This window comes from Nicotiana tomentosiformis, chromosome 5 (genome assembly GCF_000390325.3).
Source record: "Nicotiana tomentosiformis chromosome 5, ASM39032v3, whole genome shotgun sequence".
NCBI classification, from domain to species: Eukaryota; Viridiplantae; Streptophyta; class Magnoliopsida; order Solanales; family Solanaceae; genus Nicotiana; species Nicotiana tomentosiformis.
Genome location: NC_090816.1, coordinates 21,151,820 through 21,223,205, shown reverse-complemented (window position 1 = coordinate 21,223,205; position 71,386 = coordinate 21,151,820). Strand labels below are relative to the sequence as shown.

The 71,386-nt window shown below is 35.1% G+C and overlaps 5 protein-coding genes and 1 non-coding gene across 19 annotated transcripts; 2 read left to right on the top strand and 4 right to left on the bottom strand.

Annotated features, from left to right (window-relative positions):
- The first annotated feature begins 216 nt into the window (after positions 1–216).
- LOC104107202 (methionine--tRNA ligase, chloroplastic/mitochondrial) lies at positions 217–7,134 on the top strand. The gene is made up of 12 exons (XM_033658922.2): positions 217–660; positions 1,509–1,652; positions 1,777–1,926; positions 2,561–2,728; positions 3,364–3,488; positions 3,803–3,896; positions 4,536–4,634; positions 5,398–5,578; positions 5,686–5,801; positions 6,247–6,402; positions 6,574–6,702; positions 6,794–7,134. The coding sequence occupies exons 1-12, from the start codon at positions 337–339 to the stop codon at positions 6,956–6,958; spliced, it is 1,851 nt and encodes a 616-aa protein (XP_033514813.1). The 5' UTR covers positions 217–336; the 3' UTR covers positions 6,959–7,134.
- A 1,447-nt stretch (positions 7,135–8,581) lies between these two features.
- Positions 8,582–13,376, bottom strand: LOC104107203 (UDP-glucuronic acid decarboxylase 6-like). Of its 8 annotated transcripts, none has more exons than XM_070202057.1 (13): positions 13,317–13,376; positions 12,050–12,148; positions 11,443–11,529; positions 11,236–11,323; positions 11,037–11,128; positions 10,841–10,905; positions 10,676–10,764; positions 10,090–10,167; positions 9,890–9,983; positions 9,726–9,792; positions 9,548–9,611; positions 9,111–9,151; positions 8,582–8,954 (listed from the first exon to the last, which is right to left on the bottom strand). In XM_070202057.1, exons 2-13 carry the CDS (start codon positions 12,128–12,130, stop codon positions 8,769–8,771), a joined length of 1,032 nt encoding a protein of 343 aa, XP_070058158.1. In that variant the 5' UTR covers positions 12,131–12,148; positions 13,317–13,376; the 3' UTR covers positions 8,582–8,768. The 8 variants fall into 8 exon arrangements, with proteins under 8 accessions (XP_070058158.1, XP_009614236.1, XP_009614235.1 ...); XM_009615941.4 differs by having other exon boundaries at positions 13,167–13,327; XM_009615940.4 differs by lacking the exon at positions 13,317–13,376 and adding an exon at positions 13,104–13,245.
- A 25,504-nt stretch (positions 13,377–38,880) lies between these two features.
- Positions 38,881–38,952, top strand: TRNAH-GUG (transfer RNA histidin (anticodon GUG)). The gene has a single exon. It is a non-coding gene; the product is annotated as a tRNA-His (tRNA).
- Positions 38,953–39,469: 517 nt separating this feature from the next.
- LOC104086712 (uncharacterized) lies at positions 39,470–46,799 on the bottom strand. 3 transcript variants are annotated; one of them, XM_009591030.4, is made up of 8 exons: positions 46,341–46,799; positions 44,678–45,058; positions 44,214–44,291; positions 43,712–43,830; positions 42,707–42,802; positions 42,144–42,400; positions 41,530–41,750; positions 39,470–40,268 (listed from the first exon to the last, which is right to left on the bottom strand). In XM_009591030.4, exons 2-8 carry the CDS (start codon positions 45,026–45,028, stop codon positions 39,810–39,812), a joined length of 1,581 nt encoding a protein of 526 aa, XP_009589325.1. In that variant the 5' UTR covers positions 45,029–45,058; positions 46,341–46,799; the 3' UTR covers positions 39,470–39,809. The 3 variants fall into 3 exon arrangements, with proteins under 3 accessions (XP_009589325.1, XP_009589326.1, XP_009589327.1); XM_009591031.3 differs by having other exon boundaries at positions 44,678–45,037; positions 46,341–46,687; XM_009591032.4 differs by lacking the exon at positions 44,214–44,291.
- Positions 46,800–57,574: 10,775 nt separating this feature from the next.
- Positions 57,575–59,184, bottom strand: LOC104086710 (CASP-like protein 4C2). 3 transcript variants are annotated; one of them, XM_009591028.4, is made up of 4 exons: positions 59,085–59,184; positions 58,635–58,884; positions 58,431–58,566; positions 57,575–57,874 (listed from the first exon to the last, which is right to left on the bottom strand). In XM_009591028.4, the coding sequence occupies exons 2-4, from the start codon at positions 58,871–58,873 to the stop codon at positions 57,653–57,655; spliced, it is 597 nt and encodes a 198-aa protein (XP_009589323.1). In that variant the 5' UTR covers positions 58,874–58,884; positions 59,085–59,184; the 3' UTR covers positions 57,575–57,652. The 3 variants fall into 3 exon arrangements, with proteins under 3 accessions (XP_009589323.1, XP_009589324.1, XP_070058155.1); XM_009591029.4 differs by lacking the exon at positions 59,085–59,184 and having other exon boundaries at positions 58,656–59,008; XM_070202054.1 differs by lacking the exon at positions 59,085–59,184 and having other exon boundaries at positions 58,635–59,001.
- Positions 59,185–61,954: 2,770 nt separating this feature from the next.
- LOC104086709 (ubiquitin-conjugating enzyme E2 7) lies at positions 61,955–67,582 on the bottom strand. Of its 3 annotated transcripts, XM_018767554.2 has the most exons (7): positions 67,442–67,582; positions 66,904–67,006; positions 66,670–66,712; positions 65,759–65,856; positions 65,571–65,671; positions 63,208–63,285; positions 61,955–62,342 (listed from the first exon to the last, which is right to left on the bottom strand). In XM_018767554.2, exons 2-7 carry the CDS (start codon positions 66,983–66,985, stop codon positions 62,265–62,267), a joined length of 480 nt encoding a protein of 159 aa, XP_018623070.1. In that variant the 5' UTR covers positions 66,986–67,006; positions 67,442–67,582; the 3' UTR covers positions 61,955–62,264. The 3 variants fall into 3 exon arrangements, with proteins under 3 accessions (XP_018623070.1, XP_009589320.1, XP_009589321.1); XM_009591025.2 differs by lacking the exon at positions 66,670–66,712 and having other exon boundaries at positions 67,442–67,581; XM_009591026.3 differs by lacking the exon at positions 66,670–66,712 and having other exon boundaries at positions 62,264–62,471.
- Between the last annotated feature and the right edge of the window lie 3,804 nt (positions 67,583–71,386).

Below are 71,386 nucleotides of genomic sequence, written 5' to 3'. Positions count from 1 at the left end.
TTTAAAGTAGATTGTTAAACAAACTTTAAAACTTAAAATTACAAATTTATGTAAAACAAAATTTAATGAAATAATATCAAATGTAACTTATAATAATATTTTTTTCTCCCCTTAATGTTGAGGATTGAAGGTGCGGAAGTGGTCGAGTCCATCCCTAGTCTTAAACCTTAGTTGCCTCATCTCATTACTCTCCACCTTTCAGAAAAACTTAAGCATACCCCAAATGAAAGCTGTAAAAAACAGTCTAATTTCATCCCCTATACCTTATTGAACTCAATATCAAAATACCTGATATCCAGTATACTCCACGCAGTCATTCAATTTAACTAAAAAAAAATGGCGTGCAGAGTTCAACACTCCATTCATAACAGTCTACATTTCTTATCTTCAACCCCTTTGCGCAATTCTTTAAATATAAGAAAGTCCTATTTCAAGAGTCGAATTAACTTTGGTAAAACTTTGTTTTCATCTCCTTCTTCTTCAAGAACTGCACTTTACTGCACTTGCAGCAGCAGCAGTAGTAACAGTGGTAAAGATAGTCTTTTTACAAATGGGAGTGATGCATTTGTACTCACAACTCCACTTTATTACGTTAATGCCCCTCCTCATATGGGCAGTGCTTATACCACCATTGCTGCTGATGCCATTGCCCGTTTTCAGGTTATACCCTTTTTAAAATTGTAATTATAGGTCTCAAAGATTTGACCTTTATGTTTAAATCTTGTGCAATATTTTAATGTGTAATTTTATGGAGTTGTTTTTAGGTTGGTTATAGGCTTGTATGCCACTGCAGGGGGAAGTGTGAGATTTAGAGAATCTCTAGTTTTAAAAATTGTCAGTAGCATTATAGCCTCTTTTATAGTGTTATCTTATCACAATTAGTATGGGGACAGTGACATAGATGAGCTTAGCCATCTCTAATGTTTTTGGTGGCCAATTATAATATGAATTTGAGAGGAATGAACTCTTTCGCTAATTAGTTTGATAGACATAGATGGTAATTGGAGCCTCCTTTTTCACTTTTGTATAAAACTTCCTTGTGGTTATGATGTGATTCCCGAGTCTGTAAAATAATCAAATGTGTCAGACCCCGAACTAAGTCCCCTTTAACTTCTGAGATCAAATTTACTTATTGTGGATTGGTAATCGTAGTATGTAATGAGCAAATGGAGTGGATTCATGTGTCGACCCCAAACTAGTCTAGGCTTTATGTGTAGTAGCAGATTTTAGTGTTTGTAGTCCTAGTATGAAATCTAGACACGACGGAAAAAGACATCACTTAGAAAGAAGAAGGAAAAAACTATATAGCACACCTCCGTCTCCCACCCCGGAGCGGGTGCAGGAGGCCAAAGTATAGAAAATTTGAAGAAAAGGTGCCTCCATTAATAGATTGCCACATGATATGGTTTTAGCTTTTAAACATAATAATAAAAATATGAGCCTCCTCTAAGTATTTCCTAGTGTGCAGTTTTTATAGGCTGATGGTTACAGAGTTCCTTTTCTTGCAGAGGCTACTTGAGAAGAAAGTTATATTCATCACAGGCACAGATGAACACGGAGAGAAGATTGCTACTGCAGCTGCAGCTAATGGTTCCAGCCCAAGTGAACACTGCGATATTGTATCACAAGCTTATAAAGCTCTATGGAAAGATGTATATTCTTCAAGTAGTGCTTATTCATCTAATTTTTGCTCTTAAGGATATTATCAGGAACGCTGTTTTTTGATTGGGTAGGTAGGCAGAACAATGCTTTATATTTATTTAATTGTTACTGCAGTTTGACATAAGTTATGACAAGTTTATCAGAACAACTGATCCAAAACATGAAGCTGTTGTGAAGGAATTTTACTCTCGGGTTCTTGCCAATGGCGACATATACAGGGCTGATTATGAGGGACTTTATTGTGTCAATTGTGAGGAGTACAAGGTGGGGACTCAATTGTTATTCGTTTTGATTAAATCTTGTCCCTTCCCTTCATATGATGTGCTTGTCCACATAATCTACTATACAGGATCATAAAATTTTACAACATTTTCCCATGTCTCAGTAGTCATTCTAGGCACGAGGCCTTTGAATCATTTGTTCTTTCATATGAATTTTCATTCATGGTGGAAGATAGTAACCCTGACTACGCGGTTTTGAATGACTTCCATGTGACTTTGAGCCCTATTCCACTGTGCATTGAGGCTTGGCTTAATGTGCTGCAGTCCCTGAGCCTCACAAATGTCATCTCTTTCCGGAACTGCGTCAGTGCCTTTTAACAATAAAGTTTTGGATTATAATATAAAATAGAATCATTTTCCATCTTTTACTTTTTCTAGCAATTTCATGGTGATTGATTGCAACGCTGCCTCTTATTTAATAGTATATAGATAGTCCAATGTTTGTGTATAGTTGAGATAAGATAAAAGGATGCATGGCATAATAAAAATGTCCTATAACTCAAACAACTCAATTTATTGAATATCCAACTAAGCACATGCGCTATGGCATTTATGCATGGCTAAATCTAGTTTGTTTATTATTGGGCAGTCCATTTGTAACATTGGAAGAGTTGCAGGACGAGAAGGATTTGCTGGATAATAATTGTTGTCCTACACACTTAAAGCCATGTGTGAGAAGAAAAGAAGATAATTACTTCTTTGCTTTGTCAAAGTATCAACAACAGTTGGAAGAAATTTTAAGGCAAAACCCTGGTTTCGTGCAGCCATCTTATCGTCTAAATGAGGTAAGCTGATCAGAAATATATATTTGGTTTAGAATTTTACGATCTGTACCTTATTGGTTCGTAATATCACCTGGAGGAAGCTAGAAGAGATTCATATCAGATTGACTTCGGCGAAATACGTAAACATTATCTATGTTCGGAGAATATCTCATTCCTGGAATTTGCTCTCACTTCTCATAAATGATATGGTCACTAGCCGAATATAGTTAGCTGTGCCTTCCTGTCCAAAGCATCAATCAATTTACCTAGAGGTGAAAATTCACAATTTTCATTGATCTGACATTAGTTCAGTTAAATTAGGTTCGTTAGAGATGAATCATATTATTTCTTTAATCACAAAAAAAAAGATATGAATTTTATTATTAAATAAACCAAAAGATATTCATCCTGAAAAAAATTTCATTTCAGCTGTAAGAAATCTGTAGGCATGTTATGTAGCATCCCTCGATGCTAAATATAATGCTTAGAAATATAGACACGTGCTCTATTGTCATTTGCTAAATGGGACTGCTTTCTGATATACTAGTCTTATTTACTGTTTCAATTCACACTCTGGTCATTCCTGTTTAATTCAAATGACATGTTTACTTCGTTTCAAATTGATACGAAATAATACTGACATAGGCTATTTAAAGGTCCAAGGTTGGATTAAAAGTGGCCTGAAAGATTTCTCTATTTCTCGAGCATCAGTAGATTGGGGTATCGCGGTTCCTAATGATCCTAAGCAGACTATATATGTGTGGTTTGATGCTTTATTGGGGTAAGTCATCTATTTCTCTAGCACTTGGAACAAATTTAGATGTTTTGACCTTTTGATATTTTCTGTCTTTGTTTGGATTCAGTTCAATATGTTATTCAATAGTGTTAGCATCTTTTCCTTAACTCCTGAGTGCTTAGCGCGAAGTCAGAAGCACCTCTAGTCAACATGTTTCAGTAATTGAACTGTTTTATGAACATAGTAGCAAGTGGCTCTCATTGTTACGTATCCTGGTAATGATGTTTCATTCTTGCGCTGTCTTATCTTAATCTCCCTCGTCACGCTCTTCTCTGTTTTCCATTTTCTGGGTCAAACAGTTATGTATCTGCACTTTTGGAGGATAACGAGCTAGCTAGTTTAGAAACTGCAATTTCATCTGGATGGCCTGCCTCGCTACACTTAATTGGCAAGGTATGCCATGCTTTTAGTCACATTTAAATTCGGATGAGCTAACCCTTAATTTGTGTTCTGTTTGTTGTGTGTGTGTGTGTGTGGGGGGGGGGGGGGGGGGTTTCCATCAACTTCCTTGGTAAATTGTGACGGAAAACTAATCTGCTTTACAGATAAGGAGATTACTCATACTAAAGGGGGAAACTAAGCACATAGTTGAACATATAAATTACGTTCTAATGCTATTTCAAGTTTCAACTCCGAGCCTAAGTATTAAGTGGAGTTGTGCAATTATTTTTGGTGTACGCCAATTTGTATCTTCTCGATCTTTGATGTTAGTTGTTGTTCCTCGGTTAACCGTGAAGAAACTCAGATGTGTGATATTAATATCTTTTCTGTATTACGTTCTAAGTTCTCATTTTGGATGCTTCTTTGGTTAGACCTAAAAGTATCTTGTTATCATTACTTAGCAATTTTGGCAAGCTAAAGTTCCTTTGCATTTGAATTAAAAAAGAAAGTTTGTATAATTCCTGTACTTTTGTTGCTAGAAAACTTTCTCAAAATCCTCTTATTGATGAAAAAGTAGTACTAGTATGCATATTTTCCTTTTCTTTAGCTGAATTTCGTCTAATCAATGTGTCTTCGTAACAATTTTGACAGGATATATTGCGATTTCATGCTGTTTATTGGCCAGCGATGTTAATGTCAGCAGGTATTGGCCTCCCTAAGATGGTTTTTGGCCATGGATTCTTGACCAAGGTATGCATGTTTTTGAAAATTTTACTCTTTATTTGTCTTGATCCTGGAAGATCTGGCTCTTCTACATTGTTTGAGTTGTAGTTTGTTATTACCTATTCCATCTCATTACCAACCACCCCTCCAAAAAAAAGAAAGGGCAGCCCGGTGCACAAAGCATCTTGCGTTCACGCAGGGTCCGGGGAAGGGTCGCACCCCAAGGGTTATGATGTAGGCAGCCTACTCTGACGCAAGCATCGGTGGTTGATTCCACGGCTCGAACCCGTGACCTATAAGTCACACAGAGACAACTTTACCGTTGCTCCAAAGCTCCCCTCCCCAAAAAAAATAAATAAGGAAAAGCAAAACACTAGAAAAGAAGATGAAACAGTAGATGAAGTTCTTATATGTTTGAGGAGTTTCTTACTAATGTACCAATATTATATCTGCTGCGATGTAGTTCTGACTCTTCTTTCATATGAAACTTTGGATAAGCATGCAGCAAAATGTTTCTGCGAATGATAAAATTCTGTTCAAATGCAAAAGTCCTCCGGTGGAGATAATTTTGTATTTTTCTCTCTGGACTGCATTAACATTAGTCCATAATGTAATAAACTTAGTCCCTATAAAGGTTAAACTTAAGAATTGCATTCATATGATTTACTATTTCAAGCTATGTAACTTAGATAAAAGCATATAGGCAAGCGTGCAAGTTATGCTAATTAATCTTATAGACTATTACATTTCATGATTTCATGTAGCTGTGCTTCTATTTTTGAAATTTTAGGATGGCATGAAGATGGGTAAGTCACTGGGAAATACACTTGAACCAACAGACTTGGTTCAGAGGTTTGGACCTGATGCGGTGAGGTACTTTTTCCTCAGGGAGGTAGAATTTGGTAATGACGGTGACTACTCAGAGGAACGGTTCATCAACGTCATAAATGCACATTTAGCTAATGCAATTGGTACTTAATTTGTTCTGAATATGTTGCATTGCCAGTTGATTCTGATTAAATCACTTTTTGGAGCTTAGGCATGGATATTATGTCTGACCCTAGCATTATTAATGCAGGTAATCTTCTAAACCGCACACTCGGACTACTGAAAAAGAACTGCCAATCAACTCTGGCGGTTGATTCATATGTTGCAGCTGAAGGAAACAAATTCAAGGCTGCGGTGGAAAAACTGGTAAACACATCTCTATTTTCACAAGATGAGAAATCTTCAAAAATGTTTCTCTGGCATGATCTGTTTGTGAAAGTTTTCAACGCTGAGTAGTCTTTTTCTTCTCTTGGCGAATTTGCTTTTTAACTATTATGTTCTAAAGGAGATAGTTAGGATCTTCAAGAGATGTTCCTTAAGATTATAAAATATGGTGGCTAGCCCAAAAGTTGTCTGAACTATGAGAAATGACGTGATCTATGCTGGTATCAATAACAGTTGGTATACATCACTAAATCTAATCTAAAACTAGAACTGCAACGCAAACTCGCAAAGTCTTCTATGAAGCTAGATGATTATATGCACTTCTTTAGGACTTCTATTCCTTGAGTTTGAAGCAAAACGAAAACAGCGGACAAGAAAAAACCTAATTTTTCTTTAAGTTTGATGATATCATGTATTCTATTTATAGGTAGAGAAGGCACGCGTGCACTATGAAAATTTGGAGTTATCAGCAGCTTGTGAGACTGTGCTGGAGATTGGTAATGCTGGAAATTCGTACATTGATGAACGAGCACCGTGGTCTCTTTTCAAGAAAGGGGAGACAGCCTTTGAAACTGCAGCAAAGGTACTTTTCCAAGTGTTTTTGGTCTTGGAATTCATCTTATTGTATTTTAAAAAAGACGAAGCACAATCTATTTTTTCTTGAATACAATCATGATAAGATCTGAGCCATGCCCATTTTCTTCATTTGTTTCCTTAAATTTCTCCACTACGGAACTGATTGATTATTTATTAGGATCTTGTGATTATATTGGAAGCAATGAGAATCATAGCAATCGCGCTATCCCCAGTAACGCCAGGCTTAAGCTTGAGGATATATTCACAACTTGGCTACACTGAGGACCAATTCAATGCTGTTAACTGGGTACATTGATCTTTCTTTCGTTATATTTTTTTTCCAATTTCTAGCAAACCCCGAAACATCTTTGGAAGTGATCGAGTGTATCTTGTTTCAGAGTGATACCAAATGGGGCGGGCTGAAAGCTGGTCAGGTAATGGCACAGCCAACACCTATCTTTGCCAGAATAGAAGATGCAACTGAAGCAGAGACCAAAGGTGCAGCAACTAAGAAAGTTAAAAAAGAGAAGGTGCCAAAAAGTAAGAGTCCTGTGGAAGCTTAGAACTCTTTTTCATTGTAGTCCTTCTAATGCCTTTTTACTTCCTCTCTGAAATGTAAGACGAAGATTCTTTACCGACCAATAGGTATCTAGTGATATTCATTTACATAATTAATTCTTTTTGATGAAGAATATAATCATTTACATAAATATATTGTGTGATACTGCTAGTTCTCAGATGCCTGGAGTTTTAACCAACACCATTTAATCTTTACAGTTTATATGTTCCAAGGCAAAGTAGCAACATTGCACGTTTTTGGGCTTAATCTAGTGATAAGAGCGCAATGCGTGATGTTTGAGTTACACACATTATGAGTACGCAATGCGTGATGTTTGAGTTAGATGCACATTATGAGTACGAGCCATAGACAAATAGTTTGGTGTTTTAAATGAGAATGTTAGAGCTCATCATCCATAGAGTTTCAAATCTGCCGCCATTGTCATGTGGAATTTTTTTGATTATTATAAAAAATGTTTTATGAAACAAAGTATCAACATCTCAACTTTTTTTTTTAAGGGAAAGAAAAGTTTTACCAGCAAATTAAGACCAGGTTTAGACGGATAACTTGCAAAGTTTTTCGAGTTACTCTTTCATCTTAATGATTAAAATATTTATTATGAGAGGCTTTAATTAAAAAAATTATTTTCATTTAACTAAACCATAAAAGATAAAACTGCAAAATAGAGAGGAAGCACGTATATGAGACTTTGGTCATAAATGTGTTGCCAGTAATGCATGAGATTAGTTTTTGTCCATATTGTTCGAATAGTTAAGTAAACACATATTTTTGCCCATGGTATTTTTGTCCATATTGTGGGAATAGTTTAGTACTCATATATTTTTGCCGGTGGCATTTTTGTCCTTCCAAATATTTAAAACTTCTTCTTCTACTTCTAAGAAGAAGCATGTTATTTCTTTCCACCTTTTCTCCGCAACTTAAATGTAACTTCTACTACTAATCAAAAGCACCTAGAAGCTTGATCATACATCTTTAATTTTCCAAAATAATTACCTTTTTAAATTTGAATAAGCATTTTACTTTACTAAGAGAAAGAGGAACCTTGGAACAACTGTCAAGTTATCTCTGTGTGACCTATAGGTCACGGTTTCGAGCAGTGGAATCGCCACTGATGCTTGCGTCAATGCAAGCTGCCTACAGCATATACCCCTTGGGGTGCGTCCCTTCCCCGGATCCCGATGAACACAAAATATTTTGTGCACCGAGCTATCCTTTTTTCACTTTTATTTTCCTAAGAGCTTGGTCAAACAAGCTATAAGTCCTTTCTCCGCGCCCTTGGGGTGGCGCCCAGTGATGTACATAAGATTTTGTACGAGCAGTGTCAAGTACTGTCAACCTTGACACTATCACACCTCAACTTGTATGTGAGTCTAGATCTGGAGCAATAGATGTTCTAAAACTTGTATCAAAATAGATGTTTGTGTGCATTATTTTTCAGTCATTATTTTTAAGTCAGTGTCTATCTATTATAGACCCTTGTGATCCGGCCCTTACCCAGAGCCCACGCATAACAGGAGCTTAATGCACTAGGCTGCTCTTTTGAAATCATTGGGGGGAAACAGAAAACCAACCATTTACCAAGCAAAAGCTATATGGAACAAAAATATTAGATGATAAAACATGTATGATAATCAATAAAAGCAAGAAGGCACACTGGCGATAGTTTATTCTCCATTCAGAAGATAAAAGCACAACAAAATTGAGAAAACTCTATAAAACGAAGCAAAAGATGCAAAGCATCTGTAATTCTTGAACTCCCATTTTCCATCATTTTCAACCATGTATTAAACTGTTTACTTCTTTCTTGAAATTCCAAGCCTGCCGCGGAAATCTTCCTCCATCAGAGGAATACCATCGCGCAACTTGATCTTTGGTTCCCAGCCTATTAACTCTTTTGCCTTTGTGATGTCCGGTTTTCTCTGCCGAGGATCATCTGGAGTGTTTTCCACTGTGATAATTTTCACTTCCGGATTGATGAGCTGTCGCAGAACAACAAAATTTATGTCAATTACCATCTAATGGTAATACTACTTAGTACAAAGTACAAATTTGTAAGGGATTGAGGCATAGTAATTGTTGTTGTACAGTGCAATTTTTTAACATGTCCCTTTAAATAGTGAAAATAAAATGATTACCTCCTTCACATTCTCCGCGAGTTCAATCATCGTGAATTCACCTGGGATAAGGAATCAAATTAATAATGACCAATGCAGTATAATTTTTGAGTTTAACTTCTATACACTAAAAAGGCAGCCCGGTGCACAAAGCATCCCGCATTCACGCAGGATCCAGGGAGAGGTCGCCCCCAAAGGGTGTGATGTAGACGGCCTACACTAATGTTTCCTCGGCTTGAACTTCTATACATTGACACTACAAAAGAATTTTATGTTATCGGGCCTAAAAGATAACTACAAGTAATCATACATGATAAATGGGACTAGTAATTTGGAAAATAAGGCACGTAACTTGCTACTACAAGTTAAAATATACTGATAGTGTAGACGTTAAAATATACTGATAGTATAGACGTTCTTTACACTGTCAGTGTATATAAGTTAAATAAAAAACGAACCTGGATTTCCAATGTTAATTGGTCCAGTGTTATCTCCCTCCATAAGCCGAATAAGGCCATCAACCTATTCAGAGAGAAAGGAAGGTAAAATAAAAGGCAACTGTTCTGAATACCGAATTCATATTTAAATGAAAAAAAAAAAGATTTCAAATTTAATGGCTCGAATATTTTCACTTACCATGTCAGAGACATAACAAAAGCTGCGTGTTTGTGTTCCTGGCAACTGGACAGTCAACGCTTCATCACTGCAGAGTGCAAGAATTAGGTTGGTTCGTTGTTATCAAACTAATTTTAGGCAACAAAGTTGAAGGGAATTATTAACAGAAACATTCAGAATATTACCGAATTGCTTGGGCAATGAAGTTGCTGACAACACGACCATCATCAATATTCATTCGAGGACCATAAGTATTGAAGATTCTAGCAATTCGGATTTCTGTTTTCGGATCATGTTAAAAGAGAAGGAAAGAAATGCATGAGCTGGAGTCCAAAGCAAAAAATGTAAAATAGATTTATGCATACACAGGAAGACATTGTTTTACCAATTCCATGTTGTCTGTGATAATCAAACATCAAAGTCTCAGCCACTCTTTTCCCTTCATCATAACAACTTCTAACTCCTGAAATTTGCATACAATTGTTATCATACAAAATGCTTGCGCAGATCCTTATAGTGAAAGGTAAATAATCATGGGATAACTACAGTTGGGCCGCCCAAAAAAACATAGCCGGCAAATGTATATGTCTTGTAAATGTAGTATAAATATACAAAAATATACATATATACATATCATATACATGTCATATACATAACCAGTGTATATGTTTTGTATATTTGGGCTACCGCCGGTAATTATTTTGGGCCGCCAGGCCAAAAATGAAAAAAAACCTAATCATTTTTGGTAAAAGAGAGAAAATATTCAGCCAGCAAATACTGAGAATGACACCATTCAACATTTCAACTATATTCTTATGAGTTTCTCATAGAGAAGAAACCCCTTTATTGTTATATATGATTTCAGGCACCTGGACCTTAGATATTCAAGGCCTTTTTGCCTTTTAGACAGAAGATGGTTCAGCGTTAGAACAAAAATCTGATACTGTAATATCATAAAGCTAAAAGTATACCAATTGGATTAACATTGCCCCAATAGCTTTCGTCTTGAGGGTGCACGAGTGGATCTCCATAAACCTCAGAAGTCGATGTGAGTAAAATCCTGTTTGCACAACAGATATTATGAGAATGAAGATCTACATTACCAAAAACCATTATTAAGAGAAGCAGATTCTGACCTTGCCCCAGTTCGCTTGGCAAGTCCCAACATGTTCATTGTTCCAAGTACATTTGTCTTAATTGTCTACAAATAAACCAACAGATCGAGACCGTAAATGGTACTATTGTGGAAATCTAACTTCACAACGACTAGTTTGACAAATGCAGATAAACGAAGGAAACTTATGAAAAAGAATAATAATGTCGATTACTAACCTTAACAGGATTATACTTGTAAAAAATAGGGGAAGCAGGGCAAGCAAGGTGATAAATTCGGTCAACTTCAATCAACAATGGCTCAGTAACATCTGCATAAGCAGAAAAAACGTTACCACGATATAAACAAGTTGGTTATTGAAAATAACGAGTCGCTCAAACATATCGATGAAATAAGAATCACAAAAAGAAGCTTTACCATGGCGAATTAGCTCAAATCTTGGATGACCAATCCATTGCTTTAGATTATCCTTTGATCCAGTAAAGTAATTATCGACAACAACCACCTGAACATAATGCAAAAAAGTTTATTTAAATGTACTCATATTTTAACCCTCCGTCACTGATTTATGAGGATGCAGTAGTTACAAAGATACACGATAAAACCAAGCCGAAAAGTCTATACCTCATTCTTCTCATTTTCCATCAATTTGTCAACAAGGTGAGAGCCAATAAATCCAGCACCACCAGTCACCAGAATCCTCATGTTAGCCTGTGATTCAAGCAGTTAACAAATAGTACAGAATATTAACCAATATCATTCGATCAACTATGTCAATACCGAACTAGTAGGGAAACATTGACCAATATCCAAAATCAAATGAGGTTCAACGAAAACCGGAGGGTAAAACTAATTAAGATCCAATCAAGCAAATCCTACATTAGGGATCATTTGATTTACAGTATTACCAAAAACAATTCCAACATAAAATTCCGCATAAGTTATAAAATGTTTGGTTGGTCATATAACGAAAAAATCACCGCCATAACTTAATTCAGTGTTTAGTTGGCCTTATCAAAGCTCCACATTGCTACCGGCATAAGTGATACAAGAACATGTGCATTATTTTATGCATGATCGAATGTGGAATGAAAATACATATATTAGCAATACTCGTATAACAATCCCTACATTATTATTCACAGCATAAACACTTGTTGTGTTACATAATTACTACATGAACCAAATAACCTCTACTGGATTACCACACAAGATTGGCTATGTGTATTACCTGGAAAAATTTTGCCTTTCGCAATGGTGAAGGCTCTGGTGGTGGTTTTGTTGATACATGATTGTTTCCATTGGAAGCCATTTTCAGATCACTTTAATTCTGTACCCAAGATCAATCAAATAAATGAAAAATATAAGATTCAAGATAATCTCCCCGAAGCTGAACTGAATTCAATCGAAGTCATTACTATACAAGCATTCAAAAGGGAGAAACCATATAAAAAAAAGATCAAAACTTTTAAATTTTTTTATATCCAAATAGCCAGATTTTACATACCAAATTAAACCCCATGTTCAAAACACATGAAAAACTCTTTCCGGAGAATCAATAACGCGCACACACAAAAAAAAAAAAAAAAAAAAATTGTAAAGCAGAAAGAAAAGCTAAAAATTTTGATTCCCTAATTGAGAAGAGAAAAGATACAGAAGAAAAAAAAATGCACCTAAATTAACTCCAATCACCTTGTAGTCCTTAAATGGTAGTGAAAACTGAATTGCAGAAGGGAAAAGGCTGAATACAAGTATATATAGTAAAAAATAAATCATATAAAATATATAAAGAACATGAAAAAATATGTAACCCCACATCACACCAAACGTTACCAACAAGAGAGAGAAATTTGAGAAACCAAAAAAAGAAAAGAAAAAAAGAGGCAATCTTTCAAAATAAGCAAACTCAAAAAACAAAACAGAAAAACAGGCAGAGTGATAACAGGAAGATTTAGAGTGAAATCAAAGCTTCCTAGCAACTGTAAAACAGACCCACAAAGAATGATTACAGATCTGAATCTAATTCTTGTTAAATCAAAATTAGCAAATAATTAAAAAATTCATTAGCAAGAAAGCAAAAAATGGAAAACAGAATCGATCTTTTTAATACCCATTACCTAGTGAAACTGAAATTTATGAATCTAATTCATTGAATATCAAACAATTTAGTCAAAACAAAAGTATCAGATAAATTCCTTTGTTAAATCAAAATCAGCAAATAAATAATTAATTCAGCAGCAAGAAAACAAAAACAAAAAAAAAGATCTTATTTTTATACCCTTTACCTCTTGAAACTGAAATCTTTCAATACACTAGCAAACAAAGAGAGGATATATATATATATATACCTGTAATATATATATACACAAATACACAGTGCAATAAGGTGAAGAGTTTTGGGGAATGAGAGGTAATTAAATCCAAGATTATGTTGGGATTAGGTTAATAATTAGTGGGGTTTTAATACGAAAGTTGAGATCTTGAAATTAATTACTTACTGTTATGGATTGATTTGTTTTGAGTAAATAGTAAGTAATATAGTGCACGTAGGATACAGGTCGGTAGTTGTCTTTTGTTTCTTAGTAGTAGATTTTTACTAATCCTATTTGCTGACGTAGGACTTACGTAACGTATATGGCAATTCAGTGTCCGATAATGTATAATTTATTGCGTGAGATACACAAAGGAAAATCAGCGTAAGGTGTTATAATAAATAATTTATCTTATTATGGCCAACTAATTATAGTTATTTTTTAATTGATTTAATAATATAAAAATTACTATTTATAATGTATATAAGTTAAACTTGACTGGTGTTACCAACAAAACAATTTTTTTTTTGGTAATTAAAGTATTTTATTTACCAATGAACTAATATGTACAAGATCAAAATTTGAAACAAGACTGGACAGCCCCGAGTCTCAATCCTCCTCTATCTACTCATTTACATTCTTGCCAGAAAAGAAGAAACAACTAGCCGATAGAAGTTAAGATCCTCGATCTTCCTTACAAGCTTAGCCCTCAAAGTACCCCTACATACTACTTCATGTATGATTAATCTAACAAGAACTTCAGCTGGTCGGCTCTCCCCCTGAAAGGTCCTCTTGTTTCTCTCTTGCCATAAATGGTATATACATGCTGTGAATGTCATTCTATAGATTTCTACGACAACTGTTCTCCCATTCATATGTGTCTCCATCCATAATAATTTATCATATCAGTGTAAGGTTCTTCTTGATACCTTGCCATGTCATCAGTTTAGTCCAAACAATGCTAGATAGCGCACAACCAAAAAATATATGGTCTATTGACTCGGCAGTATCCTTGCACAAGGAACAGTCAAGATCTTGAGTAATCCTCCCCCCCCCCCTCCCCACCCCGCTAGTCTATCCTTAGTGAGTAGTCTCTTCTGTATATCCAAATTTATTATAAAGATATATTTGGGAGCTCCTACATTATTGCAGATCAGTTTCTTCCAGGCTACTTTCTGGAAACTACCTCACATTTTTAGATAAAGCTTCTTAATGGAGAAGTGTTCCCAACTAATCAACTCATTCATGCTTAGTCCTACTTCCTCAATATAGCTTTTAGCCTTAAAAATCTTCAGAACCACCTATGATACTTGTGTTGGAATAGCATCCCAGATTGGATGTATCTTCCCATAGTATATATAGAGCCATTGCACCCACAACCTGCCTTTCTTCTTGCATAAGTTTCATAAACCTGCATATGGCTGCCTTGTTCCAAGTATGTAAATCCTATACATTGAAGCCCCCTGCATTCCTTGGATAACACATTTTCCCCAAGCTAGTAAGGCCTTCCTTGAGTTCTCCACTTCATCGGTCCATAAGTAGGTTCTACATACAGTCTCAATCTTCTTAATGATCTTTTTCGGCAGTACAAAGATCTATGACCAGTAAATCTGAATGAAAAATAGCACAGTTTTAATGAGCTACAGTCTGCCTGCGTAAAACAAGTACTTGGAAGTCCAAGAGTTGATTCTTCCTAGAATTCTCTCAATTAATGGTTGGAATTATATGATCAAGATCCTATTTGTACTCAGGGGCACCCCTAAAATACTTAAAAAGGGAGTTCTCCTCTAGAGAATCCCAATGAATCTAGGATCTCCTGTTGTACAGTTTGGCTCATACCACCAAAATAGATTGAACTTTTCTGAGTATTTGTTGTCAAACCCAAGGCCATTGAAAATCTTTTGAAACAATCAAACATCATCTAAACATATATGGTATCTCCTCTGCAAAACAAAGAAGATCATCTGCAAACCCCAACTGCACTATGTTCAGTTAATCAAATTTAGGGTGATGATTGAAGTCTGGTTTGGTTTGTAGGGTTTTCAGCATCCTTGATAAGTACTCCATGATTAAAACAAACAGATAAGGTGACAAATATGGATCCCTTTGTCTTAGTCCCTTCTTGGCTCTAAATAGTTATGTTGGGCTGCCATTTATCAAGATAGAGTATGAGACTGTGCAAACATATTTCATGATCCAATTGACAAACACAGTAGGGAAATTCAGGACTGTGAAGATTTTCTCTAAAAAAGGCCATTCCACAGAGTCATAAGCCGTATGCATGTCTAGTATGATCATGCATCTAGGTGATACCCCTTTCCTACCATAGCCTTTCACTAACTCATGGTTTAGTATAATGTTGTTAGTGATAACTCTCCCTGGAACAAAAGCTGATTGACTATTATCGGCCAATGCATCCATAACCTCATGTAGTCTATTTGTTAGGATCTTAGATATAATATTATACAGTACTGTGCAACATGAAATAGGTCTGAATTCTTTTACACTTGAGGGATATTTCACCTTTGGTATCAGAGAGACTGAGGTGACATTGATTGGCAAGTGCATCTCTCCGGCAGCAAAGAACCTGGTAACTGCATTTGTGATTTCTTGCCCAATAGTCGGCCATGTCCTTTTAAAAAATAGGGAATTAAACCTATCACATCCTAGAGCTTTCTTATCATCAATTCTACATATTGCATTGTAAACTTATGCAGCAGTTACAGGTTTAATGAGCTACAATTGTTACTTCCTTTCTAGGATGTTACCTTCCTTCATCACCCCCGGTTGAATTGCTAGCAAGCCACAGGCAGAAAATCCCAATAACTTTTTGTAGAAGCCTATAACTTTATGTTCAATGTCCTTTTTAGCTTGGATAATTTCTCCTTATGAGCTTATCAGCTTTCAGATGTTGTTTTGACTAACTCTATTCTTCATGGAGGCATAGAAGTATGCAGAATTAGAGTCTCTAAGTTTTAATCATTGAATCCTAGACTTATGTTATTAAATACATTCCTCAATTGAGCCCCATTTTTCAGCTGCTTTCTCAGCTCTTTTTCTTCTTCAAAGATGTTGTAAGGTGCATTGCTATCTCTTTCTTTTCCTGGACGTCTTTCAACCTTTGTCTAGTATTATTAACCTTTGCATTTGTACCCTGGAACTCTGTGGTATGCAAGGTTTTGATGGAATTCTTCACCTTCTTTAGTTTTTCTCATATTGCCTTCATACACTATGCTTTGGAAGTCATCATGATCTGCAATGTGATTGAAGAATTTGAATGGTTTGGCCTTCTTTGGGAACTCTTCCGTTTGGGTACTCAGTGATGAGTGATCTGAGAAGTAAGGATCCATTACCAACATATCTAATTGAGTCATCTGGATCATCTGTTCTGCATTTTCTAGTGCCCTGTCAATTATGCTAAACACATGACTATTTGTCTAGGTGTAGTTCCTCCCCACTGCTCCGATCTCATCCATGTTTGTATCATCAAGGAACTCTTGAAAGTCTCTAGTTTCATTCTCCTATACAGGGTTTCCATTTGTTCTGTCTGCTATATGTAGGACACCATTGAAATCTCCCATGTATCGCCAAGGTCTCTGTTATTGTTGATGCCAACTTTTTAGGCTAGACCATAATCTCTTCCTATCTCCAGTATTATGTAATCCATAAACAACTATGAAACTGAATTGCTACCTTGGAGAATATACTAGAGTTTCACCATGTATAGATTGCTCCTATAGATCTAGCACATTGAACTGTACTTGATCGGGATCCCAAAGGATCCATATTCTTCCTTTCCAATTTGCATTATAGTTATTACACCAGTGCCACTGTGAGGCTATTTTTTTATTATTATTGTGCTAGCATATTGTTCCTTAACCTTATGCTCTAGGATTGCAAGCATCTCCATATTATTATCCTTTATGAACTTCTTTAACTCCCTATGCTTATAACTCTTATTAAGAACTCTCACATTCCAAATAGTAAGCTTTATTTGCAATTGATTGGTACACTTCCCCTATCTCCCATGTTGCTACTCGTACCACATATCTCTGTACTTGAACAGCTCCTTGTATTCAGTTGCCCCTTATTCCCCTTGAGCTGATTGATCCATTCATTACATCCATCGATTGCTCAGTGTTTGGTTGTGCATTTTTTGCCGCAGACCTGCTTTTAACAGCCTGCCATCCTTCCTCATTGTTTGTATTGATAGTTGGAGCTGGTGACTCTGGAATCTTATGCTTTGCAATTTGCATTTGGACCCTTTTTCATTTTGTCTACTCACTTCAACTTGCTGAATCACCTTGTCCTCTTTTTGGTGCCCTCACGCCCGCAGGATCACAACTTGCTCCTGTGTTGCTGCCAATTTTGAAGATCCAACCTCTTTACCTTAATTTACTTTTCATTCATGTGTTTGCTTGTTGTGCCGAATCTGTTGAGGTTGTTGATTTGTTCTATTATGGCAGCTATGCCCCAACTACATACACGTGGTACAATACGTTGGTTTCCAGCCATTTTTAACCTCCTGATCAAACTGTTTCCCATTGAAATCCATCAATTTCACCTTTGTGGGCAGCGTCCTAATGATGTCCATTTCATCCGCATCTAATATATAGCATGTATTATTTCTTAGGTAAATTTGTATACCGTGGTTAATTAATGGACTATATCTTTTGGACATAATGTAAAACGAAAAATGTATATAAAACCCTTCTATTGTTTATTATTCCTTTTTGTTTATATTAGTCTCAGAATATGCGTGTTACGCGTATATCTCATATGAATGTTGAGTATAAGATTTTAAAAAATTATGTAAATAATATTAAAATTTTAACTTCTTTACTAAAAATTAAAAGTTACTATAACGTCTAACGTCTATTATTATTATTATTATTATTATTATTATTATTATTATTATTATTATTATTTGTGTGAAGCCAACACAATTTATTAATACTCCATATGATGTGGCTAAACTACACTAAAACATACTTACGTGTTATTTAGTACTTATATTTATTCTAATTTGAATTTCTATAGTATATTAAAACTGTCTGAAAAAATATTTATGTGATAAGTGTCATAAGGAACTATTCATCAAATATGATTGTCAATTAAAAATTTTGTTATTCAATCTGTATTGCTGTAATAAATAATAAAAAATATTAAACTTTCTGAAATAGAAACAGAAACAGAAAGTTAGTAGAACCAGTTTGACGAAATAAATTCTGAAAAATAATATTGGAATAAATCGAGACCACTGAATGCACAGTGTGTCCTTAAGGAAATTATTCCCCTCAAGTACCCGAGGTGCTGGAATATTATCCTCCCAGGATAGAGCGATTCAACTCACTAGTATATTGATACAAAAAACGCAGGTGAACTTCGAACCACTCAATGATCGTAAAACACACTGAAAAATATTGTGCAGAAGAAGAAGATAATTAGAAAATTTAGTAAGTAAAGATTCTCGGATTCAAGGCATATTTATAGACTATTTGGCACTGTTTCTGAAAAGGGTTGCAACCTTTCAGAAATAGCCATAGCTGTTGGAACAGGTGGGAATATTTCAACAGAAATATTGCGGGAAAACAAAAAACGTATTTAAAATAATCCGGGAAAGAAAACGGACCGGACCGGGTTGCATTGCGGGTCCTGGGTTAATCCGGATTGAATTTTCGTTAATTAATTAAACAATTGAAAAGAATTTTGTCCAAAAAGATTAATCAATCAATCGATCTTTGACCGAAGCTGAGCCGAGCGAGCGACGGCGACAACAGCGCGAGGCTTGCCTTCTTCTCAACTCTTTAAGAGTTAGAAGAAGAGCAATTGTATATATACCCATCAAAAGTTTTTTCTTCCTCCAATATGGGACAATGTCCCTTTGCCAAGGAGAGAAACTCAAATATTTCATTTTCTCTCTATTTTTCATTCACCCTCCTTAAGCTACACCAAGCTTAAAAGCCCAACAATCTCCCACATGAATGGGGAATGGCTATAAAATAAATGAATGCACGGATGCGTGTGTGTTTTACATGCAAGAATTAATTGCATCTGGATAAGTAGGTTTTCCTTTGAAATTTCTGTAGTGAACTTATATCGGATATACTCGATCAATCGGTAGATTTGATATCTTTGAACCGTCGAGCTTTGTTGTATACCTAGACAACATAAGTCACACAATTAACCCTTAACAATCTATGGTTCTCATGGTTGTGTTCGTTTCAGCCATGAACACCGTCTGGTTTCATGAGTGCTTAGAGAATGGACCTTTACTTTCATTCCCCTTGAAGCGGATTACACTTCACACTCACATAGGTGATTTATAAACGTGTAATCCTATAGACACTCTATCTGGTCATATCCTGCCAGACTTAGCAAATCATTAAAAAGCTTTAAGCTTTATTGACTCATCAAAAAGCCTTAATGCTTTACCTCGATTTCTAAACATTGTCTTCATCGCGAGAATGGGTTGAGTTATTTGACGATGTTATACCGTTATTCATAACTTTGTTTGATCTCTTTGAACCTAGCTCTTGGGATCTCCAGTCTACTAGGTAGATGTCATGACCCAATTTCACCTAAAGGTAGTGATGACGCCCAACACTACAACTAGGGAAGCCAACTAATACGTTAAACATATATAAATTATTTGCGGAAAAATTTTCTAAGATTTTTTTTATTTTTCTAGAAATATTAACGAAATTTGAAAAGATACTGATTAAATTAAATCCAAGAAAATAATACAAATTCCGAATTCTACCAATGTGTGTGCCAAGACCGGTGTCACAAGGGTATGAGGATCTAGTAGATTATACAAAACTCCAAATACCGTCTGAAATAAAAATAGACAGAACAAAAATGCAAGAAGAGGCACTGGTAGTTGCAGAACGGCTCAGAAAGGCAGCTCACCATTATGCCTCTGGATAACGTGGATGTGCGATGATAGGTCATCCATTAGTGTCTGTCTCAAATCCTGCACAAAAGGTGCAGCAAGTGTAGTATGAGTACGTAAACAACGTGTACCCAGTAAGTATCAAGCCTAATCTCGAAGTGGTAGAGACGAGATGACCGACTTTGACACTCACTAAGAGTCAATAATAATAAATAAATAAAAATAGCAATATCTAGATCAACATGATTTATATAATTTACAATGATTTTCTTTAACCAGTAGAAATAATTAAATTCCTTTAATTCCAATAAATTTTTAATTTATCAGTTAGCCTCATTTACAGGAATAACAATAATTTCCTTAACAAGCATAGATAATAGTTCTTTAAATTTCAAAGATCTCCAATTTATCAATTAGCTTCATTTACAGCAATAACAATAATTTTCTTAACAAGCATAGATAATAGTTCTTTAAATTTCAAAGATCTCCAATTTATCAATTAGCTTCACAAGCTGCAATAAACTATCAAGTATCGTGTAATTATTATTATTAGGCACGATTTCTGTCGAGGTCGTACGGCCCGATCCAGAGTGTCGTGTACATTACCGAGGGACATGCGGCGCGATCCATAGATGCATCTATCCTGCCGAGGCGTTCGGCCCGCTCCACAAGAAAGGAGGACATTTTCTTATATACCTCCGAAAAGAGAGTATATTTATTATAAGATCAATTCAAGAGAATGAACAATTTCTTTTAATAATTAATTAATTTAAACAGAAAATTAAGCATATGAGATTTTCATCTTTAATATTATTCCCTAACAATTCACAATATATATCAAATAATTTGATTAAATAAAGAATATAATTTACACAAGTAATTCATGCTTTGAGTCCTAAACTACTCGGACTTTAGCATTAATAGTAGCTACAAACGAACTCTCGTCACCCCGTGTGTACGTAGCCCCCCACAATTACCTCAATTTGCTCCAATTTAATCCACTAGAAGACCTTTTCTACGATTATCCAACTCTGTCTGGCTTGAATCTAACCAAAATAATTCGATACAATCACTAAAAATTATAGAAATTAATTCCATAAAAAATACTATATTTTCAATAAAGATCCGAAGTTAATTAAAATTTTGTCTGTGGGGCCCACGTATTGGAATCCGGCGAAAGTTATGAAATCTGACAACCCATTCAATTACGAGTCCAACCATACTAGTTTCACTCAAATCCGACTCCAGATCGATATCGAAATTTCAAAAATTCGTTTCTATGAGATTTTAAAAAATTTCCAAATTTCAATCTCAAAACACTAATTAAATGGTGAAAACAATGATATATTAGTGTATATTGACCAAATCCGAGTTAAAATCACTTACCCCAATGTATTTTCCTTAAAAATCTATCAAAAATCGCCTCTACTCAAGCTCTGATTTGTTAAAAATGGCGAATGGGACGAATGCCCTCTTTTATAATTCTGTCCAGGCAGCCCTCGATCATGACCTCGATCCTCGGCCTCGATTATGGTTCGATCGTTGTCCTCGATCATGGCCTCGATCATGGCTTGGATCATGGACTAGATCCTCGACTTCGGTCGTGTCTTCGATCATGGCCTCGATCTTGGGCTAGATCTTGGGCTCGATCACGAGCCCAAGATTTCCAGCATAAGAGAAAAATTGCAGCAGTTGTTTTAAGTCCAACTTTTGATCCGTTAACCATCCGAAACTCACCCGAGGCCCTCGAAACCTCAACCAAATATTCCAACAAGTTCTAAAACATCATACGAACTTATTTGAAACCTCAAATCACATAAAACGACGCTAAAACTATGAATTATGCTTCAATTCAAGCTTAATGAAACTTAAAATTTCCAACTAATATATTCGATGTCGAAACCTATCAAATCAAGTCTGATTGACCTCAAATTTTTGCACACAAGTCATAAATGACATAACGGAGCTATGAAAATTTTTGGAACTGGATTCTGACCCCGATATCAAAAAGTCAACTCCCCGGTCAAACTTCCAAACTTAAATTCTTGTTTTAGCCATTTCAAGCCTAATTTAACTACGCACTTCCAAATAAAATTCCGAACACGCTCCTAAGTCCAAAATCACCATAGAGAGCTGTTGGAATCGTCAAAATTCTATTCCGGGATCATTTTCTCAAAATGTTGATCGAAGTCAAACTTGGCATTTTAAAGCCAACTTAAGGAACCAAATGTTCCGATTTCAACCCAAACACTTTCAAATCCCGAACCAACCATCCCCACAAATCATAAATCATTAAAAGCACATACGGGAAGTTTTATTTTAGGGAACGTGGTTCTAAAAGTCAAAATGACCATTTGGATCATTACATTCTCCACCTCTTAAACAAACGTTCGTCCTCGAATGGGTTTAGAATTATACCTGAAGTGCTGAATAAGTGTAGATATCTGCTCCGCATATTTTCCTCCGCCTCTCAAGTCGCTTCTTCGACTGATTGGTCCTTCCACTGGACTTTTACTGCAGAAATCCTCTTGGACCTCAACTGGCGAACCTGTTTATCAACAATGGCAAATGGTTGTTCTTCATAGCCCAAACTATTATCTAGCTGAACTGTGCTGAAGCCTAACACATGTGATAGGTCGGCATGATACTTCTAGAGCATAGGAAAACCAGATGAACTCCCGATAGACTGAGAGGCAATGCAAGCTCATAAGCAATCTCCCCAACTCGTCTCAACACCTCAAATGGGCCTATAAACCTTGGGCTCAATTTCCCCTTTTCCCAAATCTCATGATTCCCTTCATCGGCGAAACTTTCAAAAGAACTTTTTCACCCACCATAAATGATAAATCACGCACTTTCTGATCCGCGTAACTCTTCTGTCTGCACTGAGCTGTATAAAGTCACTCCTGAATCAACTTTACATTTCTCAAGGCATCCTTTACCAAATCAGTACCATATAACTTAGCCTCACCGGGCTCAAACCACCCGATGGGCGAACGACATCGCCGACCATATAAAGCCTCAAATTGAGCCATCTCGATGCTGGATTGGTAACTGTTATTATAAGCAAACTCGTACAAAGGCAAGAAATGATCCCACTGACCTCCAAAGGCAAGAAATGATCATACAACACATGCAAGAACTCGGCTGGGCTCTGAAATATCTAGTCGCATAAGTCTGTTGGCCAAGGATCGAATATCTAAAGCTAATGGCCTCTCATCTGCTGAAATGAAAGCCAACTACCAATACTCTCCGCCTTTCTACTCAAGGCGTCTACAACCACATTTGCTTTGCCCGGATGATATAGGATAGTAATATCATAATCTTTCAGCAATTCCAACCATCTGCGCTGCCTCAAATTTAGGTCCCTCTGCTTGAACAAATGCTACAAACTGCGATGATCAGTGTAAACTTCACAAGACACCCTATAAAGATAATTCCTCCAAATCTTAAGAGCGTGAACAATCGCAGCTAACTCCAAATCATGCACTGGATAATTCTTCTCATGGGGCTTCAGGTGACGTGAAGCATGTCCTTCCTGCATCAATACACAACCCAAGCCAAAGCGTGAAGCGTCATAATACAATGTATACATCCCCGAACCGGAAGGCAGCACTAACACTGGTGCAGTAGTCAATAATGTCTTGAGCTTATGAAAGCTCGCCTCACAATCATCGGACCATCAGAACGGAGCACCCTTCTGGGTTAATTTGGTCAAAGGTGCTGCAATAGATGAAAAACCTTCCACGAATCGACGATAATAACCTACTAAACCCAGAAAACTCCTGATCTCAATCGTCGAAGTGGGACAATGCCAATTCTGAACTGCCTCAATCTTTTTGGGATCAACCTTAATACCCTCGCTAGATACAATATGCCCCAAAAATGCTACAAACTCTAGCCAGAACTCATATTTGGAGAACTTAGCATATAGCTTTTGTTCCCGCAATGCCTGAAGCACCACTCTCATATGCTGCTCGTGCTCCTTCTTACTACGCGAGTAGATCAAGATGTCATCAATGAAGACAATGACAAACGAATCAATATATGGCCTGAATACCCTGTTTATCAAATCCATAAACGTTGTCGGGGCGTTAGTTAAACCGAAGGATATTACCAGAAACTCATAATGACTATATCTAGTCCGGAAAGCAGTCTTCGGAACATCCGAATCTCGAATCTTCTACTAATGGTAACCCGACCTCAAGTCGATCTTAGAGAACACCCTAGCACTCTGCAACTGGTCAAAGAGATCATCAATATGCTGCAACGGGTACTTGTTCTTAATAGTGACTTTGTTCAATTGACGATAATCAATACACATCCGCATTGTTCCATCCTTCTTTTTCACAAATAATACCGGTGCACTCCAAGGCGATACACTCGGTCTGACGAACCCTTTGGCTAGTAACTCCTCAAGTTGTTCTTTCAATTCTTTCAGAGTCATGCGATACGCTGGGATAGATATAGGCTGGGTATTTGGAGCCAAGTCAATATAGAAATCAATATCACGATCAGGTGGCATACCTAGAAGATCTAAAGGAAATACATCGGAGAACTCCCGAACTACAATCACTGAATCAATAGCCGGAGTCTCTGCAGTAGTATCCCGAACATAGACTAGATAAGCCAAACAACCCTTCTCAACCATGTGTTGAGCCTTTATAAAAGAAATAACTTGATTAAATAAACTAACAAACGAACCCTTCCACTCCAGCCTAGACAACGCTGGAATAGCCAAGGTAACAGTCTTGGCATGACAATCTAGAATAGCATGATATGGAGATAACCAATCCATGCCCAGAATAATTTCAAAGTTGGTCATCTCAAGAAGTAGAAGATTTGCTCTAGTTTCATAACCACAGAATGTAATAATACAGGACCGGTAGATCTGATTCACAATAACAGAATCGCCCACAAGAGTGGACACATAAACAGGAGTACTCAAGGACTCACGAGAAACACCCAGGAATGAAGCAAATAGAGATGACACATATGAATATGTAGATCTTGGATCAAATAATACTGAGGCATCTTTGCCGCAAAACAGAAATAATATATGTAATCACGACATCTGATGCCTCTGCATCTGGTCTGACCGGAAAAGTATAGAACCGAGCTGGAGCGCCAACTGGCTGGCCTCCGCCTGGCTGACCTCCACCTCTAGGACGGCCCCTACCCACCTGTCCTCCACCTCTTGGTGGTCGAACAACTGGTGGAGCAACTGGTTTGGTAATCATAGGCTGTTGACCCTGTTGCACTAGTTTACCCTGAAGCCTGGGGTAGAATCTCTATATGTGACTGGGGTCCCCACACTCGTAACAACTTTTCAGTACGATGGGCTACTGACTAAGAGTCTGGCTCTTTGGTAATTAAATACCCACTGGGAGGACCCTGAATAGCTGATGGGCGATAAGAACTCTCTGGTATTACACTGAGATAGGGTCGCACTGGAGCACCTCGAGGAGGCGGTGGTGCTGGATATGGGGGCCTACTGGACTACCCTTTCACGAACTGACCTCTGCCCCCAGATGGAGCACCTCTGAACTCTCCAGAATATCTGAACCACTTATCTCTCATAACCTGCTCTCGGCTCCGCTGACGTACACCCTCAATCCTACGGGTTATCTCTACGACCAGCTCATAAGAAGTACCCATCTCAACCTCTCGAGCCATAGTAGCTTGAATGCCAGTATGTAAACCCGCAACAGACCTCCGCACTCTCTCTGCCTCAGTAGGGAGTATCATAAGTGCATGGCGAGATAACTCAGAAAACCTCGCCTCATAATCGATCACTGACATCTAACCCTACTGGAGTTGCTCAAACTGAAACCGCAACTCTTCCCTCTGAGAGGGTGGAATATACCTATCCAGGAATATACGGGTGAACCTTTCCCAAGTCATGGGAGGAGAATCTGCTGGTTTGCCAACAATATAAGACTGCCACCATCTATGAGCTCTGTCCTCTAGCTGAAAAGTAGCAAAGTCTACCCCATGAGACTCAAATATCCTCATGTTGTACAATCTATCCTTGCATCGATCAATGAAATCCTGGGATCCTCATGTCGCTCACCCCCAAAGACATGAGGATATAGTCTAGTCCACCTGTCCAATAGTTTCTGAGGATCAGCGATTGCAGCTGGCCTGGGCTCAGGTGTAGCTGCTACCACTGGCTGGGCTCCACCCATTGGTAGTGCACACTGGGTATGATATATAGCAGTTACCTACCCATGAGCCTCCGCGGTAGGGGTATGTGCTCCCCCGCCCGCCTGATATGTGCCTAGGTCTACCGGAAATAAACCGGCCTGAGTCATATTGTCCATGAACCGCAACATACGGCCCATAATATCCTGGAATCCCGGTGCAGATGTGAAATCCACCGGAGCTGGCTGTGCCAAAGGCACCTCATCCTGTTCCTCAACAATGGAGTTCTCTGCTGGACCCACTGGCGACATAACTGGAATAGTCCTGGGACGTCCTCGCCCTCTAACATGGGCCGGAGCCCTCCCTCTGCCTCGACCTATAGCAACTGGGGGAGTAGCTCTTCCCTGGTCTGAAACCTCATTAGAGCGTGTTCTCACCATCTGTGAGAGAATAAGAGAAGGATATTCAGTACTACATCAATTGCACGATGGAATATGAAGACAGGTAGTTTCCTAACACCTTATAGCCTCTCGAAGATAAGTACAGACGTCTCCGTACCGATCCGCAAGACTCTATTAGGTCTTCTCATAACTTGTGAGACCTACGTGAATCTAGTGCTCTAATACCATGTTGTCACGACCCAATTTTACCTAAAGGTAGTGATGACGCCCAACACTACAACTAGGGAAGCCAACTAATACGTTAAACATATATAAATTATTTGCGGAAAAATTTTCTAAGATTTTTTTTTATTTTTCTAGAAATATTAAAGAAATTTGAAAAGATACTGATTAAATTAAATCCAAAAAAATAATACAAATTCCGAATTCTACCAATGTGTGTGCCAAGACCTGGTGTCACAAGGGTATGAGGATCTAGTAGATTATACAAAACTCCAAATACCGTCTGAAATAAAAATAGACAGAACAAAAATGCAAGAAGAGGCACTGGTAGTTGCAGAACGGCTCAGAAAGGCAGCTCACTATTATGCCTCTGGATAACGTGGATGTGCGATGATAGGTCCTCTATTAGTGCCTGTCTCAAATCCTGCACAAAAGGTGTAGCAAGTGTAGTATGAGTACGTAAACAACGTGTACCCACTAAGTACCAAGCCTAATCTCGAAGTGGTAGAGACGAGATGACCGACTTTGACACTCACTAAGAGTCAATAATAATAAATAAATAAAAATAGCAATATCTAGATCAACATGATTTATATAATTTACAATGATTTTCTTTAACCAGCAGAAATAATTAAATTCCTTTAATTCCAATAAATTTTTAATTTATCAGTTAGCCTCATTTACAGGAATAACAATAATTTCCTTAACAAGCATAGATAATAGTTCTTTAAATTTCAAAGATCTCCAATTTATCAATTAGCTTCATTTACAGCAATAACAATAATTTTCTTAACAAGCATAGATAATAGTTCTTTAAATTTCAAAGATCTCCAATTTATCAATTAGTTTCACAAGCTGCAATAAACTATAAAATATCGTGTAATTATTATTATTAGGCACGATTTCTGCCGAGGTCGTACGGCCCGATCCAGAGTGTCGTGTACATTACCGAGGGACATGCGGCGCGATCCATAGATGCATCTATCCTGCCGAGGCGTTCGGCCCGCTCCACAAGAAAGGAGGACATTTTCTTATGTACCTCCGGAAAGAGAGTATATTTATTATAAGATCAATTCGAGAGGATGAACAATTTTTTTTAATAATTAATTAGTTTAAACAGAAAATTAAGCATATGAGATTTTCATCTTTAATATTATTCCCCAACAATTCACAATATATATCAAATAATTTGATTAAATAAAGAATACAATTTACACAAGTAATTCATGCTTTGAGTCCTAAACTACCCGGACTTTAGCATTAATAGTAGCTACGCACGGACTGTCGTACGAAACCCCCACAATTAGCAACAATTATTACTTTAATTACCTATGGGGTAATTTCCCCCTCACAACATTAGACAAGAGACTTACCTCAATTTGCACCAATTTAATCCAATAGAAGGCCTTTTTCATGATTATCCAACTCTGTCTGGCTCGAATCCAGCCAAAATAATTCGATACAATCACTAAAAATTATAGGAATCAATTCCATTAAAAAATACTATACTTTCAATAAAAATCCGAAATTAATTAAAAATTCGTCCGTGGGGCCCATGTATCGGAATCGGTGAAAGTTACAAAATCCGACAACCCATTCAATTACGAGTCCAACCATACTAGTTTCACTCAAATCCGACTCCGGATCGATACCGAAATCTCAAAAATTCGTTTCTATGAAATTTCAATCTCAAAACACTAATTAAATGGTGGAAACAATGATATATTCGTGTATATTGACCAAATTTGAGTTAGTATCACTTACCCCAATATCTTTTTCTTGAAAATCTATCAAAAATTGCCTCTGCTCAAGCTCCAATTTGTTAAAAATGGCGAATGGGACGAATGCCCTCTATTATAATTCTGCCCAGGCAGCCCTCGATCATGACCTCGATCCTCGGCCTAGATTGTGGTTCGATCATGGCCCTCGATCCTCGGCCTCGATCATGGCCTCGATCCTCGGCCTCGGTCATGTCTTCGATCATGGCCTCAATTTTGGGCTCGATCACAGCCCAAAATTTCCAGCATAAGAGAAAAATTGCAGCAACTGTTTTAAGTCCAACTTTTGATCCGTTAACCATTTGAAACTCACCCGAGGCCCTCGGGACCCCAACCAAATATACCAACAAGTCCTAAAACATCATACGAACTTATTTGAAACCTCAAATCATATAAAACGACGCTAAAACCACGAATTATACTCCAATTCAAGCTTAATGAAACTTAAAATTTCCAACTTCTACATTCGATATCGAAACCTATCAAATCAAGTCCGATTGACCTCAAATTTTTGCACACAAGTCATAAATGAAATAACGGAGCTATGAAAATTTTTGGAACTGAATTCCGACCCCGATATTAAAAAGTCAACTCCCCGGTCAAACTTCCAAACTTAAATTCTTGTTTTAGCCATTTCAAGCCTAATTTAACTGCGCGCTTCCAAATAAAATTTCGATCACGCTCCTAAGTCCAAAATCACCATACGAAGCTGTTGGAATCGTCAAAATTCTATTTCGGGGTCGTTTTCTCAAAATGTTGATCGAAGTCAAACTTGACCTTTTAAAGCCAACTTAAGGAACCAAGTGTTCCGATTTCAACCCAAACACTTCCAAATCCCGAACCAACCATCCTCACAAATAATAAATCATTAAAAGCACATATGTGAAGTTTTATTTTAGGGAACAGGGTTCTAAAAGTTAAAATTACCGGTTGGGTCATTATAGTAGAGTTACCGCCATGATGACTTGTCCTAGGCCTTAACCCCATTCCCTTTGATGATCTTTCAACTGCCTCTCCAAATAGGCCTTTTATAAGTGGATCCGACACGTTATCTCTTGAATTTACGTAGTCAATCGTGATAACACCACTAGAGAGTAGTTGTCTAACGGTATTGTGTCTCCGTCGTACATGACGAGATTTTCCGTTATACATAACGCTCCCTGTCCTGCCTATTGCCGCTTGACTATCACAATGTATACATATTGGTGCCAAAATTTTGGGCCAAAATGGAATACCTTCCAAGAAATTCTGGAGCCATTCAGCTTCTGCGCCGGCCTTATCTAAAGCTATGAATTCAGGTTCCATAGTAGAACATGCGATGCATGTTTGTTTGGATGATTTCCAAGACACTGCTCTACCCCCAATTGTGAAAACATATCCACTCGTGGATTTAACTTCAGATGATCCGGTGATCCAATTTGCATCACTATATCCCTCGATCACGGAGGGATATTTGTTATAATGCAAAGTGTAATTTTGGGTATGTTTCAGATACCCCAAAACTCGTTTCATTTCCATCCAATGTATTTGATTGGGATTACTTGTAAACCGACTCAATTTGCTAATAGCACATGCTATATCTGGTCGCGTACAATTCATGATATACATCAAACTTCCCAATACTCTTGCATAGTCCAGTTGTGAGTCACTTTCACCTTCATTCTTTTGAAGTGCATAACTCACATCAATTGGAGTCTTGGCAATTTTGAAATCTAAATATTTGAACTTGTCAAGTACCTTTTCAATATAGTGAGACTGTGATAATGCTAGACCTTGTGGAGTCTTGTGAATTCTGATTCCTAAGATCACATCAGCAACTCCTAAGACTTTCATGTCGATTTTTCTATCCAACATGCGCTTAGTAGCATTTATATCTGTCATATTTTTGCCCATTATCAATATGTCATCAACATATAAACAAATAATGACTTCATGACTTGGAGTATTTTTAATGTAAACACATTTGTCATATTCGTTGATTTTAAACCCACTTGCAAACATTGTTTGGTCAAATTTGGTATGCCATTGTTTGGGTGCTTATTTAAGTCCATAAAGCAACTTAACAAGTTTGCACACTTTTTTTTCTTTACCAGGAACCACAAAACCCTCAGGTTGTTCCATGTAAATCTCTTCCTCCAATTCTCCATTTAAGAAAGTAGTTTTAACATCTATTTGATGGATTTCAAGACCATACACGGCCGTTAGTGCCACTAACACCCTAATAGATGTTATCCTCGTTACTGGTGAGTAAGTGTCAAAGTAATCAAGGCCTTCCTTTTATCTATAACCTTTGACAATAAGCCTTGCCTTATATTTGTCAATAGTGCCATCAACTTTTATTTTCCGTTTAAAGATCCATTTCGAACCTAAAGGCTTATTTCCCGGAGGAAGATCAACCAAATCCCATGTATGGTTATCCAAAATTAATTGAATCTCACTATTGACTGCCTCTCTTCCAAAACGCTGAATCAGAAGATGACATAGCTGCTTTAAAAGTTTAAGGCTCATTTTCAAGCAAGAATGTCACAAAATCCGGTCCAAAGGAAGTAGATGTTCTTTGACGTTTGCTATGCCTTGGATCTTCTACACTTGGAGTATTTTCCTTTGGTTCTTCCCGAGGTCGTTTAGGTCTTTCACTTAACGACTCGCATTCAGTTTTATACGGATAAATGCTTTCAAAAAATTCAGCATAATCTGATTCCATTACCGTATTAACATGAATTTCAGGATTATCGGATTTATGAACCAAAAACCGACATGCTTTACTGTTTATAGCATATCCAATAAAAACGCAATCTAGAGTTTTTGGTCCGATTTTAACCCTTTTAGATAAAGGAACTTGTACCTTTGCTAGACACCCCCACATTTTGAAATATTTCAAGTTGGGTTTTCTTCCTTTTCATTTTTCTTATGGAATAGATTGCGTTTTGCTGTGGGGTAATTTGTTGAGTATTCGGTTAGCTGTAAGGATAGCTTCCCCCCATAAACTTTGCGGTAATTCGAAACTTATTAATAAAGAATTCATCATTTCCTTTAATGTCCAATTTTTTCTTTCCACAATTCCATTGGATTGAGGTGTGTAGGGGGCAGTAGTTTGATGGATAATTTCATATTCCGAACATATTTTTGCAAACGGAGATTCATATTCTCCACCCCAATCACTTCTAATCATTTTGATATTTTTATTTAATTGATTCTCCACTTCATTCTTGTATTGCTTAAATGCTTCAATTGCTTCATCCTTACTATTAAGCAAATAAATATAACAATATCGAGTGCAATCACCAATAAAAGTAATAAAATACTTTTTCCCACCTCGAGACGGTGTCGACTTCATATTATAAATGTCAGTATGAATTAAGTCTAAAAGATTTGAATTCCTTTCAACAGACTTATAAGGATGCTTTACAAACTTAGATTCAACACATATTTGACATTTTGATTTATTACACTCGAATTTAGGCAATACTTCTAAATTAATTAACTTTCACAAGGTTTTGTAATTGACATGTCCTAAACGAATATGCCATAAATCATTTGACTCCAATAAATAAGAAGAAGCTCAAATTTTATTCATACTGTCAACAACTATTACATTGAGTTTGAAAAGGCCCTCTATGAGGTAGCATTTTCCAACATACATTTTATTTTTGCTTACAACGACTTTTTCAGAAACAAATACACATTTGAATCCATTCTTAACAAGTAAAGAAGTAGAAACTAAATTCTTCCTAATAGTAGGAACATGAAGAACGTTGTTGAGCGTTAACACCTTGCCGGAAGTCATCTTTGGGAATATCTTCCCATAACCTTCAATCTTAGCTGTTGTAGTATTTCCCATGGAAAGCTCTTCTTCAGGACAAGCAGTAGAGTAAGTCGCAAATGCTTCTTTGACAGCACAAACATGTCGAGTGGCTCTAGAGTCAATCTACCACTTTTTCGGATTTCCAACTAGGTTGCATCCCGAAAGCATTGCACACAGATCATTAATGTAATCATTTTTCTCCACTATGTTGGTATGTCTCTTCTTCTTATCCTTTTTCGGGAGACGACAATCATGGGCTTTGTGACCAACTTTTTCACAATTGTAGCAGTTGCCCTTGAATTTCTTTTTGTTCTGCTCCTTAGTTTGTCCAGAAGACCTCTTCCTCTTCTTACTTTTTGGAGCAGTCTCCTCAACGATATTAGCTTCCATGATCGTTGAATTTCCACGAGACTTCTTCTCGGTTGTTTTGTTGTCTTCCTCAATCTTGAGACGTATCACAAGATCTTCCAACTCCATTTCTTTGCGCTTGTGCTTAAGATAGTTCTTGAAATCTCTCCACGAAGGAGGCAATTCTTCAATCATTGCAGCCACTTGAAATGCTTCATTCACGACCATACCTTCAGCAATAAGGTCGTGAAAAATAAGTTGAAACTCCTGAACTTGGGTTCCAACAGTTTTATTGTCTATCATTTTATAGTCTAGAAACTTGGCAACCATGAACTTCTTCAAGCATGCATCTTCAGTCTTGTACTTCTTATCAAGTGTGTCCCATAATTCTTTCGAAGTATTCATCGCACTGTGCACATTGTACAAGTTATCCTCTAAAGCGCTTAGGATATATCCTTTGCAAAGAAAATCTGCCTGTTTCCATGCCTCAACAATCATGAATTTCTCGTTGTCCGGCATGTCCGCAGCAGGCACTAGAGTTTCTTCACTAGTAAATTTCTGCATACCAAGTGTGGTAAGCCAAAAGAACACCCATTGCTGTCATCCTTTAAAGTTGGCTCCAAAAAATTTCTCCGGTTTCTAGGCCGGTGGAACAGCAGTTCGGTTGACGAGGCTATCGTCGTTGTCGCAACAGTCGCAGAAGGATTTCCGTTATCAATTGTCATTTCTCACTGTCAATAACAGAAGGGTTCAATTAATAGCAAAAAACATAACAGTAAATAATATTGTAATTTACAATAAAAAATACGTTTAATAAATAAAAAACCAATATATACTGTAATTTATATATTGTTTTATAGAAAACGATGAAGTTTTTATGTTCTTCAAAATCGTTTATGAATTTCAATACTCTGATGAGGTTTTTATATCTTCAAATCAGAATAGTAAAATTAAGAAGGAGTAGAAAAATACATAGGTTTTAATCTCCACAAACAGAATACATAATACAATAAATTAATTTTCTTAATATTGTTATTCAATCTGTATTGTTGTAATAAATAATAAAAAATATTAAACTTTCTGAAATAGAAACAGAAACAGAAAGTTAGTAGAACCAGTTTGACGAAATAAATTCTGAAAAATAATATCGGAATAAATCGAGCCCACTGAATGCACAGTGTGTCCTTAAGGAAATTATTCCCTCAAGTACCCGAGGTGCTGGAATATTATCCTCCCAGGATAGAACGATTCAACTCACCAGTATATTGGTACCAAAAATGCGGGTGAACTTTGAACCACTCAATGGTCGTAAAACACACTGAAAAATATTGTGTAGAAGAAGAAGAAGATAATCAGAAAATTTAGTAAGTAAAGATTCTGAGATTCAAGGCATATTTATAGACTATTTGGCACTGTTTCTGAAAAAGTTTGCAACCTTTCAGAAATAGCCATAACTGTTGGAACAGGTAAAAATATTTCAACAGAAATATTGTGGGAAAATGGAAAACGAATTTAAAATAATTCGGGAAAGAAAACGGACCGGACCGGGTCACGTCGCGGGTCTTGGGTTAATCTGGATTGAATTTCTGTTAATTAATTAAATAATTGAAAGAAATTTTGTCCAAAAAGATTAATCAATCAATTGTTGATCAAATTCGAAGCCGAAGCCGAGCGAGCGACGACGACGGCAGCGCAAGGCTTGCCTTCTTCTTAACCCTTTAAGAGCTAGAAGAAGAGTAATTGTATATATACTCATCAAAAGTCTTTTCTTCGTCCAATATGAGACAATGTCTCTTTGCCAAGGAGGGAAACTCAAATATTTCATTTTTCCTCTATTTCCTATTCACCCTTCTTAAGCTACACCAAGCTTAAAAGCCCAACAAATTTAACTCAAAATTAGAGAAACCGATGGCATGGACTGTGGTTACGTGTATCTGAGATTTCTTGGGAATTCAACACTAACCTTTGAATTAATTTTTTATACAATGTATCTAATCTTATATGTTCAAAGGGGTCATTAACTGTTTTATATTTTTAAATTAAAATAACTCACAAGTATATAAAAATTTTATAAGAAAATCGAGTTTAAATAATAAAAGGCCCATTTAGTTATTGATGGGAATTTTGATATTATAATTTTTACTTTCGAGCTTCTCACTTATAATATTATATGATATGATGAAAATGCCCAGATGTAGTGTCATCATATTCATTCCTAAAAGGCAAAATACATAAGTTGGCACCCGAACTATAGACCAAATCCCCGTTACACATTTTCTGTGGGCGAAAATAATATTACACACTCAATCTTTTAAAAGTATATCTAAGACACACTGCTTTTTTCTTGACCATTTTACCTAAATATGGGTAATGTCACGCACCAATAAGGTCGTGACACGTGTCATTAATATAAATAAAAAAAGAAAAATATAAAATTACACATACACCCTCATCTTCTTCAACCCCATCTCTTCCACCTCTATCTCCTTCTCCATGGACTACCCAAAATATCAGAACACACAATTCAATCTAAAAATTAGGAGCCCAAGTGATTTAATCCCAGAAAGAAATAAAAGCATCAAAAGCCAATAAGCCATGGCTCACACCACTATATCACCACCACAATAAGGCCATTCTTAAAATAAAAAAAAATGCAACGGAGGCAAAGGTAGATCGAAAATAGAAAAAGAACGGTCTTCTCTCTACAACTCCTCGGGTACCATATTTACTGAAGCTTATCTACATCAACAAAGATATAAACTGGCTATTTTCATTTATAGCTCTCTCCCAAAATTTTGTTTGTCATCCCCATGGCTGCCGCCACCATCACCAACTTTCAGAATAAAAAATTCAGACTCCTCTTCAACGTCAGAAGCTAAGAATTCTAAATCTGAGATAGATAACCGCAAAATTAAAGAAAAAAGTATATGCACGCGATAGATGTAGCCGAAATTACTCACAAGAAAAAAATCTATACTAATAGAAAATTTTGCGATGATGACAAAAATTTATTAAACGTGAATGAAATCAAACATATAAAAAGGAGGCTAGAGAAGGAAAGAGATTGGAAGCTTGATATTAACGCAAAATTTTTATTTAAGAGAAAATCGGAGGTAATGATTTTGAGAAAGAAAAAGAAGAGAAGGGATGGGAGGAAGGGTGGGGAAGATGAAGATTTGATGACACGTGGCATTAAATAAATAATTAAACAGTATTTATATTGGTAGACGCGCTTCTATCACGGTGTTTTATACATATTGAGTCCTGGTCAAAGGAGGTGTGTATTAGACACACTTTTAAAATGTTAAGTGTGTAATATTATTTTCGTTCACAGAAAGTGTGTAACAGAGATTTAGTTCATAATTTAGGTGCCAACTTATATATTTTGTCTTCCTAAAATTTGAAATATGGTTAAAATTCAAACGTAGAAGCATTTCAGAATTAATAGAAAGGATTTATGGTCATGGAAAGAAAACTAAGAACAAACCTAGCACACCTCAATTCATGATTGTTTAGTTTAAAGTTAATTTAATTTATATGGTTTGATATATAGATCGAGTATAAGTAAGTTATCAGTTCATATTTTTTTTTCCCCTTTTGTATCCTATCTGGTGTCAATTCGCATTTGTGCCGAAAAGACCATTTCATGTTTTCACTTTCCCTAAACAGATCTAATTAGACACTTTGTGCTTTAAAAATATCGTAACTCGGATTAATGATATATAATTAACCAATTTATGGATTGATTTAAATTTAGAATGAAACAGAAATTTGTTGTTGTTGGAATTATAATGCATCTACTTGTGGAACATTTTATATCATTCGAAGAAAGAGAGGCCAAGTGATATTGAATTTAAAATGGAGTTTGGTTCAAAATAAAATTGTTAATCTACATGAGGTTGGTTTATATTCCCCTGTTATTATTTAATATTCCAAGAAACTTTCACCAAATTACTTTTTCTGCTCTATACTAACTACTCTACAATTTTTTTTAAAAAAACATTAACTACTCTATAAGACTTCTTTAATAGCTTTCTTCGCACATGGACTTGTTTAATTTTAATTTAGTGAAGTTTGTAGTGTGTCAAAAAGATTTGCGATAATTTAGAGTTTTTCAATTTTGTTCAATGTTGTTGAGCTTGTGACCTATAAAACTTAATCTACATTATTATATTTGTGGAATAAATGGTATAAAATTATATTTAGCTTAAATTTTCAGAACTGTATTAAAAAAAAATGAGGTTCCCGCAAGTCATTTTCCCTTTCTTTCTTCTTTGTTTAACTCATAATTGCCTGTATATACATTTCGATATCTTTTTTGGATGAACTACAATTTTCGCGAAAATACAAGTTTAAGACTTTAAGTTAATAAAAAAAATTTAACCCATTTTATATTGGTACTTCATTTAGTCTACGTTGGTTCGTTTTGAGATATTTATGAAACACTATAATAAATCTCACACTATATATAAAACATATAATAAAGGCATTCTAAAAGTATTAGAATAATCATTGAATAATATAGACTGAACGAGTAAATAATAGATATTTTTTTAATTGTTGTGAAAAGGAAATATTAAATTACTCAATATGCAATATTGGCCTACTTCTAATTTACTCCCTCTTCGACAAATTTTCTAATAATTCTCTTAACTAATGTTGAAACATCTCGATCAATAGTTGATGCGGCATAATCTTTACACCCTCTAAATTAATTAGTCAACACATATTTAATCCCACGCTTGCAATGATAGGTTGTTAAGAAATTAGTCCTTGTCATTGCAACTAAATATAACTAGGTTAAACTTACACATCAACAGAAGGGCATACATATTCTAACTTAATATTTAGGTTCATCTACTTTCTAGTTTTGTTGCTCGCATTTTGTAGATATCCGTTTGATATAATAAACCTAAGAGAATATAGAACAGATATGAATTTAACCTCATCCTAGTATATGAAATAAGATGGATAATATTATGTTATAGTATAAATTCAGTTCGCTTTTTAATATTCTATAATATACATAGAAATATTAAATAACTAAATATGTTAGATATATATCACATCATAGTAGAAATATAATGATTATCCCTAGGGGTTTACATGAACCGGGTTGGTTCGGATATTATCAAAACCAAACCAAATCAATTATAGCGGTTTGGATTGGTTCAGATTTGTCGAATTTTTCCGATTTTTTTGTTACATGAATATTATTTTAATTTTGCATTATTAAAGTTATAGATAAAATTTTGATAAGTGAATATATGTTTACTAAAAATTAAAAAAATAATAATAAATATATGATCTATTAAAGTGATCTTATGGGAGAATTTTTTTTAGTAATACATAATAGTTTATTTTCTTAGTCGTCTACCAATAATTTTTGGTTGATGTACACTTTCGGGGTTAACCAAATTTAATAATTAAACATAAAAATCAATATGATACCTAAATAATGATATGTTCTATCTAATTTTAGATTATTGAAATACCACTTCAAAACATATAATAAATTTTGAATACAATCTATTATTTAAAGTAAATAAAAATGAATGCACTTTATAGTTCTATTAAATATTATATCCCATGAGAGGATCTCAAATATTTCTAAACATCTTTTAAATAAAATTCTATATAAAGTCCTAAAATTATATATAAAAAATTATATATTTATATGTCGGTTTGGTTCGGGTTTTTTTACTCAATACCAAACCAAATCAAACCAAACTTAGTCGGGTTTTTTAATCAGTTTGGTTTTACATTTCGATTTGGTGCGATTTTTCGGTTCGGTTTGTACACCCATATTATCCCGTTAGACTTGCAATGGACTCGAAAATTTACGAATGTTGTTTAATATTGATCCTTGTAATAGAAAATCATATAAGTACATAAGATCAAGAAGCATTTCTTAGTCAATATGTTCCACTGAAAGTCATCTCTAACTAAAGGTTTCGGGTTCGATGCCTGGGTGCCGAGTCATCTTTGGTAGGGAGCAGACGAATAGTTTATCCCTCAAAGTGAGACCTCTCTGGACGAATTCGGGTTAGTCGGTTTCAAAGCGGTTACCAGGGTAGGAAACCAAGAAAAGAAATTAGAATGACTAATTACGGGGTTGAGTAAATAATATGTTTAATCCACACTGCTTAAGCATCTTGTGGCTGTAGTTTAGTGGTGAGAATTCCACGTTGTGGCCGTGGAGACCTGGGCTCGAATCCCAGCAGCCACAACTCATTTTTATTATTATTTCTACTACCGTAGAAGAGGCAATCTTGCAACAATCCTATCTTTTTTAGGTGTCGTATTTTCCATTCATTTTGACTTTTTTTTTATTTGTCTACTGCAGTTTTGATCAGAGAATTTGTACTATTTCAGGTTGTTGCCAATGTAGGGATATTTCATCTGGTTCTAACTCATTTAGGTTCAATTTTTATTGCACATAATGGATGATGATCAAGATCTGGGATTCTTTGCTAACTTACTCGGCGTCTTTGTCTTCATATCTCTTCTTACTTGTCATAAGCAGTTGATTCAAAGTACAAAGGCATCTAACTTTTGCCAATTATCCAGTGCACTCATAATGAGTATGGACTTTGTTAATTTTTACTGGAAGAACTATTTTCGCAAAGCATAGATTTTATTGTCAATCACAATATACTAGTACATGTTAACCATATCTGGAATTTGTATCCGAAGAATATTTTGGCAAATCTTAGCGAACAAAGAACAGAAGTAACACCATCAAATGAAGGAAATTAACAGCTATCTTTATCCGCTCCAACGGACAAAACACAGTACTTAGCACATGATTCAAAAATTTCTTAACCATCCCCAACTACGCAGGAATCCAAGTGAAAATCTATTACTTCAGGTGCTCACAAAATACTGTACATTGATAAGAAATTATTTAACTACTCTACTAACATACTACTATATGATATGCATCTATGTCAAACTAGGAACTTGTATGGCGCTGCAAAAGATGAAGAGAAATCTATTGCTGGGGAGAGTGGATTTATGCTCTACCAGGAGATGCACATGTTTTGCGCAAGTCTCTACCCACAACTTCCGTAGGAAGCAGAAAATTTATTGTCTAAGCGAATGCAAAAGAGGCAATCTTTCTGGATAATGCATTGCCACAATCACAGCAATAAGTATACACACCAACAGTATACCAATGATGAGGGTCTTCATCAACTCTTCCCTGTTGCCATTCGTGTTGGAGACATTATTATGATCAAGCTTGGGGCTTTCGTTCACATGATCAGGTGTTGGTTCTGTCCAAGTGACCTCATCAGATTTATTCACATGATCAGGCGTTGGTTCTGTCCGAGAGACCTCATCAGATCTGTCCACACGGTCAGGTGTTGGTTCTGCCGACGTGACTTCATCGGATTTACCCTCCACATTGCTCCCGTCTGAGCATTTTGAGCACACGCAGCTTCCACCAAGAAACGAAGGGATTGAATCGAGGTTCTTGGAGAGAAACTCTAGATGGTTTCTCCCAATTATCCTCACTTTTTGGCGTGTGGCTGGTTTAAGCACCTGCAAGTACAATGTTGGTTTGATTTGACAACAATGCAGACATACATAAGAGCCAATGAAATTATGCACTGTGGCAAGTTTTTTTTAAATTCCATACAAATATTAAAATAACGGATTAGGAGCTCAGTTAAAACCTAGAAAGGTGCACATTAATCCAACATATTGATGAGTATCAATCAAAATCCAAACCATGGGATACTTCTCCAGGCAGTACCAACAAGAAGAAACTCTTTAAGTGGTCCTTTGATATGAAGATAGGGATATCATTTCCCTTCATTGAATAGTATGAACGGATTATGCGGCCGAGAGAATTATATCGTGTTTACAAAAGCTAAGTTGCTCGGACTCTTTACTTTCGGTGCCGCACCCGTGTCGACACAACGTGGGTGTGTGTAGGATCCGTACTGGATCTGGTCAATCGATTTTGGGTTCTTTGACCAAAATCGACCAAGAAATTTGAGACAAATACAATGATTTCTGAAATCAAAACAAAAGCTAGGGTGAAAGAAGAAAATAGAATACCTTATATATAAAAGAGAAACTTTCTATCATTCTTGTAGTATCTTAGCCTTCAGTTTTTATTACTACTTGTTGTTTCCCTCGTGTCAGTTTTCTTATTGCTTTGTTATTTTGTTGTTGTTTCTTGTCTTCATTATTTTCAAACATGACTTTTTCACTATTGTTTTTCTTTTCAAACATGTTGAGAATTGCTTTACCGAGGGTTTACCGGAAACAACCTCTTTACCTCCACAAGGTAGGGGTAAGATTTGCGTACACATTACCTTCCCCAGACCCCACACTGTGAGAATATTCTGGGTATGTTGTTATTGCATAAAAGAGAAACTTTCTGCACTCCACAAGCACCATAAAAATCTTCACATAAAAGTCTCATAGTTTAGGCATAATTTTGTAACTATATTTTTAGATATCTGAATTATTTTTAGCCGAATTCCCCACCCGTATCTGTACCAGAATCTATACCCCTAGATCTTAAAATTTAGATCATGAAGGATCCGACCTCTAGATCTGCGCGTATATCGGAAACCTGCACCCGAGTCCAAGCAACTTAGCCTGCCACCACCATACCAGCTACATCTGTGCACAGCCTTTTCTTAAAAAAATCATTTCAATTACAAGTGAACCAAAAAGAAATTCTAAACCACCTGCAAAGAAAGTGGCTCAGAAGTTTCCAGTTTTCTTTTTCCTCTTTCTTTCATTGGGGTTGGTGGTAGATCTTTCAATGCATAAACAGTAAAGTTACCTTAAAGAAAGCCTGCATTATTATTTGGGCAACTTGAGGGAGCCGTACTACAATCAAAGAGCTAAGACGATTAGGATAATGATCTTGCAAGAGCATAGCACAAGATCTCATTGTGTGTATGGGAAAACCAAGTGGTGAGAGTCCTTCACAGTCCATCAAGACAGTAATCTGAGGATGTCTGACATCGACCAAGCTCAAAATACCGTGTTCAATCTGCGAAACTGTGGAATCAAAACCTCAATAAGAAATCTATCCAAAATCAGGATGCAAAATGAAGAAATCCACATGAAAAACTAAGACCAAAAAACCAATAATGAAAGAGCAAAAAATGTATGACGAATTACAAAGAGCAGACAAGAAAAATTGGTGTTTTCATCCCATGCAAGTCTGACGAATAATTCAAAAGGCAGTAATTTCCATTGAAGCAGCTTTTACTTGGGTACCACGAAACTAGAGACAATTAAAACTCAGGATTGGTCATCCCAGTGATACCCGGGACCCTAATTGCCAAGCTTAAGAATAAACATATTCAGTTGGCACAGTCATTAGTGGCACATTCTTAAATGTGTTCCAGTTCTACTGATGTATAAACTGCTCAAGAAAGACATGCACACCAACTGCTTTTACAACGAGAAGTCTGTCCCTGGATTTCAGGTTGGAGCAAGCAAGTCCAAGGCGAATGATGAGGCAAGGCCGTTGATTGGCATCATGGCCATGCCAAAAAATGAACTGTGAGCAAGCCTCGAGCTCTTCTGGTGAAAGAATTGTGTAACTCTGCCTCCATTTAATGGTCTTCTTAACTGATGAAAGCAGCCTTGAAAAATCACCATTTGCAGCAGCATAAAATTGACGGAGCTCATCATCATTCAACCTGTTAGCAGGTGACACGGAACATGCGAAATCCAATATGACATGATAATATATCAGTGACAAATTAGTCAAATAGTATTTGAAATTATTAAAGAAAAGGAATACTTGTACTAACTAGTACATAAGACCAACATATTTTGTAGATAAATAGAAGTCTGACTTCGCAAGCTTTATTATTTTTAAGGATCTCTTTTTCTTGCTTTCTTCCTTTTTTGAGCAAGCATAAAAAAATAAAAGCTACTAAAGTGAAAATAAGTCACGTCAAAGCAACATTGATTTTCCCCAAAAGTGAAGGGTGGAATCTCACCTCTCAGGTACACTAATACCCTCCTCCCTGAGTTCCCTATGGAGTTCTAGCAACCATCTTTCAGGATAATCATCGTCCAGTACTTCATCATGAGAGCTGTAACGTGAATCATGTAGAATACATTAGAAGTAATAACCTTAATAAGAACCCCGATTTTCAGAAAAAGAGATAATGAGGATCAATTTCACGAAGAAAATGCAATCATACAAGTATAATTTCTAGGGCTAATGAATATTTCTTTTGATTTTTGTTGTTGTTAACAATACATTTCAATGCAACTACATTAAAGCTGAATAAAAAGGTTGAATTAAAATTTAAAAAAACAATTTCTATTGGATCTCATGAATAATCTTCTTTTCATGTTGTCATTGTTGTTAAAGTTGCATGTACATGCATCATAAAAATATTGGACAGTAAAAAAAATGGGTTTCAGTGTAGAACTAGCTAAGATTGTAATCTCATTCTCGTTGTAGCTTTAATTTCATAAATCCTAATTAATTAATTCTCTGTTTTACTTGTTGAATTTACACAAGTTTAAGAAGTTAATATGACACGTATTATATTGTTTAGTGGAGGAAATATTCATAGAGTGGTTGAAAAATCAGATTGACAGAGAAAACATGTTTAAATTTATAATAGTTATATGAATTTAAATTTATGAAAAACTTTGAAAGTTGAATAGAATATTATTAGTGGGATGGCATCAAACATTTTGAAACATCCCAAAATTGAGACAATGTTGCCCTTAGCTCAGTACTTAAAAGGTGAATTCTTCCACTTCGAATTCACAAAAATAATCATATGAGAAGTCATCTGATGAAGAGTTCCTTTAGCTGTGCTCAGAATCATTGTAAGCACCAAACAATGGAAAAAGAAACAAAAAGAGAAGCATCTGAATTGGACATGAACTCTTCTATAACCATATCCTTATATCCATTTGACAACTGCACTAGTCCAGGAAACAAAAGACTTCCAAAGAAAATATACCTACAACATTACACCTACCTAGCTTGTGGATATGCTCGAGAATCATGATAGTCATTTGGTGTCGTTTCTTCTGTAGATGATGACTGATCAGAGAAAACTGTTGCAATTGAGAGCAATAGCATTGGCCTAGACAATTTCTGCCAGAATAACAGCAGTCAGTACACTAGAAACACCAATCAATTTGAAAGAAAGAAAATAAGAATAAGATTGGAAGTTTAGAAAGAAAAACTGTTAAACATGCTACATCTAACGAGTAACAACTAACAACAACAGCCAACTAAACTAATTTTGGCTGTCAACTGTTTATCTTCTTGAAGTGCTGCAGAAATAAAACATAAACCATTTATCATAAAAAAAAGTTTATCTTCTATGATAAAATATTCCTAGTATTAGATCAAGTGCCAGAAGAGATTAGCCTTCTTGCACTAAATCAAACAAGAAGTCCAGGAATCAGATAGCAGTAAATCCACAATAACGTTTTCTAATAAAAGAGAAAAATATTTGGGCAGATAACCAGAACCTGGATCAGTGACTCGTGTAAAATTATTACCAGCCATACGGGAAAAAAGTCAACATTACGTATCCAAGAGTTTAGCATCTGAAATCACAAATGCACAATTCTCACATGATTATTTGAAAAACAAAAGTCATTGGTTGTTATCACTAATGTTGTCAAGCAGACATGCGCAGGAAAAATTTAAGAGACAAAGAAGAGAACCCTATGAACATCATACAGCAGATTGAAGACGAATTGGTAATATCCAAATAAAATGCACCATTGGCATTGCTTGTCCATATGTACGTCCTGCAGTCGGCAAACTCAATTCACACGCAGAACTTTCTTTTTTGGGGATAAATCGAGAGTTTCTGGCATTTGACCGCCAAGAGGTGTCAAAAGATCACAAGAAGAACATCAAAATGTGAATGCAAGTACTCTTGGATTTGCAAGAGTTATAGGACAGCAAAAGATGAATGGAAAACCACCTGCAACTGTTTGACCAATGCCTTCAAAGGAGCCCATTTCTGGATCCACTTAAACGGTGGATAACATAAAACTTGCAGAGCCTGCAAACCGCGCCAAATAAAAGGACATCTACATTTGCTTAGCCTTCGCACGATCTCTAGAGCAGCAGTGGTAGCCAAAAATACAACAACATCACCAGCAGCTCCACTAGTCTGTACACTCTGTTTCACTTTGGTTATACATTTCAAAGTCTTCTCCGAGAAGTGCTTTGTCGCAGAAGCAACTAAACAAATTTTTGGTAGCTTGTTCTTGCTAAGTATCCTTGCCTCTAATCTTTGGTTGGGATATGGTGGACATGGCAAGTCTCCCATATTGATGACCTATATAAATCTCAGTCACATCTTGAATCAACAAAAGAAAAAGAAATTGTGGAAAGTCAGAACATATACCAATGTTCCTCTAACGAATGGTTTAATTCTTGGAACATTTACTTTCATACGGAACCATAAGGCAATCAGGTGAACTTAAATGGACACTGCATGCATCCTTAGTCACAAAACATAAAGGCTTAGGATATCTAGAGCGACAATAGGATTATTTGAAGGAGATAAAAAGGGGCGAGGAAGAAAAAATTACATGAAAGGAAGTTTTCTTAAAAGACTGACCTCTCCAAAACAATGTAGTCTTTAGGTATAACAAAACACAATGCGAACAAAGTAGCTATAAGTGATACCAACCAATTGGGATTAAGGCTTAGTCGTTACATTTAAATTGGACATGGTGTTTGATCCCGATAGATGTTTAGATAATATCCAGTTTTAGAGAATCCCTAATTTGTCTTTAACAAAAGGGGCAGCACGGTGCACTAAGCTCCAGTTATGCGCGGTATCTGACGAAATCTGAACCACATTGGGTGTTTTGTATGTACACTTGCCTTGCATTTTTGCAAGAGGTTGTTTCTGTAGGTTGAATCTCTGGCCCCCTAGTCACAGGGAAACAACTTTTACTGTTGCGCCAAGGCTTCTCTTCCCTAATTTGTCTTAAAAGACATTAATTTAGTATTGCAGCAAAACAAACCTATACCGAGGATTCATACATATAAGATCCTAACTAATTATGAATTATGGCACTATCAATCTCCCTCCATCCTAATTTATCCGACACTCTTTCCTTTTTAGTCAGCCTAAAAAAGAATGGCACCAGTCTATATTTAGTAAAGATTTAACTTTAAACTTTCTATTTTACCCTTAATGAGATAATTTATGGTCACACAAGTTTCTATGTTTTATTTTAGATCACAAGTTTCAAATTTTTTGTTCTTTCTTTCTTTTTTAAACTCCATACCCAGTCAAATAGACAAATACCATTACATAAATTGGAAGGGGGCGAGTACTAATATATACATGCCAGACAAAAAAAAAAAAAATTATTACTGAGGGATTATTAACCAGTTTTTAGACTTGCTAATAAGACAAAGCTGTGAAAAAAGCTGTCGAACATAAAACAAATTCAGCTCAATAATCAGGATTAAGCAGCTTAAATGCCTAAAATAAAGTTATTAAACCATAATCATCTAAAGCAGAGTAAACAAAAGAGACGAAAACAAAAAAACTAGGTGCTCAAATTAATATCAATAAATCAAATACTCTTAAATTCCAAACTAATTAGGGTCCAGTCAATTACCTGAAACAAAATCGAGCAGGATCACCAAAAACGGACAACTCTTCCAACGGATTCCGTACAGTATATAATCCCGTCGAATTCACGGCGAATATTTAATAGTAAAAGCTTAGGTGAAGTGTGATATTTAGGGACGAGTGGAAACAGAGGGTGGAGTGCGGAGGCGGACGGCGGAGGTTGACCGCGAAGAGCTTTATACTTTCCTTGAACAAAAGGGCACGTGATCGTCACTCTCCGCGTCGTACTGGTTTCTGCTAGAAGATACTGATCCGGGTCCCACTAGATACTGCTGAATCGCGTTTCAGGTTTTCCAAATGGATTGGATTGCCACCCTGTCAGGCCGGCCGGTCAATTTTCTTGTACAGAAAGTAGTTTTCATTTTTTAATACTAATTTAAAAAGAGTAAAAAGCACACTTTTACTCTTCCAACTGAATATGAACCTTTTTGTTTCTAATTCACAACCTTCAAATGATTTGACAAATTTCATTTTCTATTAAACTATTAGGAGTATATAAGTATGTTTAGATTACAATCTTTAAAAATTTAAAACTATTTATTGATTGTAGTATCTGTTGGAATTAAAAGATTTGTGAGTTAAATCGTTCTATCCTAGGAGGATAATATTTCAGCACATCGGGTACTTGAGGAGAATAATTTTCTTAAGGACACACTTTACATTCAGTGGGCTCGATTTTATTCCGAAATTATTTATCAGATTCTGGTTGATTATTTCGACATTTTATTGCTGCTAATTTCCTGTTTTCTGTTTCAGAAAAAATTACTGTTTCATTATCTATTATAGTAATATAGATTCAATAACAGTATCGCTTTTTCATAAACTAGCTTTAGGGTACACGTGATGCGCGTGAATCCTGTCTCAATGAGTATAATTTTTTTTAAATAATATTAAATTATAAAATAAAAGTGTACGTTCCTAAAGATAATCATGAATATCGATGTGTATAACTATCTCGATAATTAAAGAAACTATCTTAGAAGTCCTCAACATCAATAATTCAACTTAAAATTTGTTCCAAGTTTATAATTTCAGAATTTCAGTTTTACGGGCAAGAACCTTGGAAATCTAAATAATCTTGAAGTATACAACTTACAACATATAAGCAGGTAACTAATAATCTACGAACTTTAAATAACACAAAATCAAAGTGCAATAATAAACAAAAAAAAAGGCATTAAAAATAAATAAATAAATAAATAAAGTAAGCTAGTAAGATATTCAACAATTGAAATCTAGCTAATAAACCCACTCATATTTAGCTAAATGTATCATGGCTTAAAAATCAAAGAATCTCATAAATTATCTTGTTAATTTTGTGCTCTTTATTGATTTCTGCTCAATATTTTTCATAAATATAATAGTGCATTTAACTTTTTTGAAAGTTAAAAGTATAATATTGAATAATATGTCACGACCTAAATTAACCCTCCGCAAGGTGTCGTGACGGCACCTAGTCTTTACGACTAGGTAAGCCTAATATTACGAAAAATATAAAAAAAAGCAAAAATTTAAAGATAAACAGCATATTGTGAATAACCAAAAGTGGTACCACTCGGCATATACAAAATAATTTCCCAAGACCCGGAATATCACTAAGTCACAAGCAGCTATAATCTATGTAGCTCTATACAAAAGTCTGAAGATAATAAAGAAAGTCTCTAGGCGAGGGAGTAGAAGGGAACTCCGAGGATCTGCGGACGCAAGCAGAAGTACCTTGAAGTCTCCTAGAATCAGCAGCATGCACTAACCCTGAGGCTGATATCTCGCACCTGGATCTGCACACGAAAATATGTACAGAAAAGGGTATGAGTATATCACAATGGTACCCAGTAAGTGCCAAGCCTAACCTCGGTCGAGTAGTGACGAGGTCAGGTCAAGGCCTTACCGGAGTAAATATAATAAATTAAATAATAAAAGATATAAGTAAAGTTTATGGTAATTCAGTTAAAGAAATTCTCGAAAATTTAACAGTTAAGGGAGCCCTCGGCTCAGAACAAGGTAAACACAATGGAGAATCTCCCGAGATACCGTCCTGTAGTTCCAATGAATATGCAGTACAGGGAGATCTCCCGGAATACGTCTGTAGTCCCAAAGTAAATATGCAGTGCTGGGGGATCTCCCGGAATACGTCTGTAGTCCCAAAATAAATATGCAAGACGGGGGGATCTCCCGGAATATGTCTGTAGTCCCAATTTAAATATGCAACGCAAGATGAAATAACAGGTATGACATCGAGTTATACAGTTTACATTGAACATAGATAAGGAAAGTAGGGACTTAACTAAGCATGGCGCACAGAATGTCAAATAGGCAGTTAAAACACGTAAGCATGCTTCTCTAATCTAAGCTGAACAATTAAACGTATTAGGGAAATTTAATAAGGGAAAACAGTTTATGATTTAGAAAGGAAAACGAAGTTTTTGTAATAGTAGCCCGTGTACGTACTCGTCACCTCGCGTACATGCCGCCCACACATCAATTAATATCAAACATCCTAAGGGGAAAGTCCCCAACACAAGGTTAGGCGAGCCACTTACCTCGACCACTCAAATCAACTTGATATCACGTTCTTGCCACGAATATCCGACTCCAAATATCCCAAATTTATTCAAATTAATTGCATAATGTAAATATAATTACAAATAAATAATTTAACTAATTAATTCGAAGCTAAAGCGTGAAATTAGAAAAAATGCCCAAAAAGTCTCCCCGGGCCCACGTCTCGAAATCGGGTAAAAATCATAAATTATGAATACCCATTCACTCACAAGTTCACTCGTCCAAAAATTATCCAATTCCGACACCTAGAACTCGATCAAAACTCAAAAATTCAATTGGAGAACTTTTCCCCCCAAATTCCCACTCTTTCACTTAAATCCCTTGATTAAATGAGAAAAATTGCTATAGATTAATGAAATATATACGAATTAGAGTTAAGAATTGTTACCCATTGATTTTCTCTTCAAAACCCTTGCAAAATCGCCTTCTCCTGAGCTAAAATTCGAATTGGTGAAAAGTGACGAATGAACCCTCGAATCTGCCTCTTCAACCCAGCGATTTCCGCACCTGCGGACCTAGGACTGCACCTACGGACAAACCCATCGCAGGTGTGAAGTCCACTTACTTGGGCTGGGTCCGCACCTGCGATCCCTGGGCCGCATCTGCGGACAATTAGTCGTACCTGCGAGCCCAGCTTGACAACCCATTTTCGCATTTGCGAGCTTCCCATGCGCACCTGCGAGCTTGCAGGTGCGGTCAAACTTGCGCACATGCGCTCCATCACCAGCCCCACCAATTCCGCATCTGCACACTCTCTCCGCACCTGTGGCTCTCGCACCTGCGGCCTCCCTTCCGCAGGTGCGAAACACCAGAACTAGCAAAGGCACCAGATTTTTCTAAGTCCAAATTTTATTCCGTTAAGCATCTGAAACACACCCGAGGCCTCTGGGACCTCAATCAAACCTACCAACCCTTCCTAAAATATCATTCAAACTTAGTCGAGCCTTTAAACTACGTCGAACAATAACAAATACATGAATTAGGCACATATTCAAGCCTAAGAACTTAGAATTTTTCAAATTCTACAAACGACGCCGAACCACGTCAAATTTAGTCCAAATGACCTTAAATTTTACACACATGTCATAAATGATACTACGAACCTACAGTCACTTTCGGGAATCCATTCCGAACTCGATATCAAAAATTTCACTATCGGCCGAAATCGCCGAAATACTAACTTTCGCCAATTCAAGCTTAAATCTACTACAAACCTCCAAAACACATTTCGGACGCGCTCCTAAGCCCAAAATTACTCAATGGAGCTAACAGAGTCGATGTAATTCCATTCTGGATCCGTCTTCACGCTGTTTCGACTACGGTCTAATTTCTAAGGCTTAAACTCACAATTAGGGACTAAGTGTCCCAAAACTCCCCGAATTCCATAACCAATCACTCCAGCAAATCCCAAAAGCAGAAACAAATATGGAAAAAGCAGATATTAGAGGATCGGGACTCTAATTCTCAAAACGATCGGTCGTGTCGTTACATAATATTATTAGTGCAATAGCCTTATATATTTTTAAAAAGTGAATTATCTATGCTATTGTCCAAGAACTCGTACCTCTTCTTTCTTAAATATTTTACTTCTTCTTTTCTTTTATTTTTTTTTATCATTTATATATAGTTTACGTGTAAGACTTATACAAAGTTCGAAATGAAAAAAAAATAAATTTTAACTTTCTTCATGGTTCAAATAAGAAACAAATTAATAAGTAATTCTTAATTAATTTTAAGCTCTAAAATTTTAAAAATAATAATTAAATAACTATTAAATGAAGTGTTTCTTATAATATTTAACATAAATTAAGGGACTTCGGAATATTTATATTTGTGTGATTAAGATCGAGTTTGAAATGAAAAGAAAAGGCATTAATTTTAAATTTTAGTCCTTTATTGTAGTTAAATATTATTTCCTAAATAGTATTCTATTTGGTTTAAGAAACTCACGTTTTCTTGTTAATAAATATGTTATGATGGCCAAAGGCTAAAAGTTAGGATTCTTAGAAATATTTAATAACCAAATTTTTAGGTGATTTAAATACCCTAAATATTAGGAAAGTAACTTAAATTATAATTATGTCCAATGTGAAATTTATTTTTAGAGGATAAAAAAGGCGAACGACATTTCGCTAAGGGCATTCGTGTTTTTTATATATGAACCCATAGATCAACATTAGGATGTTGAAATATTTTATGTGAATAATAATCTTCACATAAAAATGTTTCCTATAATTCTAGTTTATACATATCATAGCGTATGCTTTTTTTTCCTTGAGAAATTGGAATATTGATATTATTAATACTAATAAACAGTAGTCATATTACATTCTGGAGTGATGCCACTTATGACATTCTGGTTTCCATATTCAGCTAGTTTAGTACATGCATTATCCGAAATTAATCAACAAAGCATGTTCCACCTTTGTCTTTTAGGAACCGGGCTTCCACAAAATGGGGTGGAGTTGCAAATCTCAAAGCATGGTTTAGATTGGACATCTTCGAAGTTTTCTTTGCCAAAACATAAGACACGAGATTTGCTTACCTGAAGCTATGTCTGACCACCACCTGTTTCAGTTGGAGCATCAACCACCTGCATTCACATATAATAGTATTGTACGTTAGATAACCATGTTCAAGACATTGAAGCACGTCTGTTGAATCTGTTTCTATTTTCAAAGGCCATAGTTGAAGATCACATGCAAGTTGAAGGCCTTGTTGTAAATCTAAAAGTTCTGTTTGGATAGGAATAACAGCATGTGTAAAATTATTGAAGCCGACCACCCAGCCACCTGAACTATTCCGGATGACTCCATCAAGTCCACAACACAGTTTGCTTGCATTAAAAGCCTCGTCTGTATTAATCTTATACCGTACACATGGTGGTTTAAGCCATTTTACTTTGATGGATCTTTTTGAGATTCGATTAGGCTCCCTGGCTGTGACAAGCTTGAATTCCATGGCCTGTTAAAAAATATTCTTAAGAGATAGATGATAGTTAGTATTATTTTGATTATTATTGTTTCTATTTATCCAGATACTCCATAAAATAAAAGTAAAAAGATCTTTCCAAGTGAGATAATTATTGTCAAGAGTGACATTGAGGTCTTTTATAGCGAGGAGCCAATTGGTACGATCAGTAATAATGAGATTTATGGACCCCAATTTTTGCCATACTGCATTTGCAATAGGACAAGCGATGAAGATGTGGGTGATGATTTCATCTTTATTTTTGCACACATAACAAGTTGCATTCACATTCATGCCAATATGACTTAAATATGATCTACAAGGGAGTCTGTTGTGGAAGCATTTTCATAAGAAGAATTTTATCTTGGTAGGACAGTGAAGTTGCCAAATCCAGGTGAAATCCTTCTCATTACTTTCACACTCATCAACGAGAGCATAATAAGAAATTATACTAAACCTACCATTACTGCTAAGCGACCATATAGGAGTGTCCACATTATTAGCATACTTGAAAATATTAATAGTTCTAATTTTATCAGTAATAAAGTTCGGGAGATCAAAGCTTAATTTGGAGAAATTTCAGTCATTATCCAGTCTAAGATTTTTGATCTTGAAATTTAATTCTGTACTAGAGAGAGGCCTTTGAATAGAGTGCCTAAGACATGGGACATTGGGAATCCATCTAGAGTTCCAAATGTCAATTTTGAATTTTTCATTAATAGACCAAAGGATTCCTTTATTACATTAATACCAACCCTTCACTATAGCACTCCAAATGAATGAGGTATTTATTATTTTTGTTTTATTTGCATGGGTAGCTATGAGCAGCTTTGACCAAGGAGAATGTGGTTGGTTGAACAGTCGCCAAGTAAGACCAGTTAGGAGAGCCAAGTTTTTTGATCTAGCCTTCTTATTGCCAAGGCCCCGTTGGATTTTTCCCTTGTGATTATTTCCTAACTCAAAAGGTAGAGTTTCTTATTATTCTCAGTACTATCCCAAATAAAGTCTCTTTGGATATTATCAATGTGACTTAAAATTTTTTGAGGTAGAAGTGTGTATTGCATAGCATGATTGGGAATGGTATTAAGAGTTGAGGATACAAGGGTAGTTCGACCTGCTATGCTAAGGCAATTGGTTTTTCAATTTGAGAGTCTATATCTCATGTTGTCTATGATATATTGAAAATCAGAGGCTTTAGGTTTACAACTCAAAATTGGAAAGCCTAAATATTTGTCAAAGTTATTACTGATCTTCATATTAAACAAATTTGAAATTCGCTTGGTAGTATTTTTAGCCTTTGGCCATCATAACTCTGTCTTAAAACATACGCTATGATTTAAAATTATCATAGCGTATGTTTTAAAAGAGAGTTATGATGGCCAAAGGCTAAAAATTAGGATTCTTAGTTTAATAAGGAAATATTTAATAACCAAAATTTTAGGTAATTTAAATACCCTAAATATTAGGAAAGTAACTTAAATTACAATTATGTCTAATATGAAATTTATTTTTAGAGGATAAAAAAGGCGAACGACATTTCGCTAAGGACATTCGTGCTTTTTATATATGAACCCATAGATCAATATCAGGATGTTGAAATATTTTATGTGAATAATAATCTTCACATAAATTTTTTTCCTATAATTCTACTTTTTATATAGTATATAGATACTTATATAAGTAAAGTTTGTTTAGCTTAAGCGATTTAGAGTACCGATGTTAAAAAATAAAGCAACATCTATTTACAAATTTAATTTTTCTAAGAAGTTAAAGTTATTTTAAGCATGTTGATCTCATAATTTCTATATATCTTACAAAAATGACTCTCAATTTTAAGATTATCTCTCAATTAAAAAAGGCTATTATTTTCATTTTAAGCGATTTACAAAAAAAAAAAAAAAAAAATTATTTATAACACCAGATATTAGTAACCAAATAGTTAACATAAGAGTATAACAAAAGGTAAAAAGATAATTTATCAATAACAAAAATATGAATAGCATAAGAGTATAACAAAGGGTAAAATTAAGATACTTTATAATTTATAGTAGAGAAGTAAATTTCGGACAGAAGAACAGGTAAAACTGGACATTTCTGTTGTCTATTTGCAAATTAGGTATACATCATCTCAAACTAGTGTCCACCTTCTTTAACGCCTCCTAAGAAGAGTTAAATACTACACATTTGAATTATCTCCTAACATTCAAATTTATCTAATAACATTCAAATTCAAACCGAAAACCGATTAGAAATAAACAGAATCAAAATTAGAAAATCGAACAGAACCTTACTTATTTCAGTTCGGTTTCGATTATTACTTTTACAAAACCGAAAACCAAATAACCAAATCGAATTTCTTCAAACCGAACCGAACCGACCAAACGCCCACCCCTAAGCAAAAGAGATAAGATCGAAAAGGCCATATTGGAGCAAACGATGTAATTTATAACTATTCATTGAATTTATTTGGTATATGAAACACAAAACATATTCGAAAATACTAATTGTATAAGTATTTTTTACTTGTTTTTTCTCAAAGGATCGAGTGTGTCCTTTAAGATTTTTTTTACTATTAAAAGTAATTCGAGGAAAGTGTGAGAGAGTAATTTGTTTAACTGTGATTTCACTTCATTTAAGTTGAGTAGGATCAAGATAAAATACTTAGAGTGTAAGTTTAGTGGCGAGACTCAAGGAGGAGAAGGAGATGTGAGGTTGGACTCGCAGGTCATCCCTAGGAGAGGGAGTTTTAAGTACCTCGAGTCTATTATTCAGGGGTGGGTGGAGAGATTGATGAAGATGTCACACATCGTATTGGGGCGGGATGAATGACATGGAGACTCGCTTCCGGTGTTTTGTATGACAAGAAGGTGCCACAAAAACTTAAGGGTTAGTTCTACAGAGTGGTAGTCAGATCAACGATGTTGTATGGGGCTGAGTGTTGGCCAGTCAAGATCGCTCATATCCAGAAGATGAGGGTAGCAGAGATAAGGATGTTGAGATGGATGTGCGGGCACACAAGATTAGATAGGATCAGAAATGAGGTTATTCGCGACAAAGTGGGTGTGGCCCCTATTGAGGACAAGGTGCGGGAAGCGCGACTTAGGTGGTTTGGTCATGTGAGGAGGAGGAGCGCAGACGCCCCGGTGAGGAGATGTGAGAGGTTGACATTGGAGGGACTACGGAGAGGTAGAGGTAGGCTAAAGAAGAGGTGGGGAGAGGTGATTAGGCAAGACACCCTTGATAGGAAGGTATGAAAGTCGAAGATTAGGGTAGTAAAGTATGTGGTCTAGAGTATTCATAACAGTAGAATTGGCACGCAGTCTCGCTTTTTGTTGGTAGTAGGTTTTTATGACTAACCGTTATTTTTTTCATTGTTATCACCTTACTATCTGGTTGTTTTTATTCTGCTTTTATATGGCTTCTTGGTACTGTCACTTCTTGTCTAAATTTTTATTAATGTGATGCTTATACTTTCCTAAGCCGAGGGTCTATTTGAAACAACCTCTCTATCCTCTCAAGGTAGGGGTAAGGTCTACGTACACACTACCCTCCCCAAACCCCACGGTATGAAATATTACTGAGTATGTTATTGTTGTTGATTTCACTTCATTTGTCCCAAATTAAATGTGTTGCTTTCAGTGTAGTAAGAAAAAGAATTTCAAAAGTGTATTTCTTGGTTCTAGATAGTACTTTAAGACTTTTAAAAAAATCATTTTATAAATAAGTAAATTGATAATATACTTGGCTAGGTCACTTGTGTATTAACCCTCTGCTTTATATTATACAATTGAGAAGACAAAAGTGGAGTACATTCTTTTCAAAAGAATAAAGAAAAAGAAAGAAGTGAAAGATATGCCAAGATATTTTTGCCAAAATGGTACCAAATCAACTAATAATCTCTTACTCAATTGTTCTGCTAAGTTCCCTTGTTTTGATTAAAATCGAACCAATTCAACGAATTATAGCATATCATTGCTATCTAACGTAACCATGAAGCAACATCATTGAGGAATAAGAAGCTATCCTGTCCGAATTTACTACTTTAGCCCCCACATTTAAGATTTAACTAGAACCGACAATATGGGCTTGGCCCGTTGGGCCAATCCAGCCTAACCCGTGATAAATTAGTAGGGTTGGGCTAAAATTTTTGAAGCCCATTTAAAAACGAGGCATTTAAGCCCCGCCCGAGTAAGCCCGTGGCCAGTGAGGCTTGACTAAGGCTGGGCTGGACCGGCCCGTGGGCCTAATAAAAATATTTATTTAAAATATATAAAATATAAAAAGTATACGGCCTCTAGCGATGGAAAGTCAAAATTGGATGTTTACTTAGAGGAACCAAAGCTTGATCTTGAGAAGTTTCATGAGATGGATGTTGTCATGTATTGGAAGGACCATTCTAGAAAATATTCCGATCTTTTAATGATGGCGCGTGATGTACTTAGTATTCCCATTATCACTATAGCATCGGAATCAACATTTAGCATTGGTGGGCGTGTTTTGACAAAGTATATACAGAAGTTGCATCCATCATGAAAATGTGCAAACACTTGTTACTACTCGAAATTGGCTGCACGGCTTTTTCCAAACTCAAGCTGGTAATATTTTTTATGTGAATTTGAATATTATTAGTTTTTAAAATTTTATTATTCTTAATATTTAACTAATTAATATTGCATATGAATTGTAGATGTAGATGTAATTGAATATGTTAAGACAACCTTGTCACAAGCAGATTCAAATGTATTTGATGAAGATGATGTGTTGGATATCCCATAAACGTCATGGACGTTCCCTAGAATAGTTTATTTTGAATTTTGACTTTTAGTGAATGAAATATAGTCTTGTCTTTTATTTCTTTAGTGTTTATTGTGATATATTTGAACAATATAAAAAGCTATTAAATTTTGCAAAAATTTTTCAATAAGATATTTTTTAACTTTTAAATATTTATCCTTTTCAGGTTAGAACTAAAAGAAAAAATATAAAATTATATTTTAAAAAATGATGGGTTGGACCGTGGAGGCCCGCGACCCTCATAGGGCTAGGGTGGACGGACCATTAAAAGGCTCATCAAAATGGCGAGCTAGCCGCGAGCTAGCCCAGCCCAGCCCGTCAATTGCTAAAGCCCACGTGGGCTGGGTTAGGCTCACCGGCCCGGCCCGGTCCATATTGACAACTTTAGATTTATTATGATTAGTGTAATAAAATTTTGACCCTATCAACGGGGCAAATACAGAGTGTAACGTACAGGTTTGTCGAACCAAATAGTTTCGACTTAGATAATATAAATGTGTTAAATTCAGTAAATACGTATGTATAAAAAGAATAACCCGATGCACAAAGTATTCCGTATTCACATAAGGTCCGAGGAAGGGTCACACGCCCAACGAGTGTGATGTAGGCAACCTACCCTTATGCAAGCATCAATCACTGATTTTACTGCTCGAACCCGCGACCTATATATGTCACAGAAAAATAACTTTACCGTTACTCTAAGGCTCCAATTCTAAATATGTATATATGAGTATTAGATTTCAAATCCGATTACTAACACTTGAAATTCCTTTTTCTAGAATCCTTAGTCCTTGAAATTTAAATTCAAAATCTATCTCATAGTTTATTTTCAAAGTTATACTGAAGTTACTTACATGAATGATTTCTTGTGATTATATTTTAAATAATGAGACATTGTGAAAGAGTTTTATATTGTGTAGAGAAAGTTAAACTCCCAAATTCAATCCCCAATTGCTCAACGCACAATGATTATTACATATGAAAACGAGACCCGTTAAGTATGAAACAGATAACCCGAAAACCCGACAACAAAGAAGAAAACCCCAAGAACATAAACCCGGCGAATCCCAAGGCAACTGAGATATCTGATTGTACACAAAATGCATTATTAGCCGTACACGTGTCTCTTTCCCTTAACGTCCGAGCTAACGCCGTTCCCGCCGAATCCGCCGACAGCAGCATATATGCGAAAACCTATACAGAAAAAACAAGAACGAAAACGTCTATGTTTCACACACTATCTCCGACATTCCGTACTACAAAAATTGACACACAGAACACCAGTTTCGAAGAGTTCAAACATTCATGTCGATACCCTCCGACGTAAAACTCGAAAGGCTGGCCAAGGTTGTGTCCTTAATTTTTAGAATTGAATTCTAGAAATTCAAAAAACGTGAAGTACCAATCTCTTTTAATCTAGCTAAGAAGGAGTATGAGACAATTTGCTAACGACCAGCGATATAAATAGACTCAATTTATAACCCGAAATTAAAATTGAACAACTTCGAGTGATAAAACGATAAATTTGAACCTTTAATTTTCCCTTGACGGTGAAATAAAAACAGTTGCTAATAAAACTTTTTTGAATTACGAAACTTATAGTTTAGTCCAATAAGATTATACCATTCACTGTTTCTCTTCTCTCTCTTTTTTTCCTTTTCCGATCTCCAATTTCCTTATGTAATAAACAATTTCTTAAAAAGAATCCACTAAAAGAAAAAAGAAAAATTGGAAATGGAAAGATAAGAACCTGATCGTGGCTAAAATCGAACCAGACTTGAACAACTTCGGGAAACACAGTGGCGCCTCTTGAAATTTCCCAAACTGAAGCTCCAATTTCAAACAGTGAATACAAAGCCACAATCGCAGCTGCAATTGCGACAAACCTATCCACAAAACAAAAAATTAGTTAATTATATTAAGAGAACCTAAATTGCTGCTATGGTAGTAGTACCTGAAAGCATCGAAGTTGTACCACTGAGGAGAACCGGAGCCACCACGAGAGTTTGTGAACATGAACATAGCAGAAGCAAGAGAGAAGCAGAAGGCAGCGAACCGGAAAACGAGAATCAAAATGTTGAACCGTCGGTTTTTTTGAACGGAAACTGTGGACTGGAACTGAGATTGGATTCTAGGCCGGGGAGACGGAGTCATTAAACCGCCGTTCCGGTTCGGTTCTTGACCTGACCTCATAATTTCTTCCACTGCAGATTCAAGAGGAGACAGAGAAATTCATATAACATTATAAATAACGAGAAGAAGGTGGAAAATAGAGTAACAAACTGATGGTAAAGTTCACGGGACACGGCATGATTCCCATGTAAAGAGAACATTATATCTGGAAACAACGACAGATTTTGCTTTTAGTAACAATTTTGTGGGCACTTTTTTGGAAATTATTTACCTGAATTCAGTGTATGCTAGTATTAAATTAAGTCGGTTTCACTATCAAATGATATACTGGCGGATATTGGTTGAGATACCTCCACTCTCAATCAAATGTCTAGTTTCGACCCCAGTAAATAGATAATTTTTTTGATAGAAAATGTTTTAGCTATATAATGTACTTTAGCGCGAATTCAAATTAATTGTGCTAGTAGATTCGAATACAAGATAATTAAATAAAAAAATATCTTTATATAAATTAAAATAAATTTTGATTAGTTAATAAAAATTAATATATAAAAGATACATGCTAACATTAATTTGTCTAATGTAAATATTTAAAAAGGACAAATTTATTTGCACTACTTTCTTCAACTTAAATTAGTACTGTTATTTATATAAGTAGAACACCCTCACTTACTCTGACCTAAATTTTATGGACAAATGATTTTTCACATATATGAAATAAACACATTTAGTTAAAAAGGAAAAGGGGAATGCAAAGGGATTATGCATTCACTAATTTCAGTCCTATATTCATTCTTCGAGTGAAAATGAGAAGGTGAAGGTACTTTTAAAGGATCTAATGAGAGACTTGAGATTCCTTATTATTTCATTCGTGGTTTTAAATTAAAATCCTTAGAGTTTACTAATAAGTAGTAATTTTTAAGGAGCTTTTTATCCTCTTAAAGATCTGTGCAGTTAAATTAGAGTTATTAGTCGAATTGGTAATTTAAAAGAAAAAAAGAGACAAATCAAGATTAGGTAGAAGCAGCAGCCAGACAACAAAGATGAAGAGAGAGTAGAGAGGTGGGGTTGTAGCGTTTACTTTACGTGCTTGCTTTCTTTTATCTTTTTTTCTTTTCTTTTAAAAAAGTATTTTAATATCTCACTCGATCCATTTTAGAGCCCCAACTAATTTATATTCTTGTCGCGTAAGGGTTAATATACAGAAAGCACTCCCTATTAAAAAAGAATTTATTCTTATGCGTTTAACTCGAGACTTATGATTAAGAATAAAATATTTACACGCTCTTTGCACGAGGTTTTTGGATTTCCATCATAGCAGCTGAGCTTGATATATAATTGCGTTATCCTTTTCCTTTTTCTAGTTATAGAACATTTTTCCTTTCAATTATTATATTTTATGTTACTAGTTCCGGTTTTCCTCTTTCTTCTTTTTCTTTTAAAAGTAACTTAATCCATTAAATTTTTAAAAATACTACATCTAATAACTCGACTCACAGAAAACTGAAAAACATTAGCTAGCTAAGTGGATGCGCTTTCAACAAAAATGGCCATGAGTCAACTCCGGTCTTCGTATTTATATACTATTGACCTGCTGTCTACAAACAGAGGCGTACCGGTCTTTGGGTAGGGGGTCACCGGTCCGGTAACTTTGGCAAAAATGCATGTATATGTGTATATATTTGATTCGCACCCTAAGATTTAAATCTCAGGCAGCTATATTGGTCGATTTAGGGGACATAACCTGACTTTTAAGGGCTCGTTTGATAATAAGATATAATTAATCTCGGGATTAAATTTAAGATGAATTCATCCCACTTTTGGTTGTAATAATGTATAACTAATCTCGGAATTAGTTATCCCGGAATAGTAGTGTTATTTTTATCTTTATAGGAGAGTGAAATAACAATCCCGGAATAATTAATCTCGGGATAATTAATTATGTGATAACTTTTTTTCTAACCAAACAACCCCTTAGTGCGCTGCCTGAGTTCTATTCTAAGTCCAATATTTCCTCATAATTTTATTCGACAATGGTGTCCCGTCACTTTCAAATCCTGGTTCCTCCTTTTGACAAACAACAATATTGCTTGTTTTCTTTACCCCCAATAAATTAGTCTCTATTTACTTAAATCCCAATTAGAAGTTCAAGTTTAACCACTCCCGCGTGCAATAAGAACCTTTACCATTTGCTAATCTGTTTTGGTTTTCCTACACACTTCTCCATGATCTGTGTATTCAAAGTCAAGACAGCATTTGGGAAAAGTAATACGTAATTAGCAAAAGAAGCAATTCATGCATGTGTCACGTCTCGTCAATATTTACTTCATCCCTCCTAAAATGATGACAGAATTCGGGTATGAAAATTAAATTATATAATTGTCGGTCTTAATTTTGATACTACTTTCATATACTGAAAACAAAATAGATATAATTTCAAATCACAATATTGGGAGTAATAAATATAAACTATTCAGGAACATTTGAAAGAATCGTATTAAAGGAAATACTTCGACTGCCTAAATATAACGATGTTATATAAACTAGAGCAAGAGTGTTTATAACAAAGCGGGTTTTTTGTGTTCAAAATAAAATAAAATTTATATTTTCTGGAAATAAACTAACGTTTAGACATAAATTTGGTTAAAATTTTTAAAAAAATTTTTTTTAAAGAGGAGATAAACAATAGTTTTTGAAAGTTGAAATTGTGTTTTAGCCATGCATTATACTTGAAAATAATTTGAAGTTTTGTGAGTAAAAAACTTCAAAAACTACTCCAGAGCTGTTTTTGAGATTGGAAAATTTTGTTTTTCAAGATCTGCCAAAAGATAGTTAAATTCTATTAACAAACAGATATTTGAAAACAAAAACTCACAGATTTTGTAGCCAAACGGGAACCAAATGTTTTGTTTTACACAAAATTTTCAAGAAAATAAAAATAATCAGTTATCTCATTACAATCTGGAAAAATGATCTCCAAATTCCAAATTCGAAAATTCAAAAAACAAAAAATAAAACACTCAAATATGAGTTACTATTGATTTGACTAAAAAGGTAGCAAAACGACATTTCCTAAGACATGAAACGACATTTCCTCGACAAAGAAGGAGGGAAAGCAAAACAAACCTAACGAGAAAGTAATGGAGAATGCAAAAATTACTAGCTCATATCCAAGATGTACATTATGCAGTTTTTCATCTATTAGGCTACAAAGCAAATACAGAGAGGCCAGAGATCATAACGTCCAGCAGTCTGACATTTTTAGTAAAATCAAATGAATCTTACTTAATGGTAAGAACCTCAAAAGTAAGTTTAACAAAAATGTAAATAATGACCGAACTCGCAAAACAAAAGGCATAATACAAAAGGTATGACAGACCTTGACAGCAATTCTACATTTGTATGTATCAAACAACTGATGAAAGAAGTCCGTTTTTTAGCATTCACATCTTTATGTCATTTCTTGAGACCGTCTTACACAACGACTGACCTTTTTCTTGAATTCATCTCTATTATCTCTCCATTCCTTCTGCAATCGGCCAGAAAAGAAATTATACAAGACATAAGAAGGTGCTAACCGCAAATCAATGTGAACACTCGATCATGATTTGGGCTAGGCAAATGATGGAGCGAATACGAGGCACAACTTCTATTCATCCTATGGAGTTGAAAAGGGAAAATATTTTAAAGTTTGCCTCTGGACAAAACTTGAGTTGAAGTCCAAAGAAAAAATTATTTAGGTTGAATCAGAGAAAAGAGCCGAGGGTCTACAAGAAACAACCTCTCTACCTTCTCAAGGTAGGGATAAGGTCTGAGTACACACTGCCCTCCCCAAACCCCACTTGTAGATTGTAATCGGGGAGTTGAACTTGGAAAAAAGGCTCTGGAAATTGAAGTTATGTATGCACAGTTGTAGTTTGTTGGAACGAAGTTTGTGAAAGTTGAGGATTTATGATGGAAGTGGGGATTATTTCAAGTTGAAATACACCTGCAAACCCGCCACTTCAACTTCAAATAACCAAATTCTTCCTCAAAACATGTGAAACAAAATTCAACTTGCCCAAAAAAACGATTATATTCAGAAGAAGAGCATATATAATCTTCTTCACGGTACTTCAAATTCAAGGCTTAGACAATCCTAAAGAAACTATAAAATTTCAAATGAACTTCATTTTGGAACGGCTTTAGCCAACACCGAACCAAATATCAAGGACACTTTAGTTCGTGTAGAGTGTTTCCAAGGGATATTGCAAAGCAAGAAGTTCAGAAACCCTAAGGAATGTAAAAGTAAATGAGAGCTAAGGTTCCCGTCCCACCTCCATTATCAGGAGGAGGTGAGCGAGTACACTTACTGGGGATAACAAAAAAAAGAATCCATAAATCAGATTACTTACAGCGGCTTCCACATTAGCAGGAGACTCGTCATTAGGACTTGAAAGCATTGATATGATGCTCAATATTATGCTCTCAACCTGTATATTACAGCCGTCAATTTTGATTATACAGAAAATTTGAGTGTTTAAGCAAAAATAGCATACAAAGAATTGCTGTTCATCCAAACAATTAGAAACAACAAGTACAAAAGAAAGCCCGGGCAGGAACGTTGGCATTATAGGAATGAGAAGCAAACAAGGTAAGATTGCAAAATCTCATAGAATTTGACACATGACAACACAATCATTTAACAAAAAGTGGGATTAATGCCTGCCTACATATATATATACACTTTATTTCACCTACAGCTTCATAACATCCTATATCATTATAACAATAAAGCATATCTAGACAATTAATAATCTTCCTTGAGCCGAGGGCCTATTGGAAACGGCCTCTCTACCTTTATAAGGTAGGGGTAAGGTCTGCGTACACACTAGCCTCCCCAAACCCCACTTATGGGATTACACTGGGATGATTTTTGTTGTTGTTGTTGTAGATGATTAATAACCTAGTGCAAAGAATTAGTCATTATATTAACAATAACACAACAGCTCAGAGGCAGTAAATTAAGAATCCATGAAGCAGAAGGAAAACAACTAGAGCAACAGAAAAGCAGCATAGAAGATCAAATAAAGGCAACTGAAGCACCCGAAATAATACCAATTGATCCCTCATATTTCACATACATGTCTATTTGGTGAATATGAACGTCAAAATCATACACTAACTAGAAACTGCACAGATTCAGTTCTAATGTATACATGCAATACAATCATAGACAAACTAGAACCTGTACAACAAATGCAATACTAATGTATACATGCATCAAACAATTATATCCAAGTTCTCTAACCAAAATAAAAACTGACGTTGGAGAATAAGAAATAACTCAGAGATATGCTAGTTGAATCAAATCAAACAGCATGATTCATGAACTGTTCGGATATGTCACCTACATCAAAACCCGATGAAAACATCTCTGGCGGAATCACTAATACTTTTACCACAAGTCAGTCAGAAAAAAAAATGCAAGAGAAAACCAGGCTAGTATGGCTGTGGTCCTCCACTTACAGATTGTTGTACACGTACGTAAATTAAAGGCATCATTACTACATTGTATCTAGTGATGAACAGAGGTTTCGTTAATGAAAGTCAAGGGTAAGACATTATTCTCATGGATTCCGAATTTAAGTATGGAGGTGAGAGTTCAGAATTGATTCCAGATTTAGGCATTGACGGTGAGATATCAGTTCCATTGTTGACTTGTACAAGAGTTGTGTGTGGCTGTATTTGAGCAAGTTTTGCAAATTGACATGGTTAGACTCTAGCTCCAAAAAAGATGTTATGTGAGGCAAATGTAAAATCAGTTGTCCATCTTAAGATCATGATTCATGGTTTAGTGTCTATGATAGTTGACCGCTCTAGGAAGAGCAATTTGCACCTGCAATACCTTGCTCTTGCCACTGATTATAGCTATAATGGATGTACATTGCCAAACATCATTTCTAGCTTTCAAAAAATACTTTTTGAAAATCTCATGATCTAAATAAAATCGATTAACGAGTTTTAAAGACTGGCATCTGAACACGGTCACAACTAGAAAGCTTCACAGATAAATTTATTAAACCTACAATTACATTTTGACAACTTGAATAATCTCTGATACAGTTAGAAATTAAGCCATACCAATTTTTTGTGGATTACAACAACAACAACAACCCAGTATAATCCCACTAGTGGGGTCTGGGGAGGGTAGTGTGTACGCAGACCTTACCCCTACCTTGGGGTAGAGAGGCTGCTTCCGATAGACCCCGGCTCCCTCCCTCCAAAAACTCCCCACCTTGCTCTTGGGGTGACTCGAACTCCCCACCTTCCGAAAATAAATTTTTTTCCAGTTTTTACAAAAAAACTGCTTTAAAAAAAACTGAAAAATATTTTCTAAAGCGATGTTTTTGTAAAAACTGAAAACAAAAAACTGAAAATTCGCCTAGCCCTGTACTAGAAATTGGAAGTTTCTCCTTTATCTTAGTAATAGGATACAAGTACTAGTTTGGAATTGTCAGAGTAATTCTGCACTTATGTTACTGTATACCTTCTTCATTTGGATAAAAATTGAACTATGAGATAAGCTGATGAGAATTATAATTCAAATTTCCAAAACTCAGCCCGAAAATGAGCTAAATTTATCCATATTCAAGAGAATAAGATTAGATCATCTAAACAGACTCACATTTATCAACCAACACTCATTCATACGGTTACGTATTCCATTACATTAACATTTGACTAAGAACCCTGAAATAATAACAGATATTCATACCGTATGGACAGGAGACCAACGCTCACTAGCTAGCTCATATCCATTTGGATCATCACCAGGTGGGTGAAGAATTGAGATGCAAACCTTTCCATCAGAGTAAACTGTATTTCAAGAAAATAACCAAAATCAATGAGATGATGATCAACCGCGTTTACCAACTCTACGAAATAGATATGTAGCTTACACACCATTAGGATGCCACACCTCCGAGGTAAACCGAATAGTTGGAGGACTGTTGGGATAATTTTGAGGAAAGCTCATGATAGCATTAAAGAAACCCCCTTCACTGCACTTGCAACAATTAATACATGATTAGGAATTTCTTTCGGTCTTTCCACCCCAACCTACAGTACAAGTAAACGTTGAGAAACGACGGAATCTCTTCTCTTAACTAAATTCATAAACTTAAACAGCTAAAACTACCTTAAAGGAAATATACATAGGGATTACTAAGCTGCTAAGTCGATCAAGAACGAGCACTGAGTTTCAGTTTGGCATTCTAAGGAAAGGATAATAATAAATCACGTCGAATCATAAGACCTACATCAAGCACATATCAAAGAGTAAATAAAGGTGATTGGAAAATTCTGGACGAGGAAAAAAGTGATGAATATACTTAAAAACCAGGAGTATGGCAAAATTAATGGTATCCACTATCCAGTCCTATAAGGAACTTCAGGGACTTTTATGCCATCAATAGAGCGCAATGGATATAGAAATAGAGCCAACTCCAACTAGTTTGCGACCAAGGCATATGTAGACTGATCGATTCTTACTTCACAATTCACACAGAACTTCCATGAAAAGAGAAACACAATAACGCCTCAATCCCAAGCAAGTTTGTGTCAGCTATATGAATCCTCACTTTTCATGTCGCTCCATTTAGCTCATCTCGGACCAATATTATACAAAATAAGAAACTAATATATAATGTACTAGAAGTTTTCTACTAAGGTTCTAAATATTACTAGGTAAAAAAATATATCTAATCCGCAGCTCTATAGTAATTGAAAACCCATAAGCCAGAACATAAAAATGCTATAGCCTACAGTACAAATTGCAGGATCAAAATTACAACTTTTTCCAGTAATTGTCAGACCTTAAACAAGGGTATGTCATCGGACTTACAGCATCCACACAATCTGAAAACGATTCAAGAAAATCTTCTTTAAGCTATAAGCTGACTCAACTTATTCAATCGATCATATATCCAATCAAAGACAGAAAACCCATTAACAACCAAACAAAATTCAGAAAGAAAGAACTTTAAGATCATATCAAAACAATAAAATTTCAATCTTTAAACTACTACTACTACTAGTAAAAGACTCACTATAAAGTATCCGGGGGTCCAATAATGGTGACACTCCATTCGAATAAGTTGCTTTCATCAACCAAACCAGCTGAAAATCCATCAACTGGTCTTTTACAGAGATCTGAAAGTAAAAAAAGCAAGGATCTTTACATTCAAATTATAGGAAATAATGAAATTAAGAAAACCCAATTAAGCAAACAGTCCAAGAATGAATAATGGTACAAAAAAGCAAGGATCTTTACATTCAAATTAAATGAAATAATAAAAATTAAGAACACCCAATTAAGCAAACAGTCCAAGAATGAATAATGATACAAAAAAGCAAGGATCTTTACCTTCCAATTTGGGGATTTTAATAGTTATTAACACCCAATTAAGCAAACAGTCAATGAATACAGGTATATAAAAAAAAAAAGCAAGGATCTTTGAGGTGAAGCGGGAGCGAACACCAAAAAAGCAAAGATCTTTACATTCAAATTTGAGAAACTAATAAAAATTAATGACACCCAATTAAGCTAACAGTCAAAGAATGAGTTGGGTACAAAAAAGATTGTACCTTTGAGTTGTTTCTGAAGGAGGAGACTAGCTTGAGAAGCTGAAGCCATAGACTTCAGTTGATGGGGTTTGGGGGGGGGGGGGGGGGGGGAGAGATTATTGACAGAGATGAGAGAACTCAAAAACAGAATTATAAGATTTATAGGATGTTATATATACAGAATAATTTGTTGCAAGTAGGATAAGTAATAATGATAATTATTAATTCAAAATATTTTAAAAGTCTTGATCAAAGAAAAATCTATTTAAAATTTAAACAGTAGTAACAAATTTTTTTGTTACACATCCGGTCCTTAATGGATTTGGGAAAGACCCGCTTGGATTTTTTTTTTTAAAATAGCCTAATTTACAATTGCTAATAAAAAATTAGTCACAATTCTATAAGCAATAGAAATATAGTTACTTTTGCATGTAAAAATAAAATATGAACAAAAATATCTTAAAAATCTGCAAAAATTTACTAGAATTTTATACGCAAGAGCTACATAATACAACATATTATGCTATAACTTTCCGTATTTTAGTTAGAATATTTTTGTCAAGATTTTATCTTTGCATAAAATAATAGCTATTTTTAGTGACTTTGCAAATATTGACTATTTTTTAATTAACAATTCGAAAATTGATTAGCCCATATTATTTTGACGTCTTACTCGGAGTAAAGACACTTCAAGTCAAGAGTAGAACTCAGATTTTTTAATTAAGGATTAAAAAGTATTTAGGACTCCAATATAATATTTAGCGATATGTAGTAACATAAAATTTATAAAAACGGTTCGGTGCCCTAGGGAGGTTTCTATTTGAAAGTCAAATAGTCTTTTTTAGACGACTGTTATATGTAAAGTACAGTAATATGTGACCAAGTTGAGGGAAGACTGAAGATTGAGACTTGATAGCAGTACAAAGGCAGATTTTGTGGATGAGATTGTATTTTTAGGAGTTTTGATATTTTTTGGTAGTAAATTAACGGTTGAAAATGATAATCTGCATTATAAGTGGTCCTGCGTATATTTCTTTTAAGGATTCTCTAATAGATATAATATTCCCGTCCTCTAATTTATATGATATTGTTTGATTAGACATTAAATTTAAAAAAGAAAAAACTGAAATTTATAATTTAAAATAAGCCTTACACATATGTAAATATAAATTATCTTATTAAAAATAAAATAAATATTTTAAAATAAAATTATTTTTAAAATCACATACTAAAAAATATCTATCACATAAATTGGAATGAGGCTTTTTATGATGTTACTAGTTAATTTACCCGCGTTTCGCGCGGTCGTTAAAGGAAAATTAAAATATGAATAAATAATAATTGTTAGAATTTTTATTATAAAAATTAATCTTTACTAATCAACGAAGCAACAGTAATTGTTAATTTCAAAGTCATCCTTAATATTTATTAAAATATAATTCTTATTGTTGTGCTTTTTTTTTTTTTTTACCAAAAAAAATAAATTTATGAAATAACAAAGTAAGTATCATGTTTAAAGAAAAAAAGTAAGTCTCATCAAGTCTATTTTATATCTCAACATCATTCAATGAATGATTAGGGAAGTAGTAAGATCAGCTTTATCTTTAATTTGCCTATTCTCCAATATAACAATATCAATTGTTCCTTCTTCCTTTTTTATCATTTTATATCCAAAGCCACTTAGCTAATAATTAATTAGGCTTTGTGTTAGGTGTGTGTATAAATAGGGGTATTATTACTTTTAATCCGCGCCAGAAACTATTTATATTTGTTAACCGGAAAAAATATATAAAATTTGTATAATTTTGTATATAACATATAGAATATATATATATATATATATATAAATTTTATATATTTTTTCAGCTATTATTTTTATAGCGGCTATACAATGTTATTTTTCCGTATAAATATATTAAAAGAAGAATTCCCCTCCAAAACAAAAGCAATAAGTCAAATTGTACTTGACGCAATAAAGGAGTTTTCATATTTGAATTTGTTTATCCACATGTGAAATAGAATTCAATAAAGCATGAGTTAAGTAGCCAGTAACCTAGAAATCAAAGCCTTGATCAATTGTGAATATGTAAAGAAACATATTAAGATTCAAATTAATTCCCCCTCAGATATCAAGGTTTAAAATTACAAAAATAATTATTACATCCACTTCATGTTAATATTATTAAAAAGAGATTTTTGAGTTTTAATTTGAAAATAATGTTATAACCTAAAGAATTTTAGCCTAAAAACTGCATATATGATATGATATGTAAGATTAAGGAAAAAGAAAAACTGCAATGCATAATTACCTGTTAGTCAAATCTCATAAACTAATATCTGCAACAACAAAAAAAACATCTGCAAAAATAATAAAGGAAAAAATTCAAAATCCGAGAGTGTGGAGCGGGGGCGTAAGCCATGAACCTTTAGTCTTTTAATATTTTATAATTTTTTAAAATAAGATATAAATAAATAAAAATTCTGAAAAAAATATGTTCAGGATTTAAAAAAAATGATAAATTAAGAAAATAGTATAGGAAATATATATACACACTAATATGTACACATACTAATATGAATGTAAACATATTAACATATTAGCACATATACTCTTCTAGTATATTTAGAATAGAGTTAATATAAACACAGTCAAGAAACTATAAAATAAAATATAAGACTTACTCTCGGAGAATTATTTAAAAATGAAAGATAGAACCAATTAAGAACTGACAAAGTTAAACAATAAAAACATACCATAATAAAATAGAAAAATGAAGAATAAGAATTAACAAAAATATACACATGGTATTATGAGTGAGCACCATCGTCTGGTGATATAGGGCAGTGAAATATGGTCTTCTAAAAAACTTTCTCACTTCATATAAGAGGGATTTCATCTTCTTCTCCAAAATTTTGTTCGCTTATTAAGAAGTCAAAATTCATATCAAGCAAATGAAGAGCCTTGTGAAATTGCAGATGAATTCTTACTATGCAAGGCGAGATAATTCTTCTCTGTTGAGTATGTTCTTTGTGATGCACTTGACGAAGAGAAAAGTAGGGTACTAAAAAAATGGAATAAATAGAAAGATTATTGCACCTTTTAATCACTATCATTATTTTCATAATTGAAATTGCCCGTATATTTTTTACAATTGCAATGGTTGTATCCTTTCTTTTTAATGCTGAACCGTTACATTCTTCAGTCATAATTCTTAATTAATAGGTACGAGTTATGGGGTGTGATTTTTTTTTAAAATAAGATATATAAAGGAAAAAAAGAAAAAAAAGGTCAAAAAAAAGTTGAATAAATCATAATTATTATATGTTTGTTGTCTCAAAAGTTTTTTTTTTTTTTTTGAAAAGTGCTTTTAGGGAGAAGCTATTTTTTTCTGTTTTTCCAAAATTGTTTCTGTTTCTACTAGAAAACACTTTTTTTTTTTCTTCTAAAAGCTTGGCCAAACGAAAAGCTTGGCCGAAAAGGCTATGTATCAGCTTACTGTGAATACCTAATTTTTGTACTATTTTAACACCTCCTAAAGTCATTAGTATTTTGTTGCTTTAATTATATTTCCCAATTTTTGTGTCTTTGATTGCATATTTCCTATCATAAAAATACCAAAAAAATAGTTCTTTCTTTATTTGTGCATTTTAGGAATTAAGTAACTATTCAATTGGTGAATTAATCTAGTTAATTGATCATTTGAATAAGTTACCTAATTAATTTATTTGTTTGTGTAAATTTAGTTTAATAAGTAGGATTAAGAAAGAAATTGGGCCAAATTTGAAAGAGAAAGTGGCCAAAAGTGCAAGACAAGGGGCTGCCTTTGAAAGGGTCCGGAACGACGTAGTTTTGCCTCAAAACTACGTCGTTTCATTAAGTGACCCAAGATCAAATCTCACCCATTGATCACCCATTGATCTAATGGTCCATATTTGATCTCTCAAGAGGTATTTAAAGCCTCAAAA

Bases quoted from the DNA above. Each gene is read 5' to 3' on its own strand.
- LOC104107202 (XM_033658922.2), top strand. From the start codon at position 337: ATGGCGTGCAGAGTTCAACACTCCATTCATAACAGTCTACATTTCTTA. The intron at 6,403-6,573 runs GTACTTTTCCAA...ATTATTTATTAG, and splicing joins CCTTTGAAACTGCAGCAAAG to GATCTTGTGATTATATTGGA. The intron at 6,703-6,793 runs GTACATTGATCT...ATCTTGTTTCAG, and splicing joins AATTCAATGCTGTTAACTGG to AGTGATACCAAATGGGGCGG.
- LOC104107203 (XM_070202057.1), bottom strand. From the start codon at position 12,130: ATGGCTTCCAATGGAAACAATCATGTATCAACAAAACCACCACCAGAG. The intron at 11,324-11,442 runs GTATAGACTTTT...CATTATGTTCAG, and splicing joins TGGAAAATGAGAAGAATGAG to GTGGTTGTTGTCGATAATTA. The intron at 8,955-9,110 runs GTAATCATTTTA...GTTCTGCGACAG, and splicing joins TCGCGGAGAATGTGAAGGAG to CTCATCAATCCGGAAGTGAA.
- LOC104086712 (XM_009591030.4), bottom strand. From the start codon at position 45,028: ATGGGAGACTTGCCATGTCCACCATATCCCAACCAAAGATTAGAGGCA. The intron at 42,803-43,711 runs GTAGGTGTAATG...TTCACGTTACAG, and splicing joins CGAGCATATCCACAAGCTAG to CTCTCATGATGAAGTACTGG. The intron at 40,269-41,529 runs GTAACTTTACTG...TTGTACTTGCAG, and splicing joins TAATGCAGGCTTTCTTTAAG to GTGCTTAAACCAGCCACACG.
- LOC104086710 (XM_009591028.4), bottom strand. From the start codon at position 58,873: ATGAGGTCAGGTCAAGAACCGAACCGGAACGGCGGTTTAATGACTCCG. The intron at 58,567-58,634 runs GTACTACTACCA...TTTTGTGGATAG, and splicing joins TACAACTTCGATGCTTTCAG to GTTTGTCGCAATTGCAGCTG. The intron at 57,875-58,430 runs GTTCTTATCTTT...TTTTCTGTATAG, and splicing joins TCGATTTTAGCCACGATCAG to GTTTTCGCATATATGCTGCT.
- LOC104086709 (XM_009591025.2), bottom strand. From the start codon at position 67,490: ATGGCTTCAGCTTCTCAAGCTAGTCTCCTCCTTCAGAAACAACTCAAA. The intron at 65,672-65,758 runs GTGTGTAAGCTA...CTTGAAATACAG, and splicing joins GGAGGTGTGGCATCCTAATG to TTTACTCTGATGGAAAGGTT. The intron at 62,343-63,207 runs GTAAGTAATCTG...GGCCGATTGCAG, and splicing joins CTGCTAATGTGGAAGCCGCT to AAGGAATGGAGAGATAATAG.